This window comes from Colletes gigas, unplaced genomic scaffold (assembly GCF_013123115.1).
Source record: "Colletes gigas isolate AHSC1104 unplaced genomic scaffold, ASM1312311v1 Colletes_gigas_Sc00010, whole genome shotgun sequence".
In the NCBI taxonomy this organism is placed as follows: Eukaryota; Metazoa; Arthropoda; class Insecta; order Hymenoptera; family Colletidae; genus Colletes; species Colletes gigas.
This window is the reverse complement of record NW_025106639.1, coordinates 7,603,136-7,667,694: the sequence shown is the minus strand read 5'-3', so window position 1 is coordinate 7,667,694 and position 64,559 is coordinate 7,603,136. Positions and strand designations below refer to the sequence as shown.

Genomic DNA, 64,559 nt, shown 5'->3' with positions numbered 1-64,559 from the left:
TCAATTAAGAAATTATTAAAATTTAAGTGACAAGCTTGAGATTGGAAGTTGCATCGTACCTGAGGGGTTGAACGGGTGTTATCAGTTTAGAATCGGTTTATATAAATGTTATTTGTTCTCGAAGCTTTATCTGGAAACCGATGGAGTTATTTGGTAACATTTATGGAAAATTTGAAGCAGGAAAGATCTGCTGGTTCAATTGAGAACCGTCGCGCCCTATTGCATCGCCGGCACTGTGTATACGTGTGCATAGGGTGTCCATCTACCAACACCAAAGGCATTCTTCTATAATTTGTTCAATTTACGCACCGACACGTTCCATACATAGAGTCATTCATCGAGTTATCCATTAAATCGTTAATCTAATATATGAATCGACGGCACGTTTTAAAAAGAGGCGATAAACCGTGTATCCCCATTGACGATTGTAAACAAATAACTACCACCGTCTGCACTCGTACGCATGCACGCTTCGAAAGACAACAGGCATTGTCTCGATCGTTGACAGAGATCGAGAAAAATACCGGTGGTTTTTAATTGCCAAATGATATTTTAATCTTCAGCGCTGAATTCGATCGTCCTCGGCGTACGGAATATTCCGAATTAAACCAAAGGGAACAATGCGAATAATAAGTCATTAACAACTTGAAAGTGGTTCGAAACTAGCAACGGAACTTTTACATAAAAATTACACGTAATTGCGTTTTAATTTTTCTCGTCCCGCTGAGCCGAGTTATCGCTTTACCGAGGCTCGGATAGAAACGCTCTTAATTATTTAACGTACTTTTTCCACCAAAAAGTGAAAACTTTTTGCCCGTACCGATGACGCGTACCGAGATAAAAAAAAGAAATTCACGTTTTTATCCGACGATGCTTTCGATATTCTTCGTTCTCGTTTTCAGAGGCAGCTTGACCCCCATCCCGAGAATTTTATACTTTTATTCGGTCGATAGGGTGGTTTACAATTTCCACGAACATCATAATAGCTGTGGTCACGCGGTTTCTCCAGCCCTGTTCAACACATTACTCCTCGGCGACATATAAATACAGTGGACTCCTCTATATGTACCCCTATTTCGCAATGACGTTCAAATAATATCTCCAAGACGGTCGGAGGTCCAACAAAAATTCTCTACAATTTTAATTCCATTGTCCTGTTACCAGTGCTCGAGAAAACTACGGTCAAGTGAAACGTTCGGACCGCAATGGAAGTCCCGTTTGAGCATTTGTTATAGCTTCATTGTTTCGTAACTCTCTTAAACGAGAAATAAAGTTTGTACGAAAAGACGGTAATTGTTTATGACTCGAGCGAACGGTTAAAGTACCCCCGTCGGTTGTCGACCCCTGCCCTATCGGATTCCACCACAATTTTCCCGACCATTGGCAGTTTTCCCAACCGCAGCAGCGTAACGACCGTAAATATTTATGATCGCAATTGTGTAGGAGCGGAGAGAAAAGAAGAACCGTAGGAGAGACAGTGGGATTCTAACTGGAAGAGCTCAGGATCGACGGACGAGCCGCTTTTCCAACGAGCCACCCCGTTCAACCGCTCTTATCCTGTTGTTCTGGACTCCTTTTCTTCCCGGGTCGGGCGTAGCCGATCCTAGACAATGAAATTCGTTCTTACAAAGCTTAGACGGGCGAATATCGTTCTCCGGAGCCGTTTGTTTTCCTCTCTTTCGCGTACCATCCGGCTGCCGCAGACAAATTGTGCAAACCGCCGATGGCGACGCGCCTTCGCCCCCTTTTTTTCTCACGCCGGAAAAACGGCTACATTTCCCTCCCGCGATTACAACCGTTCCAGAACGATGTTTGTGTTGCGCGGTTCCTCCGTTTCGTAGGCCGCGTTTCAATCGCGTAAAATGCTTTCCGGCTAAGAAAGACGCGTCGGCTTTACACGAACGTGACCCCGTTTCCTCTCGAGAACCGAGACCACAGGGTTGAACGTTCAAAATTACATCTGCCGCGGCGCGTTAAGACGTTTCGGATACTGTACACGCTAAGTAAAGTGCTTATTGAACCGAAAGGGGAGCACTTTAATTCCTCAGATGCCTGGATAATATTCTACCCTCTGCCTAGGGTCGGAACCCCGAGTTCTCTTAATGTCTCGGTAACTGTGATTTTGGGGCGCGATAAAAAAGTATTTCTTAATACGTTAGATGGTGGTAGATCGTTGAAATAATATCCACGTTCTTTAATTATACGAAGTACGGGGAATCACGTGTTACGTGCACTTTAACTGCTTCGTTATGCTTATCGCTGGGATGATCGAAATAACTCGCCGTTCGAAAGGAGCTTTACGCGATTCCGGTCCCATTGAAAGGCTGCTCAAGTATTGCGCGTAATAAGTGTTTCGTGCTGTCCGGGGCTATGAATAATTCATGCCCCGGTCGATAATTTCGGTTTAGATCCGTTGAATCTCTCGAACGCCGCGAATTAAGTTTAAGAGGTTTGGAACCTTGCTTTTGCAGCGTGAATTATTTCACGGTCCTCCCCCCGTTGATCGCTTATGCGTCCCTCCGATATAATCCGCGGCTTATACGCGTACTCGATACTTCCGGCGGAAGGGTCGTAAGGAGATACAGTCACTTTCGTCGTCGTCGGTGAAAAAAAAGCAGGGAACGAGCGAAACGGAATAAATCCGTCTCCTTGCCCTTCTCTTTCGAATCGCGTGCACGCGTGGTCGTGCGAATCTATGTGAATATGCTTAATCCAAAGTGAAGAAGGCACTTTAGAGCGGTCCCCAATTATCCGATACATCCAGTGAAGTGGCATAGAAGGCCTGTTAAAGTTGATTGCGAAATTTGTTTATCGGGAGGTCAACGAATTCTATAACGCATACTCGGTTTTGCGACATGTCGCAATATTGTCGCGAGAAATTAACAGGATAGCTGTTTGGACGAGGATAGAAGCGTTACGCGTCGCGTAATCTTACGGCTCCGTTCGATGTTTTTGTCAAAACATTCATCGATGGGGATAAAACACGATGTTGCCGTGTTCCTGGCGCTGGTTTGTCGTTCCAGTTCGTACAGAAAATTGCACGATGTCATCGTGCATTCGTGCCAGACAGTGGCTAAAAACTCATGGTTTAATTAACGCTAATTCACCGAACCGCTAACCCCAAGCGAGACATCGTCGGTCGGAGCGTGTTCACGGAGGGCTCAAAGGAATATTTGCTAGTTAGGGTCGGAAATGGGATTAATTGCGCAGGTCATGCTGGTACACCGGAAACTTTTTGCCCGCCGATGCATAAACGAACGCGGTTAATCGTTCTAACTGGAACTCGCGCGTAAAAACAGTAACGAAGAACACCGTTCGAGAAATGACAGCAAAGGGAAACCATCCGTACTCGCGGATGTCCCAAACCTTGGGTCCCTCTGACGTACAAATCGTTCTTTCCTTTCATCTTTACCCGCGACGATGGATCGGTAATCGCGTTCAACTTTTATCAACAAAAATACGAAAACAGAATTTCATTTCTGGAGCGCCCGACGCGAGGATTATTCGATGAAAAACGATAGCCATTTGTATACCGTCACCTACGCGACAGGCGATTGTACCTCGCACGCAACAAATAATAATAATTGAGCCCGGGGGACGAGGGGGTAGGGGGGAAAAAACACGTATGGGGAAGGACGGACCGTCTCTACGGAAGTCGTTCGCGTGAAATATTTGGGGAAAACGAGCCAATTAATTCTCGTGAATTAACGCAATCCCTCGGAGCTAGATTTTATCAGTGTCCCGGGCTAAACGGGCCGTTTCGTAGCAAGTGGCAACGCGAGCAATATTTTGAGTCGCATTACGCGTACGCGTCGTCGTGCATTATTTATTCGGAATGCCGGGACCCGCGTGCCCGGCATAAAAGGAAATGTCCGCGAACGAATAACGCGATTTGAATAATTTCGAACGGTCGATGTTCACTCGTCGTCGAACGACTCTCTTGAACGATGACGTTCTTGGGTATCGTTCGCTACCGTCGAATAAAAATTTCACCCGACTAAGGTAAAACGCTTTAAAATCGTATGTGTGCGCAAGGAGTGTACACACGACGATTTACCTGACCGAGGAAAATAAACACGAGTGGAAAAGGATAGGGAAAACGGGACAACGAACGGGGATGGCTCGGCCCACTTCTCGACTCGGAAAGGTAGAAAGATCCGCGAGTGGAAAGGTCAGCTCGAAGGAGCTCCTGCACGGAGTTGCGAAACCGGGCACGTGCGATTTAAAAGACGGATAAGAACACGTAGAAACGACTTTAAACGAGGAAATAATTACTCGACCCTAGGACGAACGTTATTTCCTTCGTCGGGACGGAGAAAGTTAACGAACGTCGTCTTAAAGACGCGATTGTTGGCAGAGGAGCTAATAAATTCATTACCAGGTTCCTCTGCGTTTCATTAGGGGCTAACGATGTCTTCGAACAGCATCGTTTACGTTCGAGAAACAGACGAACGTATAGTTTACAATTGATTTTCAGCCTTTGAAGTTAGACAAAAATGAAACAACGACTGCGGACTAAAGCTCACTGGCGATACTCTGGATTCCACGAGTTTCGTCTTTTCCTCGAGCAAACAACACACGAAAATTTCGTCCATTCTCAGACTCGCGTCAGTATTTTCACGCGGCCGGTCATTAATGTAAATTTCAACGCGTTCCATATTCATACGTGGCACGTACGAATTGTTTTCGCGACGCTGATAAGTCGAAATCTTCGTAATTTTACTATTGTTGCCGGCATGTTTTATTCATAGAATGTTTCGCCATCGGCGCGAGGAAGAAAACGAATGCATAACACCGCCGGTGGAAACAATTTGTGGACCGTGTTTCGGGACAACCCGGTAGGACGAACGAAATTGTGGGGATAGAATGCCCGACTATGCCTAGAATTTTGGAGTTTTCAAACTATCGGATAGCTCGCTGAACGATTACATCATCCGAGTAGGCGATCTTCTAACTATTACGAACAATCTGGTACAGAGTCGGGTACGAAGAGTAGCTTTAAATATTAGCAGTTTCTACGAAGGAGAGCGTACGGGGTTGTGCATCCGCGAATTGACCATCGTGATCACTCGAGCGCATAATCCTCTGACTATAATATGGGGCTCGAGTGATTCGTTGTCAGCGTTACGTGATTGTTCTCGAGATTCGATTACCCGCGGTACGGAGCTAATACCCTGAAGCGGACTTCGGGAAGTTCTCGATTACTCACTTTGTAGATGTCCGATTAATTTGTCTTTGTAGCGATCTGCACGCTCTGCCGTTTACCAATATTGGCCAGAGGCACGTGTACTATCGTTCAAAACTTTCCAACTATTGCCAGGTGAGAAAAGACACAACCTGGCGCAATTTTTGATCAATTTTCGACATCAATTTGCTTCCTACGATGCATTTATCGATTATAACAATTGGATAGCCCGGTGTAATTAAATTCTCGGCAAACGAGACGATTGACCTTTATTTGCTGCTAGCAATTGAAATCGAAACGAGAAAGTTTCTAAATTTAATTTTCAGCAGATCACGTCCGAAATAATTTTGCCTGATATTTCAATACATATTCACGGCTGAATTTTACGTCTGCTCGGAAACTTAACGATGAAGTTACCGCGCTGGAAAGTTGGCGACTACGTTAGGGGGCTCGTTGAGAATTTTGGGGGAATGTTTTCAATAATTCATCATTGTGGCAGAAATCGTACATAGTATATGGACTGTTGCGAGGGCTTTAGAGTCTACTTGTCCGTCGCTGTTGAATAACTCAACGGCCCATTGCAGTTACGGTGGCGGGATGATTAATCCGATGCTTCACGGTGACCATGTTTGCCAGAGCAAGAAGCTTATGACATAATAAAGGCCAGACTACTATGCCAAGTACAGGCCAGTGTACAGTAATCGTCGGAGAATTATATAGAAACGACCCTTCCCTCTTCACCGGTGCCCTTTAATGCTAGACAAATTCTACAGAAATGTTAACACCGTCGTTATACTAGCTAAAATTATATCTTTCCATAGATTCACGGGGAGAAGCTGTATCTTTAAAACGCTCATAGAAACAGGAAGATGTTAGAGGGAAAAGTTAAACGATTTAGAATGGAGCATGTTCTAGGTTTTTAGTGAGGCCAGACGGAACAACGAGGAACATTAGAGCGGCCTTTGCTACGGATAAGAATCGTTCGAGAGTCACCGTTACGTCATTGCCTTTTACCCGATGATTCTTTCACGGATATCACGACAAATTGAATCGCACGATCATCGTTCTAGACTAAGTGCCACAGTAAGGGAGTAGCTCGAAAAGGAGCTATCGATCGCCTTGGAGAGGACAAGGCCGAACTATCGTGGGAATTCTCGAGAGAGACGTGTCCTTTTAGCCTCCAAGTTATCCTTTCGGTTGGTCCCAAACACTTTCGAGGGCCACGTTGTTCCCCAGATTATTCAGGGAATTGCATGATTCGTTTGGACGCCAAATAACAGCTCCTTCGAAAAAGTCGATTTCCCTTTCGTTCCATCCCAGCAAAGGGCTTCGAAGATACGTGCAAAGTCATTTATTAATATTTATGATTTTGCAAAAATATCTACGTCCCCGGTACTCGAGGAACAAACGTGCCAATCAACGAGTTAACGAATCCGTCGCGGTTCGTTGAATGATCCGTGGAAACGATGTTCCTCGGTGACGCGGCATAAACTTAACGACTCGTCGTTTGCGTCCGCACCTTCAGCCGGAAGTAGGAATTCTATTCGGTCGTGGATATGCTCTGGCTGCGATAATTCCATACACGGACTTCCTGGCGGCTAATTTACTTGTTTTCCCCAATCAAGGAAACTCGAAACTGTCTGTAAACAGTGGGAATTTCGTGTCATAGAGATCGTTAGAGAATTTTCGATCCCCGACTCTCTCCCTCAGCGGAGTACCTCCGTTGGCGTTTAAAAGTTTCCAAAGATGTCAACCTCCACGCTTGATCTCGAAAACAGCACGGTTCTTGAATGTTTCAAGAACATCTTTCGACGAGTCTCCCCTTACCGTATGATTATTCACCTCGTTTACAAGTCGCTGGGACGAGAAAACATCAGCTTCGGCGTCGTTTTAAAATTCCCTCTGCGTGTTTTTCATATTTGCGCGAACTGTGTTAACGTGGCGTTCGTTAAGGACCCACGCACGATCAATACGACGAGCGTTAAGAAAAATAACATATGTATATCGTTTGCCTGAAGAAGAGTGGCAGATTTCAGTCCAGTATCTTTCAAGACGCTTGCCATTATTTTATCAGACGGCAAGACCTCGACTAACTGGCTTAATGGGGAGACAGAGAACTCGAACGAACGAAGGCCCAACGGATAATTGAGGTCCCCGAGAAAATAACCAAATACGCGTTTTTTAAACGCTTTCTATTCTTAGACGTGTATCCTGCACGATGAGCTTTTTCACTCGGATTGTACGCGTCATTCGACTGTGTCGTCGCTTTATTCGACCTGCCAGTCTGTCTTCGCCAGTCGATCGCGTCTCGTCGGATTTACCTTTTATCTTTCCTGTTATTTTCATCAACCGTTTCCTCCTCGTCTTGCGTGCCCACCGTCGAGATCCCGTTTCCGAATCCACTGAGCGCCGACGATCGTTTTCCTTCCTGCCATCCGGATTGACCCAGTGACACACAAATTCAAACATCCCCCGTTTTTCTTTCGACTCGTTCGGGCCAGTTTCACGGGAACTGGATTCGTATTATTCTTTTTTTCTCGCGACTCCCTTTCGAGAATCTCCGTCGGTCACGGTGACCGCGACCGATTGACTTCCATCGACCTAATTACTTTTTCCTGACCGGTTCATTCTTCCGTTCGACGCGCGTTTTCAAAGGCTCACGGTTCCATCCGCGATGCGACACCGGGTCTAATAAATTCGGAGCTTCTCGTGCCAACTGCCACGAGAATTTCCATACTCTTGCCATCGTTGGTATCGTTAACATGCAGTCCACGCTTACAAAGGAATATTGCAAGAAAGCGGACTCTGCCTCTGTGACTTCCGTGGTCCAGGGCCAACCGACGAACGATCGAATAGAAGACAGACTGAATTTCGATTGCACACCGAATCCTGCGACGGTTCTCTCGTCCGCTCGCGGCCAACTTTATCGCGCTGTTCTCCAAGTTTCACGCAGCCCCGATTTCATACCCCACTTACCCCCACTTCTTCTCTAGTTTCTTTCCTCCAGGTATATAACTTCACCGTTAACCTGTACACGCTATCGTTTTTAGGCACGAACCTTTCGTCCCCTCCTACGAGCGTTCGATTGCGTTTCACTTCCTATCGCGATCCTCGTATCAATCCTGGATCTACCTAAAGGGTCAAAACGATTAATTTTTAGTATACTTTATATCTTAAAATTGTGTACGACCCCCCGCGTTAGAAGCAGATGCACACGACCTACGAGTCGTCGGTAGTTCCAGCGTTAATTATTCTTAATCCTAAACTCTCCTAGCAGGACGAAGTTGGAACAACTTGGAACCCCGAACCGGCGATATTCTCGAAACTTTGGGCAAAGTATTATCTGAGCGTTTTGTCACGGTTCCGTGGTTCCGCGCGTTCAATCTTCCTTGCCGCTCGTAAATGGTTTCAACGTCGGCGTCGCGCGAATTCGTCCACAGTTTTTGTATCACGGGAATCGATGATAAAATATGCAAATAGGGCGCGAGGGAGGGGAAGACGGTGGGCGTCGTAGCGTTTAAAAAATTCTAGAAATACCGAGCCGGCAGAATGGTGCCAAGCGTCAAACGAATTCGCGTGCAATTAGTTCTCCGCGCGAAACGTTGTTAGCGGAGCACGATTAAAAACCCGAAGCCGGTGCTCCTTGGTCGGGAATATTGAAAGTTAAGAGGATAACCGGCGGAGTTCGTTAATGTTTTTTTCCCCCCTCCCTTCCCGCGATTCAGCGTGGAAACGATTTCGTGGTTGATACGTCTACCCGTGCGTATTTTAGCGCGGCGGGTCCTTTTTTAAAAAGAATTTCCCGTCACCGTGTCGACGTTTCGATAAACGCGTGAAAAATAATCGGAATCAACTAGAAAACAGCATAGAACTTGGTAACTTCCACCGCTGACGACTTAACGAATATGCGTTAGATAAATAAATAAGAACGATGTTCGAATTGGCGGCTCGAGTGGCGGTAATTGGGTCTTTTGCCCTGTATCGACCGTTGTTGCGTTGCGTTTGTACAGTAAAGGATTTGCACCGTTTAGAAAGAAACGAGGAACACCGCGGCGATGGTGGAATTAGCATAGGGTAAATACGGGCTGGCTGTAATCGAAACAGCCAGTCGAGACGTTTCTGGATTTACATTTCCATCGTGGCCCCGCGACTCTCGATTATCGTTGACCGGCGTTCTGATTTTTAATGGATGCAAAACGAATGCATACATGCACAGCGACATGCAAATCGCAGGAATATAACAGAGTCGTCGCGTTTCGCCGTGCGCGGACCGCTCCGGTGAAATTCAAAAGCGGAAACGAAAATCCGGATATTCCCGGGGAAAGATCTGCCCGAAGAAGATTAATTTCAGCGGAACATCCCCGGCGTTTTCAGGCTCGTTCTTTTTTCCCCCCCTAAATCGAGGTGGAGGGCGAGGGGCGTTTCTTCTTAGGCTCGTTATGGGAACCGCGTTTCCACTTGCGGTCTTGTCCCCGTTAAACGGGGCAATTACAGTCGCGAGTCGATGTAAATGTAAATTCGCATCTGGCGTCTGTGTACGCGTCGACCGAGCACCGAACGTTGGAAAATCGGGGGCTGATGTTGATGGGAGATCTGCTCTTGGTCTATTAGTTCCCGAAATATTGTGACAAACAGTGTGAAAAAAAAACGTCAGTTCGTGACAAACGGCCTTAACGCGTTGACTGCCGCGTCAGCCGGATATGAATGGTACATAAAATTCGCAAGAAGCCGTCCGTATTCGGGCTGCGCTCATATTTTATCGCGTCGCGAACGACATTAGTCCGTATTTCTGTCAGAGCGCGATACGGGGCGATAATATAATGGAAATAATTACGAAAACGATGAATATAATTGATCGATGACACGTGTACGTGTTAATTGTCGCGTCTCCTATCGAAATGGATTTATACGAGCGTCGAACGAAAGTGATGGTATGAAAATACCGAACTAGACTCGATGGAACTAAAATTATTCGACGTAAACTTGATTGGCATTCGCGAACACGTTTATAAAGCTGGGCGTAATCGTGTTTGCGTCGTTTATTAAATGCGTATCGAATTACCGGAAGGTATTGGCTTCATATTTTCGGTGCCTCCGTGCCCCCTGAATCAAATTACTGTCGAAATCAAGTAGTACGGTTTAGAAAAGGTCGGACGAGTGGCTCGTTCGACGAGTCCCATTTCAGAAATTGATTCCCGTCTCCTGCCTCGCGGAACTTTATATTTTCGTGCTCTCGAAGATTAAAAGCACGCTAACGCCCGGGTAAGTAAATGGGAACATTTTAATATAGAGGAAGGAAATAAAATACGGGCTCCCGTCTTTCGCGGATACGCGCTAACGCAAACTTCGCCGTCCGTTATTCCGATTTCATCGTACGAGGCAAGAATATTGAGCAAATCCAGAAGAATAACGTCATGCTACCCGTATTATTCTAAACGACTAACGATATGTTTCCTGTCGCACGCCCGGACGGGAAATCACAATATTTCAGATAAGAGAAAACGTCGCTCTAACTCGCTAAACCTCGCGAAAGCGATGCCCTCTCTTCTCCGAATAAATCTACGGCGGAAATAAAACCGTGGCCAATATTTGCGCGAGAAGAAAATCTCTTTCGAGGATGTCAAGGCTTCTCGTACAATTTTTAATTCACGCGAACAATTTACCCCCGTTATCAGAACCGTCCGACTCCCGAGAGACCGACCGATTTATTATCGCGCGAAAATCTGAATAGCGAGCCGGTTTATTGAAAAAAATAACGCGTAGAACGGTGGCAGTTCTGTCCCAATTAAAACTTTGACGTTAATCTTTACACTTCGATAAATTAATTACACGTTTTCGAAATAATCTTTCGTTTAAAACGGGGATTGTGTTTATTGGCGCGATAGTGCCATTGACGAACGGTCGATATCCCGTGTCCTTCGATACCGTGGAAATATATTTAATACGATTGCCAATAAATTACCGAGGGTACGATATATAACGAACACAGGGGTATAGTTCTCGTTAATAAATATCAACAATAACTCTCGGTGATCTTGATCTCGCGCTACGTACACGTTTTAATCCTCCCTTCGAGAGGAGTGAAAAGTTCTCGGAGCGGTTTCCGATATTCCGCACGACCTGCAGAGACACGCGAGTATTCTCTTCAGGGACGTTGCACAAGTTCCCCTAATTCGAAGAAACAGTTTCGTAAATTCTGTGTCTGTTCGCCTCGTGTGATACATCGTGAAAGTTGCGAGGGAAAAGTTTCGAAATTCGAACAAAAGCGAGAAGAATCTAGGTCTCCCAGTGGAACCATTGCGGCGATGCAATTACCGCTCGATGCGACCGAAAAGATGGATAACGCGGATCGGTACAGTTCTGTAACTGTCGCGAGTTCGGCGATTATTATTAACTAATGGCGACAGCAACTATTGGCTATTGTAATCGATCGACACGTGCTTTTAATCGTACGAGCGTGTCCAGTGATGCCGTTCTAACGCGAAATTGGCCTGTTGCTACGACTCTGTTCCACCCCCCTACGTTTTGTACGCAGATATACCTGTTACTTCGAAGTGCAAAACCATTTAGCTACTTTCGATCGGATAAAGAGGCATGTACTCGTTCCGAGGCGACGATCGCGGGCGAATGTTCAGCGCAGCTGTTGCATAAACTACCAACACGTACGTTATTTATCGTATCTGTTGAAGCATCGTTTCGATTAACGGTTTCTAAAGCCGTCCGACACAGATGACTCCACTTGTAATTATTAGGTCGTCCCGAATTTTGTACTAAAATTTCAGGCGATATTTCAAACGCACCGTTTAATTTTACGAAAAACTGCGATAACGTTTCCCTCTGTTTGTTCGCAAAAATTGTTTGGCATCGCGCCAATTACTGATCCGTACTACGTAATCGCGAATAAATATTTACTTTCGTTTATCGATCTCCTGAGCTTTTCGGTGGGACCGATCAAATATAAATTATAGCAGCTGAACGTCGGCCTCAAACGGACTAATAAATCGCTCGAGGATTAATGAAAGGCTGACACGCCGCAGTAGTATGGTGCCTAACGAGTCAGACAATCGCTCACAGAGAACGTCGAACCTATCGTCGATGGAAACGCTACTAAAGTGGTTTCTCATTTTTCAGGAACTAAAACGTGGGATCGTTAATGCCTAGAGAATATCTGAGATTCTGGACAAAGACGTCCCAAGAAAATAACAATCACACGTTCTATTGTCCCCTCGCAGTATCATAACTCTTTAAGCATCCAAGCGAATTATTCCCGTTCTATCGCGAAGACACGTAATAAAACGTATTCATCCGTAGGCTCGGAACGTTATTACCGCCCTTTCATTTACGTTTCGCGACTCTGTTCCGGCGGAACGGAAACAATATTAGCCTCGTCTCTACCGTAAACTTTCCTTCGCCTTCGGGAAGTGCGAAAACACATTTTTCTCGTAAAAAGGAGGCCAGAAATTCTTTTTCCGCGTCGCATTATCATTTCCTGCTGCGTCGTATTTAATTTTCACCGCACGATGAATATTACAGTACGCTTCGTAGCGAAACGCGGCGGGGAAAGTAAAGAGACGAGGGGCTCGTTGATGACAAACTACCGTTAATATGGAGGACAAATACGAGCGTGACTGTCCTTAACCGTGTATCGAAGGTAACGCTGTGCGTAAATGATATTACGCGGTATACGTATCTGGTAAATGTTCCACGTTAAGTGGATTGACATTTAACGGCATGCGTTGTATACAGGATGAATCGTTGTTGGCGGGCATACCTTCGGAGCATCAATTTTGCACCACGAAATAACGCAATTTTTCTGAAGACCTCGTCATACTCTGTTCCTAACAACGGAGGCTCGTTGATTCCATTCGGACTTCTTCTCGCGATTCTAGATCAAAGAAAAAATTGTTAGAGTCTTATCTGTCATCGTTTAAAAGTTTGCAAGGATGTAAACTCGGAAAATTAGCAATTTCTTTGCACTTTAAATCTTTAAATTAAAAAAGAAAATTGTGTATCTTCTATTTTCAGCGATTAACAACCCCGACGCAATTTCGTTATTCGAGATTCTCGTATCCCTCTGCAGAATCTTGAACGGTATCGTCGCCTGTGGGGAAACACCCCCCGTATTAACGTTTATTGATAATAATTATTTGCAAATACACGTCAAGGCCACGCACGAAGCATCAGCTGAAAATAGCACGGCGAAGTTGCGTTTATACAGTTCGCGCGGAAAATGATGAGAACGCGGAAACGTTCGTGATTTCGAGACACGTTCTCCGAGGAAAGCTCACGTTCGCGCGAACTTCTCTTGGTCGTTCCGGCGTTGCGAAATTCGCTGGGCGAAATTATATGCCCGGACCGTGACAAAACACCCTGTACACGTAGTAGCAGTAGCGAGAACGCGTATGCGGCGTACGGCGACAGTAGTGGAGTGACGGGTCAAGTCAGACATGCGCTCTTAAAGAGAGAAACGCGGCGGCGAAAGAGCTCCGGAGCCAAAGCCCACGTTTCAGTTTGTCGCGTGTGCTGGCACGGCGCGGATATCGTCCTGCGGAAACGTTCGTCGAAGGATGTCGTGAGAAAGTTGCGGGGAAATCGTCCGGGAACACGGAGCCCTCACGTGGAAAGATGAAGCCAGCGCGGAGAACGTCGACGACGGGGTTTCTGTCGAGAATACTTCGCTCGATTCATTCGCGCATTTTGCCCCGTCCTCATCGCCAGAAGTATTAACGACTGAACGAAGGACTCTTTTAATTACCGTCTGCTTTTAAGTTTCTCGTTAATTATCGCGTTCGAAAAGGTCCACGGTTTCCTTTCGAATAAAGAGGACGGATACGTCACCGATTTATCGTCTATCGAAGAAGGAGGTTCGGTGATAATGTCGGTATCTCGATCGTTTGTTCGAACGCTGCTCGACTTATAAAAGATAGATCACCGATTTATCTTCTACGGAAGAAGGACGTTGTGTGAAATGTATCGTAGTTACTGTGCGTTGAAACGACAGTTCGAGGGCGAGAGAACGATACCGACGAAACTGTATCTAGATTCGAAAAGTTCGCGGGTCGCCTAGCTACTCGATATTTTTGTGAACCGTATGAAAGAAACGAAACGTATATCGCTGATGCCTCTTCCATCGAAGGACGTTGTGGGAAATGTTGTTCGCGGCTAATGTCAGACTGAGACAGTTCGGAGATGGGAGAGTGAAAGCAATGAAATGCACGGTTCCGTGAGGCACTGTAACCGGGAAGATCAAACGTTGGCATGTCGTTTTCTAACCCGTGAACTGAAATCAAATAAAAACACGTGACTGTGAGAGTTGATATCGGTTTTTAAAGCTCGGTATTCCCGTTGCCTCGTCGGTGTTCGCGCGGCAAACAACTTGTTATATTTATAAACACCGTCGGGGGGGGGCTCTATTGTTAATTGCCTCGCGGCAATTAGCAATCAAACAGCACACTCGGAAACGAAACAATGACGGAATCGCCCGCACCTTCGGCCAGCAACACGCAAACGCAGACGCAAACCACGAGCCACGCTCAAGCGCAAGATGACAAGAACGAGAAAACGGTAAAAGTGATTTTTCTGGTAAAGTAACACCACTTTTCATTATTGTATTATCTAAGTCGACCATTGGTACAGCCTGCTTTCGATAAAATATTCGATGCACGTTTCGGGACGAAGGACAGCTATTTATTTTGTTTCGTTTATCGTTCGATAATCGTCGAACGCGTAACAAATTACTCGGTTCATCCCCGCGGACGGTTTAATCGTCGCGTTTGTGAATATTTGAGCAACGCGGAGGACCGGGAAGAGCGACTAATCGCGTGGTACGTTTTTTCTTTCGCAGCAAATACGGGATATCAATAACCAAGTGGCGCAATTCCGCGACTTGCTGATAAATATCGGACAACCACGAGACTGTCCGGAACTGCGGGAAAAAATTCGAAGATTGCGTCGGAATTGCGTCGAGGCGTGCAAAAGCACGTCTGAGCTCATACTGCCACAAGTACGAAGGTACGTAAACTTCTCGTAGACTCTATCTACCCCTAACCCATTCTTTTTAACCCTTCTTCAATTTAATCGAACAACGATTATACTTTTTGCGTAAATTCTCGAATCACCGCACTAATGACTTCTCTACACAGTTTGATCGCAAAGGGAGCTTTTTATAATACCGTAGAGCTTCCAACAGACAACTTTTACGTAAAATTTCGATTGCAATCGCGAATCGAACAATCCCAGACCGGAGACTTTGACGCTTTTCGGAGGGGCGAGATCGGGGGGGGAAAATGTCGAAGCGATCGGGGCCTGCAGCCGATCGTCGATAAGAAGCGTCAGAAATATAAGAAATAAAGCAAGAAAGAAAGGGAAAAGGGGAAACCGTGGCGGTTGATTAACCGGTTTACGTCAATTACGCCGATCGAACGTTAAACGAAGACGTCGCGCCGAGCGAATTCGAATTGCTTCCGGTTAATGAGATTTTAATTAACACGGTAAATAGATCGCTACGATAGAAGCCGGGCCGGCCACGATCGCGAACACGTTCGTGACTGGTTTCCATTTCTGTCGCGTGATAACCGACGATTTTCGCCGACGATACTCTAAAACACGTTATCGTGAGCCCGGGGATCCCTAAATATTGTAAAAGGCATTGTCCGCCTCCATTGTGAGCGAGGATTTATCGGGCTTATTACGGCCCCGTACGGCTGAATCGCGTTTAATTCACCGTGGAAAAGAAAATTCGATCCGTCGAACGTAACGAGTTCTTTCTATTTATTTCGTTGGTACAATAACCATTCTCGGAGGGTTCGATCGGCGGCGATAATTCTACGGAAATGAAGTCGAAGAAGTCTATTCGCAATACAACGATGGAACAAGATTATCGTTCTTTCGTTGGGAATACCACGATGGGCACAGTATGGCGAACGTTCCTCCTTTTCGATACCGTTCGCAGCAAAGAATGTTATCAATTCCGCGGGATTGGTCTTTCGGGGAACAATGACCGAGGTCCAATCTCCGAGGATATTCCGGCCTTTGAAAAATTTTCTTCCGCGAGTACGCCGGTTCAAATGAAAATCTAAATGTTTCATGGAGCTCCTTTCTCTTTCGTGTTCTCGTTAATTCTTTCGAAGAACGAAACCACGAAAGTGCAACTTCTCCGACGCAAATGCATTTTTCAAGTTTGCCCGCGAATCTTACAAAGGGGAACCCGTTACCTTTCGTTTATCGTGTCGCGGGTCGAACGGCTCGATAATTGGATCGGGTACCGCCCGGGGGGGCCCTGTTCGAAATTCATGATCAATTATTTCGACCCAACAGCGGCATTATTAAATACTGCATATTCGTTTATCGTGCATTGCCCGTTATATAATAGCTTAATTATAATGCGTGCGCGGAGCCGAGGGGAATTGCGTGTACACAACACACGCTTACAACCACCCCCGCGCCAACCCCCTCCCCTTAAATCACATAACGCTGCTGTGTAATTTCTAGTTTCAAACCGTCAAACAAGCGTTAATTGCGATTCGAGAGTTGCTTAAATATTCATTCCGTGGAAATTGAACGCGCGAACATCGCGTACGCTTTTCGTGGCGCGGTTCGTTTTTTTTTTTAATATCGTACGAAACGTATTGCGCGGTTAATTACTAAGAAACGTTCAAGAACGTTCCATTTATCTCCGACGCTTCCGCTCGATACGATAATATAAAATAATAAACGTGGTATCTCGTGCAACCTATCTTACGAAATCACGGTGTTTCCGTATCGATTACACGACCATGTTGCACGAAAGGCTGTTTCTGCAAAAATTTGCCATACTGCCGGCTACAAACTACCCTTTCTTGTTCGCGTCGAGATCGCGATTAGCCCTTATGGCAATAACCCGGCACCGGGGTACGGGAAGTGCTGCATATTTGGAACACCAATTTTTTTTTAACGATTAAAAGAATCCTGCATCGTGGAGAAGCTAGTAAACTTTTATGTTTCGAACGAAAAACAGAAAGTATACGAAACTTTCGTCCAATTTAAAACTAACGTAAAGCGACCACAACGGCATTTCAATTTATCTTGACTATTATAAAATAACAAAAAAGAACATGTGTCATAAAATTTCACTTTGTTGTTGAACAACCGTGAACATTTTGGTAACCGACACAAAGGTTATCAACGATAATCCTGGAACGCGGGGGAGTTTCTAAACCGCGACGGGAATCGAACGGTAAGAGCAAGTTATGCGAACCACCCCCGCAGTAAAACACAAGCGAGTTGGCATTAAGGAGAAGGAAATTAATGTCTGTGCTCGCGATACGTTTTATTAGATTTTTACGATGCTTAAATAATAGTCGTTGGCCGAACGAGACCGAGAAATTCGCATCTTTCGTTCCGCGAAACCACGGTGAAACTGAGGGGGCGAAACGGAGGTGCAATAAAACTCGACGTCACGCGACACGTTTTGCAACCACACTTTGAGTATCGTCGTTCGATTCTTTTTACCTCCGTCGAGGGAACCACGGGTAGAAAAACGGGAAATGTTTTTCTCCCCGTCGATTTGGCTATTGTTACACCCCCCCCCCACGGACGATTGTTTCGCGCGGAACGGCGACGTTCCTCGTTAATTCCGTCATTTTTTCCTATTTTTCCTCTTCGCGATTGAAAGGAACAGGCTTGTTACGGATGGAACACGTTCTACATATTTATCTACGATCATTTGACGAGTAACTTGCACGAAAGTGTGTCTTTCTAACAGTCGAACGGCTGGTGCCACTTTCGAAATTAATAGTACACCTTAGTTAATGACTTAGTAATGAATTTCATCGAGAAAACTTACATACGTGACAAGGTAATATACGGTAAAAGCTGGGTCTCATGGTCTCCGCGCGTCTTTTGTAATATTTTTTAACCTCGCTGCTATTAATCCCTGGATACTACTATATCTGTAAATTTGATAAAATAATAAATAATGCGAACACAAATGATATTTCGACCGGTCTGATGAGAATAGGTATGCATTAATTACAGTTACTGCGTAGTTACAGCGTTGATTTTTCGAGTAATTGCCTTGATGCGCCGTCTAATGAGACTCCGTCCACTTAACGCGATATCAATAACGGTCAAGGAACAATAGGGAACAGTAATAATTACCGGGGAGAAGCAAGGCCGGTTGTTTTCAGGACGCGACGAAATCTTTAACGAGGAAACTTCCACGGTGTACGTAATACGCCAACGAATTACGTCTGCTTTTCAGGACTACGGACATCGGGATCCCAGTGGACTGTCCGAATTTGATGCTTCTGTTCTACGTCATTCAACTATTCCTACGCGAGCTCTGCAAAAGTAAAAATCTTATCCGTCTGGTGCCCATGGACATGACTGAATATTACGGTAAAGTATCAAGAATCATTCGATGTAATTTTCAAGAACAAGTCGTTTAAATAAATCGACAATGAGACCGTGACACTGTTCATGAATGTTATACAGCGTCGATCCGGCGACGAGTCGTCCAGCTCAAACTGCGACGATAAACTATTATATATTTCGCGGGAACAAGCTCAGCGAGGAGGGAATCTTCGCCGAGAAGAATAGCTGGCCGCACGCTGGCATTCTTTTCGCGAGGAAAACGGATTCCGTATGAAAAGAACGCTAGTTAGCGCGCTATGAAAGGATTTTCATCGTTTCGCGTAACGTCACGGTTATCCCTGTTGTAATTTCGTTCGTCGAACACCGAGAAGAAAGAACGCGTCGTTAGTGGCTGGACGACGATTTTTGTCGTTTCAAAATTCACAGCGATTATACCAGTTGGCGTAAATGTTTGTCTCCGATTATCGCGCGACGATTAAAAATCCTTAACAAAACATTTGATGGAAGTTGTGTTGAAAACAAATCTTGAAAAAACCTAATCGAGAGCATGCTGAAATTTTCTTCTCTTATTTGGTACACTGTGGCGTTTAATTGGGACATGGGACTGCAGCATTTGGCATTAATCCTACGTACACGCAACCGTGAAGGGTAGGAAGATTGGTTTTGCGTGCTCTCCTCCCTGCAATCCTTTTCGAAAAAAGTTGCCAACAAATTTCTTCTTGAATCACGGCGGTATTTCGCGCGTGAAAACAACGGAAGTGAATTCGTTGGCAAATTACAATCCATTTTAACGAACATATTATGACGCGAATATAAAGACATTAAACTCGATACGACGATAAGTAACATCACTTACATTTTTTTTTTAATTACTTGGGGGGCATACTTCTTAACTTTTTGTTTATCCCGTTTCAGAATCTCGAACTGGCCCGTCCAAGATCGGCAACGCGATCTCGCAGATTGTTCTGTGCGCGCAAATTACACCGAACTTCTACGAGGAGGAGCTGTGCAGCATCAAAAAGGATTCCGAGGAAATTCGAGATCTGATCAACGAACTGCAAGAGTTTATGCCCCAGTCGGACGGCGATATAGGTAACGTCGTATTTTCCTCTACCGTCATCCCGCTTTTCCACGTTCTCGACGCGTTTGTATCCCTTTGGTGCCGTCTTCGCGAGCCACGCTCGAATTTATCCGCGATACGGATCTTCGCTCGGGACAGTTATATGCCCCTCTGAAACTGAAAGAGTTCTGTATCCATAGGATTTAAATTTAATATCGATATTTCTATTGTTTAAAGTTTCGAATATTTTATTCCACCGTACTACAAACGCCTATTGGTTACCAAACCGTAAACATATCGCGCGGACGTCTATCGAAAAGATAAAAGGTATTTTCTGCACAGAGGCGTTGCTAGAAATTGTTTGCCCCATCGATAATCCCGCGAGTCTTACAAGAGAAAGATTTTTAGGAGCCAGACGTTGCAAAGTATAAAAAAACAACGCGTTGACGCGTCGACCATGGCGAGTGTCCTATCCCGGACTCTTTTATCGAGCTTTACTCCAAGTGAATGGAAAAATAAGCGATAACGCGTGATGGATGATTGTCCCGTCGCTGTTAAAAATCTTCCCCTTGCACGTACCGATGGGATTCGAACAGGTTTAAAAAATTTTGGAACCGTTTCAAAGCCGAGACTCGAACAGGCCATCGTCGTTACATTCTATCCGTCGACTTCCCTTGAAACGTAAACGCGTCTGTTAACTCGATCACGTGTTTCCGCGAGCGCATCAGTCTGTTTACCCTCTAATATCTTTTCCTCGCTCGACCTCTTTATCACCTCCTTCCTATTCCTCGCCTCGTCCTCTCTATTCAACTACCCCTAATCGAGTTACTCCGGAGGCCAAGGTCTGGAATTTCAAAGGAGAACACGTTCTCCTTCCTCCGTCTCTGTCTTGCACACCGCGGTGCCGGGTTCTCATTGATTCGACGGAACAAACGTATTACCTTCCGACAGGATAAAGTTCGCTATAGAATTATCCGACGGCGGGTGCTGGTTCGATTCTCGGCCGGACGGCGCAACGGTGACCTTAATTATTCGTCGATATAATGAGGGAATTCAGGATTTGCTTCCCGCTAGCCGGAGGGGGGAGCGTGAACCGCGCGGCGTGTTCCTTCGATTGAATATTAATGGTAAACTCGAAACTTTATCGAGGGAGGGGAATACCGCCGGAGGGAACGACGGGGGAATAAAGAACGTGGTTTGACATTGAACGTGAATCGGGGTCAAGGTCGAGCGGAAACGCGGGACTTCCTCCTCGGCGTTCCACGGCCGGGAAATTCACGCTCGAGAGAGAACGCGCGCGGGCGTACAGAGGGGAAATAAGAAAACAAAAAGGATCGTCCAACTTCTGGGTGAAATTACCGACTGGTAGGGCCGTCGAGTCTCGTGCACGCTGTACCGAGAGAATTCGTCGAGGAAACGGCGCGAACCGGGGGCGGGCACAAGTGTAGCGAGACGCGAATAAAAACCGTCGACGCAACGTTGAATCCTCGAGTGTCTCCAGAAAGAAATACACCGCCATAAGCATCGGAACATTTGGTCCAAACGTTCTCAATCTTTGGAACATAATAATAACGATCCTTTACTGTCTAACAGTAGATGTTTCGACGTTTAAATTGACCCGAGTAATATCGTTGTGCTGCTACTTTTCACCGTGTTATAATAATTCAAACACCGACAACGTTTCTGATACTTACGGACCGGCAGTGTAGATAGAATGAACACGCGAGACGCGCGAGCGACAATTCGAAATTAATAATAACAATCCTTTACTGTCTAATAGTAGATGGTTCGACGTTTAAAATGACCCGAGGAATATCGTTGAGCTACTACTTTTCACCGAGTTATAATAATTCAAACACCGACAACGTTTCTGATACTTACGGACCGGCAGTGTAGATCGAACGAACACGCGAGAGACAATTCGAAATTCGTACAAAGACCGTGTGTAGCGTCGTCACGGTTTCATGCACACGTGCACCGGCGACAGAGAAATAAATATTGTACGCGATGAACGGGAAACGCGAGGGGTATTATTTAACGTTAAATGGAGATCGGGTCAAGGATAAATGGAAACGCGGAAAACCCGTCGCCGCCGTTCTCCGCGGGAACGAGAATTCTCCCAGGCGGGGAAAAAGGGTGGAGCGGAAAATCGAGAACGGAGAGGGAAATATGCCTGACCGCGAACCGATAAAGCAATTTAAGCCGCGATTCGGGAAACAATCGCGCCGGACAAAGTCCGACAAAACGTTTCTAACGACAGAACAACGGGCTTGTGTGCTAGAAAACGGCTGTCAGAGACACGACCCTTGCTTCCAGGGTGGGAAACTTCTAACTGCAGAGATTCATCCTGAGGCCCCACGTTTCACCTGCAATTCAAAGAAAAAAATTAATACAATGTAGTATTTAGGTCTTGATTCTTGTCAAACTGAACAAGACGCGGACTGTATCGGGTGAGATTTACCGTTCTCTGCCACGGAGATCTTGCGACTGGATTGTACTTCTTCTTACGCGATCACGTTCAGTCTCTTGTTTACTCCATCGAACCGCAAACTGTCGACGATCTGAAAGCAACCATCCATCGCGTTATTGGCGAGACACCGTGGTTCTTAATATTATGAAAAAACTTTTTCCACTTGTCCGATTACTCAAACATCTGTTCCGCTCGACGGAATACGAGAAAAGACCTTACCGAGGGTCTCGAGAGACCGTACACGACCTATAGGCCACGGATTCTCCGTCACTGCTTTGTTCGTTCCCGTTTCGAGTCCTCTGTTCGTCGCGATGAAATTAATATGTACGCGTACCGACCAAGTATTATCGTCGTGGAGCGCGACCCGGGGTCAAGGACGCCCCAGCCATTTCATTTTTGCGCTCATAATGCGGACGGGAGATTTCCGGGAAAAACGAGCTGCCGTTACTCGAAAAGGGCGCTTGACAGGTGGGGGGCGGGGGAAAGGAGTAAACATCGCGGAAAAAACCCGCCGGTGACCGATAAAGCGAACGCGAGAGCCGCTTTGCGATCAAAAGAATCCCGGGGGGGGGGGCGTTCGCGTGATTTTTTCATTTTTTTTTTTTTTTTATTTAACGCTTTCCGAAATACTCGAAACACTCGTGCTCGCCGAGATTTCAACATTCCGCGTTGCTTTAAAGCGCGAAAAGGAGGTCCGCGTTAGGCGTCGCAATTTATCGCGCGGTCGCCGCGTCGGAGGGAGTTAAGCCCTCCTTTCATCGTACCTCGTCGCGAGTCGCATGATTTTTCCGTATTGCTATCCGTAGAAACGACGTTACGACTTCCCCGATGCCGTCTGGTTAATGGCGAGGATATTTTCGCGACACGAGGGGGTCTTACGCGCGTCATACTTCGCTGCAATTTGTTCGATAATTTTTCGCGCTTTTACGGCGCAACGAACACCCTATAATACGTTTCCATACATAAGATAGCGCTTCCCGATCGTACCTTTGAAAATTCTACCGCCTCGCGGAGGAACGTTCCTTTGACAAATCTCGCGTTACAGAATGGATTCAACGGAATCGTAAGAAATGAACGGTTCGCGACGTCCACGTTGGGAACAGGTGATTATCAATTACGGCACAGTTCGCTTTTCAACGCCAAAGGGAACTCTGATTATACGCTGAAGCGCCGCCAATTCAGTTGTACAATTTAAGCTACAATATTCTAGAACGATGGGCAGAGTTCAGAAATTTGTTTCCGAAATAACCGATTGAACTTTTCGTTACACGTGCTGGAACTTCGACGCTGCTTGTTCCAATTTTGTTCGATCAAATTGGTCAAACGGCGGGAAACGTGTCGCGAAATAACACGAATTAACGCTACCTTTGAAACTGGCCGTGAAAATACGTAGTGGGATCGATGGAATCTCGGTTGAAAAAAGATCTGTCGCGAACCCTTTGCCCGGCAGGATTTATTTAACCGTTGGAACGGTAATCTGTCCTTTGGAGGGAGTCGAGTAAAACGGGATTAAAAGAATTCTGTACGTTTGCAGAGAAATACGCGGCACTGCAGAATCTCGGAAGCAAGGGGACCCGAACCAACGGCAAACGAGCACATCGACGAAATCAAAGCAACGACAGACCTAGTAGATCCGCTAGACAATCGTCCTACTTCCGCGGTGCTTTGAATCTCTTCTGCTGCGCCGCGAGAACCAATTATGTTTAAATTAATCAAACGCGTACGTCTGTCCGCCAAAAGGAGGTGAATCTTGTTTCTTCGACGCACGGACAAAACGTTTGTACGCGTGTGCTCAACTTGCAAATAAAACCAATCGACAAGTTGCTGGCACAAGTAAGAACAGACTCTGCGGAAGAGTTTCGTCGAGCCTCCTTTTGTCGACTGGGGAACACGTAGAAACCGAAAGGGAGGCATTCGTGATTCGTAAACGTGAAATGTTACAACTTCAACTAGTCGATCTAGTCGATAAGAACCTGACACAAGCTTTATCTAGTTCGTAAGTACAGATCTCTAAATATATACACGACATTTCTGTAAAGCGATTATATTTTTTTAAGAGAGTTTAATTTACAACGGAATCGTTCAGGGTTGAATTCAATCGAAATTCGATGAAACGATGAACTTCTTGACGAATTATTACGTATTTCCTATTTTCTGGTATTTAAGTACACTTGCGGGGGGGAAAAATGGTCAATGTTTAGAATCGATTGTCATAGACTTAACGTTGTCGTTCGTTCGCCCGAATTCTATTCGAGATCCAGGCACTCGTATCTTCGTACAACAGCTCTACGAACTTATTCATTTCTGCTAACTGGCGATACATGAATCAACTTCGAGGATAGAGGATACAGGTGAACGTGACAGGCTCAAATTTTACATTGAGTGCATATTGTTTAAAATGCTACCAAGAGCTCGTTGCATCGGAAAGTAGAGAACTAAATGCCAATCAAATTAGACGTTAACGATTCCAATATATTCTCGTACGCGGACCAACGTGAACCAGATGTTGCTCTTTCACGGAAGAGCGACACGACTAAATAATTCTCAACTTTGAGATTTTAGATACTATGGACCTCAAAAGTAGTGTATTTCTGTGATAAATAACGACGTATTTTTAACTTCATTCTTTTCATTATTACGGTACAATCATTTTCTACATTCTAAGCCGAAACTATGAAAATACCTCGTCTGAAATATGTACACTTTTTGAGTTATTTTACTCATACGAGATACGAGTAATGTCGTTCTACACACGGTTTATTTCAACGTTAAATATATTATAATTTATATTTATAAGTATGAAAATATTGTTTAAGTACAACGATTCCGGAGTATGTACTGCAGCCAGAATCTGCTCGATATCTCGGTTACTATCGATTCTATCGAAACTGTGTATAGACCAAAAAAGTTAAGAAATTTCATTTCCAACAACTATTATTCCATACATTTCGGCTGCAAAGGCTACGGTAACCGAGATATAGTACGCTCTATGGTTGTCCCTCCGACTCTTTCTTCCGACAGAAATTTTTTAATGTCATGTACCTTAGACTGTAACAATAAGTCGGATTGCTCTATAGACAAGCTCCAGGTTTCGTTACAACTATTCCAGTCATCTTCCATAACGCAATAAAAATAGACAGAATTGCATTTTATCTACATAGATGAGTTTTGAAAAAGATAAAAGTTATATGTATATACAAAGTCTATATGTACATATATATATTCAAACATCCATATAATATATGTTAAATCTACGGACAGGGTGTCTCGCGTAAAGTGTTACTGTCGTATCGAAGTATTTGGCTACCGAGTATCGGTAAATTGAAGTATTGATATATTAAGGCACTTTAAACATTGGTACATTAAGACCACGGAGTTACTCCATATTTAGATATTGAATATTTATGTATTTGGTTATTTGGATGTTGAAAATTTGGATATTTTTGGTTGTTGAATTTTGTATATGTGGGTGTTTATGTATTTGATTATTAAGATAGCTCGTAACACTATGTAAGGCAACCTGTACATGTATATATATGTATATGTATAGTGGTCGTTTCACTATCGATAAAGAATAATCTACTATCATTACTCAAAATACTAAATGTAAAGTAGGCACGGCACAAACAGTAGGAAAAGTACCGTTTTGGCATACGTTGAATAGACATTAACATTATATTAATGTTAACGAATGGATAATTTATTCGAACACGATTTGGTTAAAACTAAGCTTAGCTCAAATTGTATTTCCAAGATACTTGGAATCATTAGAATGGTTAAAAGCAGTAAACGCAGAAAACTTATACCGCGTCTGTAGTTTTATCGATCTTATCAGTGTCAGAAAATCTTCTATCAATAGAACATTTCGGAGATGTAAAAACAAATGGAATTTAAAAACTTGAAATATTTTAACGAGATGATAGCGATACACAGAAATAATGTTTTCAAAATTACTCTAGAACCTTCTTGAAATTTTCCAAGTCTCGTCTATTCTAAAGAAGCTACTTAAAAATTTTATATTCCAATAGAGACAAAATACAAAAAGAAAGAAAAAAAAAATACTACACATTACTAAGTCCACGTTAAAATACAACTTCTTACGTTTCATTAAAATATTCAATGTTCCATACATTATTATGCGATGCAAAAATTTTCTATATTACGATATTACATTTATTCTTCTATCTTAAGGAACCATTTTAAATTTACAGCCGATTAGTTCGGTATTAACCGCGATGAACAATTCTTCGTTGTTTGTATATAACGATATAATGTTATAATGTGCATAAATAATAACGCACAATATTTATGTATGCATCGTTTAAATAAAATATATAAAATATTGAATACATTTATCGAAATTCATTCCCGAGATGAAATGATTCGTATTGTTTATTCCTCTTTGTTAATTAATTATTAGACGCCCGGAAATTGATTCCCATTTAATTTGGCACTTAATCGAAATCGATTATAAAGGAAATTAAAAAATTATTTATCAAGCTTCCAACAAATAATAACTCGATAAAATGATAAATATATATAAAAAGTGTATAAATGCTATTTATTATAATGATATATGTATATTAAATTTTACCAATCCTTGTTAGACGATTTGAAATTGGCGCGATTTCAATGTTTCCAAGTGTCATGGCGTCGTGCCGGTAGCTTGCCTTCTATTCGAATTCCAATCAGACACTGCTGCAGAAGTAAGATACAAATTAAAATCAAATGCATCGCAGTAAAGATATCTAATCACCATCAAACAATAATTGATGTATAAAATACGCAACTTCGTTTAGAAAGATATAATAAATCGACGTCGGTTAGATATCGAAGAAAACGCGCGCACTCGATTTAGTTTTTATATAAAACCGTATTAATATTACACTAAAGCACAGTTAGAGAATAAATGTGAATAGTAATAATGATGAGATATCAACAGATTAGAAATACACACCTCGTTGGTCGCGAAACGCCGACAAGCCGGGACACGTCTCGACACGTCTTACTGCGTTAGCCTTTAGACTACGAATGACGATCTCTCGCTGTGTTCGGTAACGCTCGCGAGTCAGGTAGCAGGGTGGGGGAAGCTCCGATGTCTCACGAAGCTCGTATTTCGAAGAGGAATAAGGATGCCTCAGGTAGAAACCGCGGATGCAAGAAATGGATAATATTCTAACAGATAACATTCGTTAATTGTAGAAACGAAGATATTGAAAATATTAATTTCGTTACGAACTTTTCGAGCGACTCAAATTCACCTCCAAAAGTAGGAGTGGGGGAATGAGAATTTCTTGACGAGAACAGCGGGACACGTTTGAACGTTTGAATTATTCGAAAGTTTACATATTTCCAAATAATTAAAGAGTTCATACGATTTACGTGATTGGACGTTCGTATTGCAACTCCAAAATACAAAATAAACTGCAAAAACTCACAATAATTACGCGTTTTGCGATGCCCTGCGTGGAACTGATGTCTTCTACGAAATTATGGCGGCATCCTGGAACAATTCCTCTGGTCACCATAAATCTAAAGGCTAGTTCACAACCACGTCTAGTAACTTCGAGTCACATGTAATCGATTATAGAAGTATTATGCTCCCTCTAGAGATGTCGCTTTTAAAATTAAAAGGGTTGCGTTCACGTTATGTAATGATGAATGCATAGAACAGTATAAAACCACATTTGTCGTTCTGGATTTTGTATGAACTGTTATTGAATGACCGCAACAATGTCTTTTAGCAGAATAATCGTAAGTTACCATAAAACTTAATTTATCATCGTTGCTTCTATTCAAATAATATGCAACATTAATTTTTTGACACTGGAACAAACTTTCGTGACAACCTATTCGCTATATTAATAGAATGAAAACATTGATAGCCTTGTTTAATGAAAATTCGACAAGATTACTAGATTACGTTACTTTCTTACAGATACGATCATTCTCGTGCAGCTCTGCTGTCCAGCAAATGGTTAAGGTACATGTTTTAAAAATATATTTAATATAAAAATTATGTAACTTGAAGCAAACCATTTAATTTGTATTTTCTAATTCAAACTTTAAATTTTTGAATAATTTGACATTATCTAATAAAAATTAAGAATATTTCTATGTTTTGTCAAGCCTCCAGTCCAAGTATTTGGATTAGAAGGACGATACGCTACAGCACTTTATTCTGCAGCTTCAAAGCAAAAAACACTGAACAATGTTGAAAAAGATCTTAGTAAATTCCAAGTATGTATTTTAAATACTACCATAATTAACAGCCTTTATGATAAAAAAAAAAAAAAACATTTGTGTTTTATTAGGATGTCATAAAACAAGATCAAAAGCTGAATGAATTTGTGAAGAATCCATCGATTAAACGAAGAGAAAAAGTAGAAGCACTTAAGGCTATCACCAATAAAATGAGTCTCTCTAAAGAAACTGGAAATCTGTTAAGTTTAATGGCAGAAAATGGCAGGCTTCAGAAAGTGAACAATGTAATCAATACATTCAAATTATTAATGGCTGCCGGCAGAGGCGAGGTTGTTTGCGAAGTTATTACTGCAAAACCACTCGATGCCGATACGAAATCTAAGCTTGAATCAGCATTGAAGGGATTCTTAAACAAAGGTGAAACTATTCTACTTACCGCAAAAGTTGATCCCACCATCCTTGGGGGAATGGTTGTATCAATAGGTGACAAATATGTAGATATGAGCGTTGCCAGTAAAATTAAAAGATACAGCGATGTTATTACCGCAGCCGCGTGATCACATTTTACAATATTCAGTAAAGTGAGAGAAGATAACATACTCATATAGACGTTCACGAGAAAATGTATATCGTAAAACAATAAATTATTCCAAATCAAATTATTCCTATTAAGATGTGTCTTGTTAACTTATTTTGTAAATCCTATAATAAAAATTAAGAAAGAATATTTACTTTTCTGTTATTTTGAAATTATGCACAATTTACTTTTCCGAGTTGTTTCATATTTTTTTAATTTAAATAAATTTGATTTCATGTATTATATTATTATTATTAATATTTATTTTAATGCCGGAAGTATAATGAGTTCGATAACAAACATGCTGTATATAAATACAATGATTTCAATTGTGGATAAAATTCAAGAAACGTGTATAAATATATTTTTCCATAACAGTAAAATAATTTAATTTATTTTAACACCAATACATACTGAAATATCATAAAAAAAACTCATTTTTATTTGCAACATTATAAATTTTGTACTTTAAAATGCTGTTACAGTCATAAATTAAAATATACTTCTGCGGAAATTTGTATTATGATCAAAGTACAGATTACTGCTATTCTCACCTTAACTGTTAAAGAATCGTCCACTTTCTCTAAAATTTGAAAGCTTCTCTATGCGGCAATGATTTTATCAAAACAACATACATACTATTTTATAGTGTATAATTTGCTTTTTCAATGTAATCTTACATTGTATCATTTTTCACTACGACCCAATCTTCTTCCTCGAGCACATTTAATGCAATAGATTCTACTGATAAAACTGGAAATATAAAAACATTAAAATATTTTCATTTTTAATCGCGATTGTCGATATACATCAATAATTAAATGTTATATAGTTATTGTTACCATGGAATTGAACTTCTAACTCGGTCTGGTCTTTTTCTGGGTGTGGCTGTTTTCTCGTATCGTCATAGTTATTATGTAATAAAGGATCGCCTAATTTTTCTTGCAAAAGCTTCTTCCTGCACTCACCTAAATCTTCAAACTTTTTTAATTCTGTTTGGTAACTGACATCATCTTCGGTGTCAGTATCTGTATGATCGCTATGCTCATTGTATTCATCCTGCTGATTATTACTCTCTACCTCTAAAGAATCATTGGAATCTATTTTACAATTAATGCACGTAATCGTATCAATACATTGAGTAACATTTGAATCAGTAGTAGTAGCAGTAACTTGACTGCTTGTCATGTATTTTGATAAATCTAAATCTAAAATATCAGCTAACAGTTTTTCTTTATTTTCTACATCACGTTGAATTAATTCAAGATTCCTTTCAGTCTCAAACACAAACTCGTCATCGACACTTAGTGTTAGTAAAGAGGAATGCGTCGTCTTAGCGTCATTGGCGTTTATTTTATCCTTATTCGAGACGGACAAGTCATCGGCATCGGACAACGATGAACAACTTTCGTTTCCATTTAATACTTTATTTCGTGATTTTTTCAGTTTTCTCTTTGGGGTGAAAACGACATCTTCAAATTCTTGTTGACTGATTTTTTGAAATATCTGACTTCTATCATTCTGTTTGCCATTCTGCTCGGTACTTTTTCTTATCGAAGCTTCATTATTTAAATGTATCGGTTTTACGGGCGGTATTTCAACAGCTTCTTCAGCATGAACAATCGAAGTTTCATCAGTATCAGCAGTAAGAATCGGTGCAATGCTGGAAAGTACTTTGCGTATTACGTGTACTAATAAGATGCAAATAAAATTTTATCATTTCACATCTTACCCCACAGACTGAATGATGTTAGATGGATTAATTTTATGAAACGGAATAGCTGGGACTATCGCGCTTTCTTTTAGTTTAGAAGTCAATTCTAATATACCATTTGTAACTGGTTTACTAATTTCTGCGAACGATAACAGCGGATCCAATGTATTTGTTGCTTCTGAAAATTTAATTGTTTAAGATCGGATAAAAAATCAGACAAAATATTAAAAAAATAATATTTACCAGACGAAAACATATTTGTTTCAGGATAATACGAAATACGTATGATGTTCCTTTCTCCTTCCAAAACAAATATTTCATCTTTAGTGCAAGCAACATCGGTAACCCGACGTAAGTCCGTTACAATGGACGTTATAGCAATAGTTTGCGGATTTACTACGTATATAATGTCATCGCTGTACGTGATTAATAAATCATCACAAAAAGGTAAAATGACACCAAATGTAGGTTCCCCACGATTTTTTTTTGAGCTCTCTGGCGCCGGATTCAAAAGTTCTACTTCTGTGTGACCAGATCGAATAGCATCCTTAAAAATACATGTCATTACAAGCATTGATAGAAACAATTTTAAAACAATAACACATTTTTATGCAAACCTTAAAAATAAGCGTTTTTGATACAGTTCCAGTTTTGTCTGCTTGCCATAAACGCAGTCCAGGCCTGCTCGCATAAATTACCGACTCTTGAACGTAGTTTTGTCGACAGCCAAATATTGCTCCTAGTTTCCCTAATCTGAAGAATTCAATTGTTAGAAAATCCTTTTGTGTACAACATTACCATCAATTACTTACTAAAATCGGTACTCACGTTTTACGTTCCTTTTGACCAACTTGTGTTACCTTACCATTCTCATTTTTATTTACTAGTATTGTACGTAATGTTGTTGAAACCAGTAATAAACCTTGTTGATAACTCAGTTGTACAACTGCATACTTTTCATTCAGTAACTCGGACGACTTTGACAAGTGCTTTCAAAAGTTTATAATAAAAATACATTAGAAAAACTGTTATGCAGTAATATTTATTTTCTATTACATACCATGTAAAAATCAATTTCAGTCAGTACTACTAAACCATCCTGATCACCACTAAATAATTTCATGCCATTCTTTGACCATTCGACCGTTGTTACAGCACTGCTGTGCAATCCACTAATACTGTATCGTTCCACCTGTTTTTTCTGTTTTGGTTTCAGGCTATCTGGTAATGAATCTGGTGGATTTTTTGGTATTTGAAATACAGTTATAACACCGTGTTCATTACCAGTAGCAACCATATAATCCACAGTCGATATTACTTGAATACAAGTAATCTTTGAATTTACATTCTAAAAAAAAGATTACATCATTGTACGTAAGCATAAAACGTACAATTTTTTAAAAATTCATTTTAAGCATTACCTCGCATCGAAGTCTTTGTAGATCTTGTTTTTCCCTGTTATACCAATACACTAGCCCATGATTAGTTCCAATAGCTAAAAACTCAGGCAATGCATCGATGCAGGTGAAGTTAATATTATGTGTAAATAGCCCATTTTGAATTTTGGCTGGTATTTGTTGAAGAAGATTAGCAAGGGGAGCCCATTCTCTCAAAGGGCCACCATCTTCGCACATAGGTGTTGTCATTGTAGATGCTATATTCATAATTTTATCATATAATTTATATCAAACTTATATTTAATAAATATAACATAATTGATGGCAACTCACGCAAGGAGTAGAATACGAATACTTTGTAAATAAATTTCCAAACCACTGTAACATAAAATTACGTGACATTATACCGCATACATGAAACAACTATTTACAATACGATCATGATAAACTGCAGCGGAGTGTACCGCATATTGAATTACCTGTTTACTGAAATATGATTCATAGAAAGAGTTATCCGATTATGACGATATTATCGCATTACAACGTTTTCATTATGCCACGTAAAACAATAACCTTTCACTAAACATTATTATAACAACTTCAATATCATTTGATACTTTGATAAGATTTGCAGTAATTCATTAAGTTCTTACATACTAATGTATGTGCACACCTTCGGTTACCATAAACCACATCGTGCATAGAACAGACGCAAGTGTGATTTTAACAAAATATTAGTGACTTTTTAGAGTTTATATTCGCAATTAACATTACACAATAACTTCATATGCATTGTAATTCGATCGAACACAAAATTAAAATTTATATACAAAACATAATATTCGAAAGATCACCAAGAAATATTTTTTGCAAATGAAAAATGCATCAAATATACAATGCAAAACTATTAAGAACTGTTTTCTACCAGCTATCTTTTCAACGTTATCTGCTAAATTATAAATTATTTCGTTTCTATAAAATACCACAGAAGCAATGTTCGTATGTGTAGTATGAAATGCGTGCAATGGGGACATATGGTTAATATGTTGAATCTTGTTCATTCGAAAAAAAAAATTTAAAATAGGCGTCATTTTTAATAAAAAAATTCATCAATAGTTCTCGAGAAAAAAGATACAGTTTTCATAAATTATGAAAGAGCTATCAGTTCTTAGTTTATAGTTCATACTTTTCGGTGATCTCGTAATATAGTACAATACTTTCGTTTACCGCGTACACAGGAAGGTGATTTTTAATAAAATTTTATATAGTTACAGAACTTTCAATGTTGTTACAAACTGTTGCAGTAAAAAAACTAATACTAATGGAAATAATGTTTAATTACAACCCCTTGGGAGATTCTATATTTTTAATATTATGTGTATTTGAAATGAATGGAAGGGACAGTGTTGCCAGATTTGGCATAATTGAGTGCATCGAAGGCGACACTAGTAACGACGAACTTCTTTAACGTTTAACAGAGTGGTGGGAAAAACCGCCAAATCCTACCGCAAGATCAACATGTTATGCGTGGTCAGCACTCCATGCAACTTCAGAAAATCGATAAAGGACGAGAATGGGAACCTTTCCTTTTTGGTCTACAACAGCTGAAGTTCGTCCTCGCGTCAATGGCGCGCAATTTCGAATCTGGACTGCCCGGGCATTTCTACGTTTCGAGCTATATGTATAGGTACGTATGCTCGTTCATAGAAATAATAAAAAAATGTCTTTTTTCAATAGTTAAAACATGGTCAGGGGGTTTTAAAACGTGTATTTCATCAATGTAAAGTACAGAGCTCACGTAACATGCCTCTGTTAGACGCTGAGGATGTTCGTCGTTACTAGTGTCGCCGTCGATGGCCACACTGGCGCCAGTTGTCTTACATATTCGAATAGTTCGAAAAAGAAAGATTATTTATTACTGCTATTATATTAGCTTTATTTACCTCTTTTTTTTATATAGTAATTACTATGTCTAACTATATTATGAACCATGTCTTTTAAGTTAATATAATCTCTTGTTATTTACATAAAATTTGAAATGATAATTAACATTAGCCGCGCAAGATGTCTAATTCTTCGGGTGTAACGTGCATTCTCAATTCTTTTTCTCGTATTACATCTTGAACTTGGGTAAGAATTTGAGGTGCAACTTCAGCCGCATCAATATAGATACTTCTGGCCCAAGGACATTGTGCTACACTTTCATGATATACATCTTCTCCTTTCTTTTCGCATAAATTGTATTCTCTGAGAAGAAGCATGTATAATCTCCATAATAGTGGGCAACATCTAGTTGTCGGTACTCTGTAAATTAATGGTACTTTTTTCCACGTTTACATATCAAGTATAAAAAAAAAAATTAATTGAAATTGTACCTTGTGAGAGTTTGATGAAAATGTAATAATTTATTTATTGCTGCATTCATACTGACAGAGTCGTTACGCTCCTTTAAGAAATGGATACGTTTACGACTTGCTAAACACATAGCAAATGCTCTCCATAATTCAAGCTTTGTCTTTTGACTATTAAATTTCCAAATTGGTAATTCACTCTGTTCGAGAAATATTACAATTAAAATTTTGATACTTTATAAAATACTCTCTTTGTAGTTATGTTTACCTCTATGCACGCTAATATCGAAAGGGCAAAAACGTTATTTGGATATGAATTTAACATATCATCTAACACGGTTTTTAAAATATTTATTTCTTGAGTCTTTTTGCAATATAGTTGTAAAAGTGCGAGTTGACTTTCAAATAATATTTCCTGGAATAAATACAGGATATGTATGATGAAATTTCTGTCTTAAATATGAAAATTTAAATATAGTACCTGTGTGTAACGACACCCCTTGTAATGATTTATGGACTCTGTAAATATGCTCATTATTTTACCAATATCGAAATGTTGTATGTACAAAAGGTATGCGTAACATACAATTGTATCGCACTTTAAATTTGGTAAAAAGTATGTGTCTTTATCATCTTCCATAGGGGCTTCTTGCAAGAAACTTTTTATACTATTTTCTAAATATTCTGATACGAGTTCTAATTGATTTTCACCTGCATCAGGTATCATTTGTTTAATCGTATTCAATATTCGCTCTTTATGTGTTTCTTTATATGTATCAGAGTTGAGTAAAGTTTCGATAAACGTTCGATACAAGCTGAAGAGTGCGGCCCTTTCATCAAAATTGGGAATTGCCGAAGGGCAGGGACCTTGAGATTGAATCGCTGTTTCCAAAATATTCACACAATTATCGAATCTTCCCAATTCTTTTGCTATCAATGCATACTCTTTGTAGAAATGTAAATTATTTCTATATTCCTTTTTCTTCACGAATTTCTTTAATATCGTTTTTAACTTTTTCCCCCTGCAAAAAATATCCAACATGCATATCATGCGAGTCTATTAGTTATGAAAAATAAAGTAAAAGGAGTCTTACTTTTTGTCATATTTTAAAGATTCGTCTTTGCGAAGAAAAATAAGCAACCTTTCAAATCTTAACCACCAAATATATATACTTGTACGTTGCGGGGCAGGTAAATTTTCGGCAATTGTAAAAAACATTTCGCGTATAAAATCTAAGTACGACTCTTGCGCAGGATGAAACATAAGGTACTGAGGACCTGATGTTATACCTCCTTCGAGTATGCCATGCAATAATTGCTTCCTTTGACTATGGCCAGTCATTTCACCTGCTACAGGATAGGCGAACGGAAGTAACACTTCCGAAGTTTCTATTCCCCATTCAAATTCTTTTAAAGATAACATCTGAAAATATACAATACTATTGATCTACACTATGAAGTAGAAGATATAGACACCTTATTCGTATGCATACCTCTAATATATAGTCTCGAGTAGGTAGAAGTGGTACTTTGAGTAAAAGTAGCGCATGTATCGCCATTCGAAAATTCAAATTTCGCGAAAGTATGGGATGGACAAAATCCGCGACATCATCTGGCAAAACGAATCTTCGAGAATCACCAGCTAATTCTAATTCATCTCTAGTGACACTGATCCAATGACAATTTTCTCTTAACGATTCTGTTCTTTGCCATAACTGATTCAGTGGTAGTCTGGATATCAGTATTACCTCTTCCATTCCAACTAGAGATTAATAGTAATATTAAGATTAATAACATACTATTTTTCCGTTCTGTTATCGATTATAATATTTCGTACTTAATTTTTTTTCATCTATTGTTTTTCGAAAGGATAGACTGTCTTTGCTTAAACTAAGATTCAAACAGAGATTCAAACGTATCGTTTCCCACATTTGTTCCCAAAGTCCGGTATGTCTTAGAAATGTTAGGCACCAGTACAGCATTTCTATTTATATAATAAGTTAATTATTTTCATTTGACTCAATGTAATAACAGTTTGGTACAATTTATAATTCGTTACGTACGCAATAATCGTTCGTCAAATATACGAGGATTTGTCCTAGCTTTTTGTTTTAGAATACAAAAACATTTCGAGTATAGATCTAAAACTTTTGGTACAGTACACATTGCTACTGAAGATTGTGTAACCATGATAAATTCTTGCCATAGAACAATGTTTCCTGAGTCCTTATTAACTAATGTTTCTAGTTGTCTTGAAAGTTCATCAGCTGGAAGGAGCTCTCCCATCAAAGACAATTTTAATTTTAACAATTCTATAGATTCCAAATTTTTTTCTATAGCTTTCTCAACTATAGATAACTTTTTTAACGTTGTTGCCCGAGAAACATCTTTCGTAGTTTGATATTTTTGGAAGTATTTCAATGTGTCCTGGAAGATATCATTAGTGTAATTATATAAGTATTAATAACTTTGAACAAATTAATAGCTAGAGTATATACCTGAAATTCAATATATTCAACCCATAGATCAATATTATTTGGATTGTCTGTTAATCTTTCATTATATTCTTTAATTTTATTTTTCTGTAATTCTTCTAAATTAACACACCATGAAGGTGTACTTTCATCTTTTTCCAACGAATTGGTAGTAGAATCTTTTCTAATAACATTATCTTTCTTTTTAGCTCTGTCCACAGAATCAATGTTTCTAATGTAATACCTCTCATAACTATCTTTTTTTGGTTGCTTGAATGAAACAAAACCAAGGGTACTTTTTTCAACATCATAATATGGCCTTACTCTAGAACAAAGTGTCTTTACAGTATTATTCCCCTTATCTCTGTATTTATCTTCAAAATATACATTCTCCACTTCTCGTTTATATTCTGGTTTTTTTGCTTTTTCATGGGCATGCTTTCTTTTCTCTAACTTCCTCTTTCTGACAGATTTCAATGTTTTTCTTTCTTCCTGTACACGACTGTCATTATTCAAAGAAGTAGTATTGCATGATACCTGTTGTTTATCTAAATCAGAGGCTTTGTTTACAGTTTCATCCGAAGAATCCGAAGGAACATCAACAATATTCTTTGATGATATACGTTCTAGGCAACTAACATTGTGTAACCAGCTGGCTTCATCTTCTATAAATTACAATAAGTTCATTATAATAAAAACAATATCGTAATATATAATGATTTCTAATAAGCGATTTTGGTAACCTTTTAAAAGATTTTCCGACTTATTGGAATTAGGTGATTCATCCTTGTCACCGGAATAAGCCGGAAACAAAGACATGTCTTCTTAAATTCGTACTGTTACAATCGTTGATGAGTCGTATTTTATTTTTTCGTAGGTTATGTGTTAAATGTATGTAAACAATAACACTTCAATGCATCGTTGTCAAACTCATAGTAATGACAAACAATAGATACGTGAACTAATGTAATGTAATGGTTATTCTTTAACCATTTCTCTATACATTCCTTCGTCTAATTAATAAGTTATAAATGATTACTGAAAGCGACAGTTATTTTAGTCATTGTGCTAAAAAATGCGAAAAATACCTGCCGCCATCTAATATCAGGGATTCGAACTGCTAAAATCGTGCCAGGATCACAGAATACTAAAGGAGGCATTCGTAGTACAGGTTGCCCTACTCCTGGTACTCCTATTACGCAGTAGCTTGATTATATTCACTAATTACCCTTTTCTGGTATTAAAATATGAACTTTTAGAATTGAAGAATATAGTATAGACCCTTGGCAATATTCAAGGATACCTGTTGGAACCTTAGTAAATAGTCATTAACCAATATCGAAAGTCTTAGGGATCTATCGCTAATAACTAATTAATTAGAGCGAGGAGCGTTGCAAAATTGGTCCTTGAATGTTGCCAAGGGTCTGTACGAGTAATATATTACACCCCCCAAAATATGTATATTAAATTTGTTAGTCAATCACTGACGAAAAAAGTATATATTTTTGACCGATCAAAAAAAAGTATTAATTTTATACTATTTTTGTTGCTTCGTTATATTTCGAAATTCGTATCGAAGAACGTTTATGTTTAATCCTCTGCAATTTCTTATCTCTGTCTATCATTTTATCGATATCTGTTTATTAAGTGATACAAGGGGGATCAGACAAATGAGTATTTGTCATTAGTACATTTAATACGGGAGACTTATATCGGATTAAGTCTGCTAATTGATAATGAAAACGCGAAGTGGTCTTCTGGCATTGCGGTTCGATGCCAACAAACCATGTTTTCTATACGTATCAAATTGATGGCAAAATGTTTATTATTATTTATTATGATCTAATAGCAGGTCCACAGTTGCATCCGGATAAATAGTACAATAAAATCATATAAATAGACAATAGTAGAAGGAAGATTTCAGAGACAAATATCATAATCAAATGTGGAGGGAGATGGGCATGAAACCGTCGTTTAGCGCCATTTTGCTTGAGTCGGCACTGGAGTCTAGAAAATATATACAATGCACTATTCGGTAGTTTACGTGGCAAATTATTGAAATTTAAAGCATGCACAAGTTGCTAGATTGATACGAGTTATCTTAATTTCTAGATTTCAGCGACAAAATCATAATCAAATGTGGAGGGAGATGGGCATGAAACCGTCGTTTAGCGCCATTTTGCTTGAGTCGGCACTGGAGTCTAGAAAATATATACAATGCACTATTCGGTAGTTTACGTGGCAAATTATTGAAATTTAAAGCATGCACAAGTTGCTAGATTGATACGAGTTATCTTAATTTCTAGATTTCAGCGACAAATATCATAATCAAATGTGGAGGGAGATGGGCATGAAACCGTCGTTTAGCGCCATTTTGCTTGAGTCGGCACTGGAGTCTAGAAAATATATACAATGCACTATTCGGTAGTTTACGTGGCAAATTATTGAAAATTGAAGCATGCACAAGTTGCTAGATTGATACGAGTTATCTTAATTTCTAGATTTCAGCGACAAATATCATAATCAAATGTGGAGGGAGATGGGCATGAAACCGTCGTTTAGCGCCATTTTGCTTGAGTCGGCACTGGAGTCTAGAAAATATATACAATGCACTATTCAATAGTTTACGTGGCAAATTATTGAAATTTGAAGCATGCACAAGCTGCTAGATTGATACGAGTTATCTTAATGATGGTTCTGTCAAGCTCAAGGACACGGATAAGCGATCGTCGTCGCTGTTCCAAGAATGAGTTTGCAGGCACAACATATAACACAGTTCTAATAAAGCTACCGAATAGATGAGTACTTAACGGCACCCATCTTGGGAGATAATTTCTATAAGTTTTTCACTTTTTATGTAGGAACAGTATTATATAGAACATTTCTCATTGCACGTAGGGGTTACAAATTCTTGTCTTTTTCACTTGTCACGTGTTATTTAAATGTTTCGGAAGGTACACACCGTTAAAGCGATTTTGAGTGCTGTGCATTCATCTACAGAGGCATTCACTGCACCAAATGCATCACCCAGAGTAAGTGTGTTTTATAGTAAATAGAAATGTACGTGTAATCATTATGCAAAGTGCTAACAATAAATTACTAATAACATGTTAAAGTTTGCATAGCTGATTACATAAATATATTGTGCACACCATATGCTGGATTGTTGCTATGAGTAATATATATTTAAATGAACCTAACCTGTATATTTGTTATTGTTATTATTAATGGTGTTATTACAGGTGCAGCGGTTTAGAGAATTATTAAATAAAAACAGCGACAATGACATACTCACGGATTCTTTTGGAAGGCATCATACCTATTTGCGTATTTCTGTCACGGAACGTTGTAATCTTCGATGTAAGCAATATTTACAATTTTAAATGGAACAATTTATCAAAATGTTACATTTATTACAGGTTTGTACTGTATGCCGGCAGAAGGAGTTAAGCTGACAAAGAATGAAAATATTTTAACAATAGAGGAAATAATTAAAGTAGCTGAACTATTTGTAAAGGAGGGTGTACATAAAATACGTTTAACAGGTGGTGAACCAACAGTTCGAAAAGATATTGTAGATATTATTGGTAAATAATTTTCTTCCTTCCATTTTTTGCCCTTTAAATCCTTGATACAACGAAAATAATTATTACAGCCGGCTTGAAACAGTTACCTGGCTTGAAACAGGTTGCCATTACTACCAATGGCTTAACATTACCACGTCAGTTACCATCCCTTCAACGAGCAGGATTAGATGCAATAAATATTTCACTAGATACATTGAAAGAAAATCGTTTTGAGCAGTTTACCCGTAGGAAGGGTTGGCCTAGAGTTATAGCCGCGATAGACTTGGCTATCCAATTGGGTTATAATCCTACAAAGGTGAGAAAATGCTAAGAAAAATCTTCATGCTAAAATTCATAGATATAAGTAACTTTTATACGTGTATTTTTTTAGATAAACTGCGTGGTAATGAAAGGTTTTAATGACAACGAATTGGTTGATTTTGTAAACTTAACGAAAGATCGCCCGGTCGATGTACGTTTCATCGAATATATGCCCTTTCAAGGGAATAAATGGAATGAAAATAAAATGGTTTCCTTCGATACTATGAAAAAAATGATTAGAGATACGTATCCCGAACTTCGACGTCTTCCGAACGAGTACAACAACACTTCTAAAGTGTGTAGAGCTTAAAAGATTATACTTAAAATAGAATTTAATTTGATATGTATGTCGTTGAAAGAACAGTATCTCTTCTGAATAGGCATACCACGTCCCTGGATTTGTAGGGCAAATCGGATTTATCACGTCGATGAGCGAGCATTTCTGCAGCTCGTGCAACCGATTACGAATTACGGCGGATGGAAATTTAAAGGTCTGTTTGTTCGAGGGTGAAGGAGAGGTGTCGCTTCGGGATGCTTTACGCAGTGGAGCGTCCGACGACGTTTTGAAAGAAATGATCGGCACCGCGGTGCGACGTAAAAAGAAACAGCACGCCGGTACGTTTTATCCTTAATCCGCAAACACTATATTATCTTGCATGCTACATTTGTAGCGATAACGTTTCTATGTTCTCGATAACGTGTGTGTTTCAGGAATGTTCAATCTATCCCAGATGGAAAACAGACCGATGATACTGATCGGGGGATAGTCGATTGTTACGGAAGTATCCTATTAGTATATAGAACATTGATTTTCCGACAGTATGCGTACAAACGTTATCGCTCGATCTGTTACTAATTAACAAGAATCTTTATTTTTATAAAGTCCGGAAGGTTTGATATCAATTACTTGTGCTTGCAGTTGAAAAGAAACGCGTATACGTCGGAAGACATAAATATTGGCGAGAGAACGCGCGGCGTGAATATTTCGGGCGCGCGGTTTTTCGGTTTCAGAATTGCACGAGCGTAAGAATGTTCTCCTCGCTGTCGCACGTGGACGAAAGTGGCAAAGCGAGCATGGTGGACGTCGGTTCGAAAGCCATAACCAAACGTATCGCGATAGCGAGAGGATTCGTTCAGGTCGATTCGGTTATAAGCAAATTGATAGCCAAAAATAATGTTAAGAAGGGGGATGTGCTGTCCGTAGCACAATTGGCAGGCATTATGGGTGCCAAACGCACGCCAGATTTGATACCGTTGTGTCATCCGCTCTCGTTATCCTACGCAAACGTGCAATTACGTTTGAACGAAGAATTGCATCGAGTGGAGATCACGGCGGAAGTCAGATGCACCGGAAAGACTGGCGTGGAAATGGAGGCCTTAACGGCCGTGGCTATCGCTGCATTAACAGTTTACGACATGTGTAAATACGCGGCCTCCCCGAACTCGATGAAAATAAGCGACGTAGAGTTGGTTTCGAAAACTGGCGGTACAAAGGGTGATTTTTATAGGGATTGAATATCTTTCTACCGTTTGTACGAGTGTCGTATACCCAGAGTATTCGGTATTATATTACGCAACACTTGGTGCTCTTGCATTTACATATTTTACCATTGATTCGATTGTTACAACGTACAAATTTTATTTAGTTATGCATCCGTATACGATGCAAAGTTTTACATAAGTTTACATGTAATAATGTATTATATAATGTACCTGAACGAGTATGGGAAATATGGGAATTAGAATAGTACTATGCGTGCTTAACGGTACCATATATTTGTCGTTTATCCGGTGATACAATATATTCCTCTACGTGTATGCGTACAATCATTTACCGATTATGTTCTTAGAAAATTTATATAGCAAATGATAATATACATATTTATATTGTTCATAAGGGTATGGAATTATTACAACCTTGATTTTGTTGAAATTAAATGATACAAGCTTTGTCCGTTCGCTTCGAGGGAAATGTTGCATTTTTAATTGCGCCAATGCGTACGAATTATTTAGTTTTAAAGACGCAGCTTCCTCCCGGTTGCACGGGGGCACCCTGTACGTGTCTTCAAAACCCTTCGATCGAGTGGTTAAATTTTCCCCGGGGGGGGGGCGTCTTGACAAAGTTTAACGCGATAACGATGCAATAAGGATCGCCCCTCCGATAAAGCGAAACCGAGACGGCGAAATTGCAGTCGCGACGAACGTCCAAGTTAGATAAGGACGATAAGAACACCGTCGAGCTGTCGGCGCAATCGCAACTATCGGGAGCATCGCGAGGCGCCACTGCACCCTGATTGCAGCTTTTTCGTTTCCTCTCCGAACAGCTTTCAGTATTTCGAACGCTGTCGAAGCGCGCTGTTCCCGGGGCCGTTCCCATCGCCGTAGTTCCGATGATCGAGCGTCGAAAACGTTCGCGTACCACGAGACGCGTACGACTTTTCGCGCCGTTTACGAATTAAAAAAAAGTATCGGAGGGACTCTTCGTTTCGATAAGAAAAAAAAAAAAATAATTTAGAAGTTCGCCAAAAGTATCGGTTCGTCTTTCGATCGAAAATGGTCGCTCGTTAAACGCGATGAATCGAGCGACGCGTCCCTCCGCTTTGATCGAGGATTCTGTTTGTTCGACGATCGTGATCGTTGTCCCGGGATCGGCAAGAAATGTATAGTAACGCTTTTGTGCGTAAACGTTCAAACGTCGTGGGTGCAACATACGTTCGTTCGCTGTCGGGGGAAGAGATCGGTTACGCGGACACGCCGAGGGAACTCGTCGCGAGACGTACGACGTGGAATGGAAATCGTCGAGGGATGATCGTGCAGCCGCCGATTGATTTCGGAGAGTTCTGGGAATCGCGGGGAAACAGAAGGGGTAGCGAATGAAAATGAAAGAGTCTCGTGCGTAAAAAAATGGCACCGTTCCACGGCATGGCCCTTATACTGCTTGGAATCGGGTACCTGTTACACGCCGAACCGCCGTCCGGTCATCGGAACCTAGGTACAACCACTGTCAAAGTGTACAGATTTACGGGTACCGCGTCGTCCTACCGATTTCTTTCGATTTTTTCCCCCCCAAGATCGTTTCTTATTAACTTCTAACGATCGGATGGAACCGGTTACTGCGCGTCGCGTTTACCTCGTTTAACGAAACGAAGAGTTATCCGGCGAACGAGGTCGGATCAAAATGGTAATCCAACGACGCTAAAATTTCTTGAATCACCGTTGATATAAATTAACGTAATACGGGCAACAGCCAACGATTAAACGATCCTTTCAAACGATATTCGTATTCGATGTGAGCAGAATATTTTAAACAAAATTTTAGCGAGCAAATTAATGCTATCCCGTTTCGAACTTTTCAGAGCAAGCTTATCGTTTTAATCCCATCTTCTGGATCTATAGAATCTATAATATATATATTAATATGGTTTGTTTAAAATTAAGTAAACGTTTCACCTTCAAATCGACTAGTTGCCCGTAGAACAGAATTTGAAAACGGCGATGCCCAATTTCCAATTTCTCGACCATTCGAAACTCGTGTACCACTGTTCTTTTCCCCCGAAATTTGACAAAAGGTACACCATCAGTTTCGAAGGTTGTTCTCGAAAGTGTTTCGCGTGGTATATCGATGTATTAAGCAGTTTCGTTGACAAAACGCGACGGATACGAAAGCTTCCCGGTGGCTCGTTCAAGCGTGTGATACCTGAATTTTAGCGGTGCAACGGCTCGACGACGAGAAGCTCGACAAAGCGGAACAACGCTCGCATCGAGGGACGAAAAGGACTTATTTTTTCAAAGACACGTCCCAAAAGGTGACCGCCATTGTGGGACAAACCGTTGTGCTGTTGTGCCGCGTTAGGAACCTGGGCAACAGAACCGTGAGTTTTGCGTTTTACCCGACGACAATAATAGCGTACTCCAAACCATATCAAACTCGTTCAGGCTCGATGGACTCGCGATTGTTTCGGAACGGTCAGACTTATTTTAAAGGCAGTTTACCCAGTTTCTACAGGCCACGTCGCCAGAAACGGTAGCTACGTTTATTTACACAATAGGGGCACGGGACAAAAGTTTCGGTTTCGCGAAGATACTCGCCGCCGTATTGTACGAAATATTTAAATCAAAGAGAGACCGGTACCACGGATAAATAGAATACGAGCAGCAACGAGTAATTTACGGTCGGTTCTTGACCCCGACTCGGCAATTCCTTACCGGGGCTAATCTTCCTTTCGTTCCGCGATACACCTTGCACGCCTCGCGATTTCGTTAGAAGTTCCCGAAACGATAATAACGAGTCGCTAGTCCAGGAAAGTAACGTTGCTCGTACAATTGGATTTCCACGAGATAACGCCGCGCCGTACGAAGTATACTTCCCCCTTAAATGATCGAAGAAAAAGGCGGAAACGAGTCGCGGTATCATAACTATTTCCACCCTCTCGTTCCCTCCTTATCCCTTTCAGCCTTTTTCCTTTTGTTGTCTTGTCAAGAGCTCCCTACCCGTATTACGTTTGAACAAAGTTCCGTGGAAAGAGTTTAATAACCGTATCGCGTGGAATATTGCAAGAATATCCTGGCACCGGCTACCCAGTTAGAATCCCGACGTTATATACTCCGGCGAAAGAGTAGATCCTCGTAACTGTAATCGCGATGTTGGCCGTATCAGAAATTTAGGGTGTGGAACCTTGGCAAATATTTCGTGAATCGGAGTCACGTACGGTTCCGTTGAAATCGTACGTGGCACGCAATAATTCCTGGCGATCGCGCTCTCGAAACCCTATGCCTAACCCATCTCTACCTCTTCGATTATTTCAGCATTTTTGAATATTTCCAACAACCTATGAAGTAATTAAAAGGTACAAAGGATCGAGTTGATCTCGATAAAAAATATCGTTCGATGCATTTTGCAATGTTTTTAATTCGAACGTATGCTGTGTAATAAGAGTAACGCTACGTTCGGTCTTAATAAGATTAGTATAATACCCGCGAATACGCGATTTGTTAAAAGAGATGATAGCAAAAATGTTCCGCAATATGAATTTTATAAGAGGGGTGGACTTTGTCGAGTTTCATTGGCGTCCCTCGGGAATGAAAATATCCCCGCAAAAGACGAATGAAACGCTCGGGATTGTTGAACGCGAAAACATAGAATTCGCTCGACGCGGAATTATCAGGCGCGGGCGTTCAAGTTGTTGTTAATTAAAACCGTGAAGAATTGTTCGCTCTGGCACCCGGCATAAAACGCCGCCGGTATCGAGTAACTGTTTTCGAAATAATCGCGCACGCTTTTCTGATTTCTTTGATTAATGGCGAAACGATCGACGCGCCGCATCCCGTGCGTTTCTCGTTTTCACGCCGCCCCCCCGGTTGTCAATAAACATTAACGCGTACGGTCAATACGATCCTTTCTACCGATAATTCAATTATTTCTTTTTATTCCGTGCAAAAGCTTTGACGGATGAAACGGTGATTTTTACCCGAAAGATAATACGAGATACGCTCCCGTCAAAACTTTTGCATTCCACGGCTCCGTTCCCGTCGCCCAGCCCCTTTACGCCGAGGCCACGCCCCTCGGGGATCGTTTCAAAGTTGTCGAGCTGTACATAAGTCGGCGCCGCATATCGTTTAACGTGACCCGCGCGATCGGGCGCGTGTCCCGTGTGTGACTTGAAATTTGTCCCAGGTGTCCTGGATCCGAAAAAAGGACTTGCACATCCTAACGTCCAAGTCCGTGACTTATACGAGCGACGCAAGATTTACGATAGTCGGCAATCCGGAGAACGACGACTGGAATCTGCGAATAGATTACGTGCAACCACGGGACGCCGGCATTTACGAGTGTCAAGTTAATACAGAGCCCAAGATATGTAGGGCGGTCGCATTGAAAGTTTTGGGTGAGTTTCTGTCGCGCCCCGACATTCCTGAAACTGAATGTTTGCATTCGTTTAACGCGGAAAATGCTCTTTTTGGGGGACGCGCGGACCGCGGGCTCGGGACGGTACGGTTGTTCGGTCTGTATGAAATTTAGAGCACTCCATGCTTTCGCCACGCGTGAAACTTTTAAGGGGTTTAGCGAGGCTGAGGGCCTGCTAAAATACGCTGCCTTTTGGGAATAGTTTTTCAACACGCGCCCGTGTAATTTAATTTAACGTTAAACCTCGACTCTCTATCAATTTCGACGATTCATAAACGATTGGAAAGGTGAACTAAATCGTTACACGGCACTATCTCTCTTCTTGCAATCGTATATCTCGAACACACCTATGAAAGGTGTCTTTTGATTTCAATAACTGAGTTATCTAAACGAGTCCAAGCGGTACGACTCGATCGCAAGTGTTTGTAACTTGGATCGTTGCAATAAGCGAGGGAGTACCGTTGCTATCTACCGTAGTATCGCAATTTAAACGCACGATGGCTTATCCGTGTCATTTCGCTCGCGTCGAAACAGACGTGCAGGCGAAGATTACAGGGCCCGAAGAGGTGTACGTCAAGAAGGGTAGCACGATCAGTTTAACTTGCATCGTGGACATACAGGATATTCCCCCGAATAACGTGACTTGGTACCATGCCGGTGCAGTGATCGATTTCGACGGTCCAAGGTGCGTCCTGTTTCAACGCGTAAAATCTCTTTGTCGTTTCTATCTCGTTCACCTTGCTCCTTGTGCACGGTTCAAAACGCAGAAAAAAGAAAACTTCTCGTTGCGTATACGTCTTGTCCGTGGACCGTTATAGAAATCCTTAATAATGTCTTTGCGTTCGACAGGGGCGGTGTTTCCCTGGAAACGGAGAAAGGTAAGAATGGCACGACCAGCAAGCTGCTAATAACTCGCGCGCTGCTCAATGACAGCGGCAATTACACGTGCGTCTCGAGCAAGGTTGCCTCGGCGAGCGTGATGATTCACGTGTTGAACGGTGAGGATGAAATACGCTCGATTAAGTTAACTCGCTTTATTCCGTCGAATCCGCCAGATACAGTGGACGAAATTTCTCCAAGAGAACTCTGATAATAATACGAAACAAATTCTGAGAAGCAATCGTGGAACAATCGGAACTTCCGTCCACCGTAGATGGGACTCTCGTCCACTTTACCGATCCTATCACATTTTTTGTTTATAATTCAATATTCTGTCCTGCTCAATGAATATTAAGCTCGAACGATGAAAGGGCTAGCGAAGTATAAATTGTCCACAGAGCCAGACTTTTAGATTCGAGCAAAAATGTTGAAATATTATTAAAGGACGAGATTCCACGGAATTCGAGAATTTTCACGTAATATTCTACTTCCACGTAGTCGAGCGACACGGCCCCCCATGGATTTTACCCGTCATCCGTGTCCTGGTAATGCAACAGTCAACGCGATAAAGCGCATTTTGCAAAATATTCTCGTCGGGAGAAATTGCCTCGAAGCACTCTCGATCGTCTCGTGCTACAGTAGCGCTCGTCCAAGAATATAATTATTTTCTCCTACGATCCAATTAGACGCAAAAATCATAGCGCGGGAACGATCGTCTTTGTTTTAAAATTTAGTCGCAGGTGTAATTTCCAGTGTCACCGGCATGTATTCAGCGTGTACGCGTTTCACGCATGAAACATGGCGACCATTTCTCTCCCCTTTTGTCTTCGTTGTATTTCACGCCGCTGAAAAGCGTAGCCACGCTTTGGAAGTTTTCAAATTACCTTAATTTTCGGTGTTCCGAAAATTTCACATTCCCGTTCTAATATAGAATTAATATACAGACGAGTAGGTTGAATGATCTACACTAAATCTCCATTGAATATTTGTTGTATATATTTCAGATATTTCGGTATTCCAAGTATGCGATGCTTGCTGTGAGTCGAAAATACGGGAGAAAATGTTGTTGGTACGGTGCTCCGTTTTCGATAAAATCGATTTTGAGAACTCATCGGGTACGCGTGCAATGGAGTTACTACTTGAGCATCGGCGCAAGTAGAAATAGTGAATAATGGCCAGACGCGGCAGACAAATCGCATTCAATCGCACCCGTGCCCGATAAATTTTCAAATTCAATTATCTTGTAAACGAAGCATTATACGAAAGAATTTTATTCAGCACTTTCGACCGATTCTAACGCGTAGAATTACCTTCTGTCCGTTCGTACCGCCTGTCCTTGAATTTAGACTCGATTAAAGAGGTTTGTGCAACAGAATTTCGTTTGCGACGAGCGCTATCGTACACACGATCGAGAAAATAAAAAAAAAAAAGACGAACCCAGGAGCGTTCGATAATTCGTGAATTCTCGTTCCTTCGAACGGTCGCCTGATACCAATTGTCACCAGCCGCGAAACTCGTTACGGTTTTCTCGTTAACGCGCGACGAACGCATCGGAAATCTCGAGAACGAAAAACAACCCGCGGAATTGAAATTAAACCGCGACGAGGTTCTCTCGTTATGTAAATCTCGTTCGCCCCGGCAACATTTTCGAGCGATGCTTCGAGGATTGTCCTTTTCCCCGGGCACCATCCAATTATAACACTTAACGCGTGACATTGATTACGGATTTATTTTCGTCGCTAGAACCGGAAGGGTAGGAATACATTGTCGTGGAACGTACGAGGAAAACTTTACGCGCGAATCACCCGTACGGGGGCAAAGCGTTGAAGTAGTAAATTTAATTTTCTTCTTTTATTTTAAGGGCCCTCGACGTCTCTACCCCTCCCGCCTTGTCACCGGTTTCCGCCCGCTCCTCGTACACCCTTCCAGAGTGTCCCAGTTTGCGAATCGCCGCGATAGATCAGACCTCGTGAACGGAGTTTCTTTTTAGGTGAACATCCTGCAGCGATGCAACACGGCGGCACCGGTAACGTCAACAGAAGAGCGATTTTATTCAGCCTGGTGCTCCTGGTGGACGCGATATTTCGGTGAGCGACGTTTCTCTGCCTCTCGGCCCCCGGTGGCCCTTCCGCGAAGGGTTTTCAACGCCGGCGCCCACGATCGCTTTACCAGTGGCTCGCCAAAGTGATATATCGAAGGGGACTCGATGTGTGATTTACGAGCATCGGCGTTTATCGCGCGAACTGAATTTTCTATGAACCGAGAAACTCGGCTACGAAATATTTTACTATCCGTGGATAGACGAGCCGTTGCGAACGCGCATCGTGCAAGGGGAATACCATAACGTCGCTCCGTCGTTACGATCCTGTCGTCGGATCTCTTGTGTAACATTCCTCTAGAACAATAAATATTTGGCGGTTCCTTTGCACGGACAAGGGACACGATACCTCTTGTTGCTTCTTACTCGTTCATTCTTTTATCGGTCACCAGGGTGTCGGGAAACAGTTTATCGCGGCTGAATTCTTCATCCCCGGGTCGACGGCGGTCTGTCAATGTTCCCACGAAAACGTAAATATTCGTCAGCCTCGTCTTTTTAATATTAGAAAACGTTCTTCCGCGTCTATCGGTTCGAAGGGTAGCTTCTAAAATAGGGTTCAGTCCAAACATGCTATTTAGAGATTGATAGATCGGTCTACCGGAGCGCGATGGTGCACTCAACGACCCATCTGCCGAATGTTTGACACTTTTTTTGACAGATCTACGTCGACACGGGGACGCGGAATTCACCCCAGCCGCGACAAAACGTTTCTTGGCTCGCAAACTTTTACGGAGACCGTCCCTTCTTTCCAACTGAGAACCGGTAGAAAAGATAATCGTCTAATGTTTATCATAGCAAACGTACCGCACGGGAAAGAGAAACATCAAGGAACTTCTTCATTTCTACTATTCGATCGGTCAAAACGCTATCGACGATACCAGAAAAATGTGCACATTGTAAGTTCCTCGGAGGCTGATAATAATGTATTTATTTCAGTTTGAAAGTAATAAAACTTCAGTGTGGTGTATCGAGAGAAACCTATATGAAGAAATATGAGAAACCCTCTCGTAACTTTTTAACGCGAGACGAACAATCGAGACACCGTGGCTAAAAAGGTTAACGATCCCACCGCGAGTAGAACGAACGCAATTTCCACGGGATCCCTGTCGACGATCGGTTATTTTCGAGAACAGAGAACGGAGCACACGAGCCGATTTGAAAGTTAACTTCCGTGTAATGATAATTGAACGACGCGGTCCGTACGATTTCCCCGGGATTACCGGTATTAAATCCGGACAACGTTTCCCGATAACGGAGGGGGGGGGGGGCACAGTTCTGAAGTCCGTTCGGTCGTGCGTATCGCTTTCGCGCACACGTCCTATCGGCCTGCGCTGCGAACGGGTCCCGGTGGTCTGTCTCATTTTATGCAAATCGCGCAGAAGCATCTGTTAGGGGACGGTAGCCGCGAAACGGAGACGAGGACGCATCGTCGATGTAAATTCATGTGAAACCGGGACGATCCACCCTCTCCCTGTGCCGTCGGTGCGTGCTCCCCTGACCACGATCACCGGAAATTCCGGTTGGAAATTGGACGGACACCGGGCGATGTCGCCCGTCCCCTTCGAAGCTTACAGCTTAGCCAAGTTTAGCGTCTACTGCGGATTAACGACCAGCCGATTTTCGTTGCCAGCGAATTCCCTTTGACGCGGCTCGAACCCACCCTCACGGTCCAGAATATTTTCGGGGAAAAGATCACCCACAATGACCTGACAGAGCTAAGATTACCGTTTTTTTCTCTTTCCATCGTCATTTTCTATTACCGGTAACGGAGTTTGGGAGTCCCGAGCTTTCGGGGCCTTCATCCTGTTCACAGTTCCAGGACTACAAATTCACGCACAATGCCCAGCCGGCTTCAAGATCTCGAAAGTATAAATGCGCGCGGGGCATAAAGCGACGGGAGAATGGAGAACGGAGAATGGAGCGCGCTTTGCAACCTTTCCCCTTTGGGCGTCGCGAAAATCGAAACAAACGCAAAGCATTCCAGCGTCGAATTGCTTCTACTTAATCCTTCTACGGGAATTTAAATTAAAAAGGGACGATGTCGTTCGTAGATTGAAATACCTGATGCGTCGCGAACGGTCCTCGATAACGTTGGAATACTCCATCAACGCATCGGGCCGAGATTGCCAGGGAATCCGTGGAATACCTGAAACGAACGGAGGAGAACTTTTCGACGGCAAGTTCTTTTTCATTTCCTGCAAAGATTTCCAGGGGCGAGGAGATCGTTGCAACTTGGCGACGAGTCAACCTGGAAATTGTACGTAACACGTTCGTATAAATTGATTTTATTAAACGTCGAATTCATCCTGAATCCTGGGTAGGGAACGTGCATACGATTCTCTTTTAATTGGAAGGAAAGTGCCTTCGGTGATACTTGCGCGAGAGATGTTATTAAACTTTCGTATAAATCATTTATAAAGAAGAGGAACTTTTCGAACGGATATTATCACCTGACGCCGTAATCTTTGGTTCTCGTCCATCTTTGACAAATTAATGCTTTCACCAAAGCTGAATCGTGCATTAAAAATTGTAATATTTCGCGACAATAACAAACCCATGGATTTCGTACGTTCTGTTAATAGAACGAAGGTGTTATCAGTCTTTGGTCCCCCGTAGGATTAATGGTCCCATTCGGGAGTTTCTCGTCAAAGTATTTTTTATTCCCACGGTAGTGCAGACTCCGAGTTTAACACGATTCGGAGCACCATTTGTTATCCGAAAGTTAAGTTCGCGCGAGATTTAGAGCGGCAGCCGTAAGGTCGACGGGGGGAGCGGGAGTTTTAGTGAATTTGTTACGCGAGAAGATACAGACGTCCAGTCTGTAGGTAAGTTTCTTCCAACGGTGTCTAACGAGTTATCGGGCCGACGTTAACGAGCTTGAACAACGTGGCCGTAATTTTCTGAGCGCGGCGTGCACTTTGTTTCCGGCTCGTCGAGAGGATTACGAATTACCAATTGGCGACAGTGCCTGGGTGCCGTGCAGGTACCTTCGTTCATTCTTTATTAAACCTTCGGGTCGCGAATAACGTTTGGTCGCGAAATGTTGCCGATTATAACGATCTCGGTTATTATATTTATAACCGGGACAAAAGTTTCGTGGAAGTTTCACTGTATTTCGTTTGTATTCTCGTCATTCGAGAGTGGAAAGTTTGTGGTGTACGGAGAACGGAGCGATTAAAGTTTTCCGGAAGCGTTTCACTCAATCTGTGCGTACGCTTTAAAAACAGCAGTTTCGTTTATTAAATTAAATGCTTAAAACGTTCTCTCGACTCTTTGTTTTTTGGTCTTGGTCGTTGCAGAAATGTTAATCAAAGGAACGTGATGTTTGATTAAGAGCGCGAAAGAGGGAGAAACGGAATCACGATTAACAATATTTCTAACGAAATCTGTTATATTTGATGTTAAAGAATAACTGTGCCAGATCTTTTGTACGGTTATCTTATCGCGAATAAAGTCGTTAAATGGAAAGAATAGAATGTAGTGCGCGCCGTTCGGTCGAATCGAAACGGCGAAGCAGCGAAATCGGTACGATCGTTTCAAGGAATTTCCCCGTCCCAAGAGCAACGAGCGTAGGAAACTGAAATAAAATATGTACAAGCAAACGCAATATCCGTAAGATCTTCGCAGAGTTTCTTGCTACATAAGCTCGCCTCTTACATTATAAAAAGTATCTTGTATTCGATATGAATTAAGCGTCGCGACGTGCTGTTCGCTGTTTGCGAATTGCATCGCGATCCGAGCGGTCTGCATAAAAATTGCAACGTTTCCTCCCCTCAATTCGAAGAGATAAAGAGTATCGTTCAAACCGTGAATTAACCAGGCTATGGAAAATTGAATATAAACATCGCATCGAGCACAGGAAATCAATTTACAAGAATTTTGACACCATCTTAGGAATCTGATCCCGTTATTTACAATTATTATTTTCCCTAACTCAGACCTCCCGATGCGATCTAACCCTAATTTCAGCGAGGAGCCTTCGTTTGTTCGGCTGTTTTCACGCGATAGCGATTCCGGTGGAATAATTCGTTGGTGTTAATTTCGAAATTATGAGCCAACAGCAAGTAAAGATGATCGACAAAATGCGTCAATCGAGGTTCCGTTCCGTAGCGACTCTGGGAAGGATGAGCACGAAAATGACGTCGTTCGTCGAGGTGAAGTCAATTAACGATAACCGATCGTCGCGACGGGTTAGGTTAATCGGGGTCACCGATCCGGTATCGTCCACCGATTCTGATATTGTTCCAGAGTCGAAGGAGACAGACGTCAAAGGTCTCCACGATCGGTTCGTTAGCGAGTCGCATGTTTTTCCACAGACGCGGGGACCGGTTGAAGGTACGTTCAACGACGTTATCGGAACAGATCCTCGAGTAGATCTTAACGGAGAAGGGACGCGGATTAATTAGCGGTACCCGTTACCCCACGGGTGAAATAACTCGCAGATACCCAAGTACCAAAACACCTATCGACTCGAATCGTTCGACAGCTTCGATGCGGAGGAGGTCGATAAAATCGTGTACGATGTGATGGAGAATAAACTGTCTACGGTGACGTCGTATCAGCCGGATGAAATGGCAAAACTGTGCATGGATATTGGATCCGAGTTGCAAAACGCAATTTCCAGGAAGGATTACGACAGGTAGTATAATGCTCGACGCGTCTACCTACGTTTTGCGATATAAATTGCCTCGAAACTTGCGTAAATTCTTTTGCAAACGATGCGAATCGTAAATTAACGGATCGTATCCACGCTCTCCCAAATCGAGCTTCTCTACAATTAAAAAGAAACTCTGTCGACTTATTCAAAGCCCGATAAAACTACAATAAATAATTCTAGAGGCCAAAATAAGACGAAAATCAAGGAGGCTTCGTTAAAAAGTTACATTTCCGGCCACACAGTGTATTTTCGGCAAAGAATTTTTTTCCTCGAAAGTACGTAGGATTTCGGGTGTATGTGTATTCACAAAAAATAATTGTAATTGACCCCCGCAACCGAAAATAATTTTTCCAGAACGATTTGACAAATTTTTTTTCACCGAAAAATTTCAGTACCTATTCGATTTTTTTTCTCGAAAATAGATAGGATTTCGGAGGTATGTCTAATCACCAAAAATGATCATAATTGACCCCCGCAACCGAAAATAATTTTTCCAGAACGATTTGACAAATTTTTTTTCACCGAAAAATTTCAGTACCTATTCGATTTTTTTTCGCAAAAATTGATAGGATTTCGGATGTATGTCTAATCACCAAAAATGATCATAATTGACCCCCGCAACCGAAAATAATTTTTCCAGAACGATTTGACAATTTTTTTTTCACCGAAAAATTTTAGTACCTATTCGATTTTTTTTCTCGAAAATGGATAGGATTTCGTAGGTATGTCTAATCACCAAAAATGATTATTATTGACCCCCGCAACCGAAAATAATTTTTCCAGAACGATTTGAAAAATTTTTTTTCACCGAAAAATTTCAGTACCTATTCGATTTTTTTTCTCGTAAATAGATAGGATTTCGGAGGTATGTCTAATCACCAAAAATGATCATAATTGACCCCCGTAACCGAAAATAATTTTTCCAGAACGATTTGAAAAATTTTTTTTCACCGAAAAATTTCTGTACCTATACGATTTTTTTTCTCGAAAATAGATAGGATTTCGGAGGTATGTCTAATCACCAAAAATGATCATAATTGACCCCCGCAACCGAAAATAATTTTTCCAGAACGATTTGACAATTTTTTTTTCACCGAAAAATTTTAGTACCTATTCGATTTTTTTTCTCGAAAATAGATAGGATTTCGGAGGTATGTCTAATTAACAAAAAATGATTGTAATTTACCTCTGCAATCAAAAATAATTTTTTCAGTACGATTTGAAATTTTTTAATTTTGTCCAAGTATTTCGTTTATTTTTGTAAGTCTGACCTCGATAACGATTCGATCCGAGTGACACTGATTCATTGATCCTTATTGCAAGGTACAAAATAGTGGCGCAAGTGACTATAGCTCAACGTCTCGACCAAAGCATTCACGCAGGCTTTCAGTGTCTCTGGGACGTGGACCGCGACAATTATTCCTACCATGTTTACGAAAACAACCATATATACGCGTGGTGCTGTGTGTTCGGCATGTATTATGAGTGAGATACGTCTCCCGGAGTAAATCGCATTCTGTTTCCCGCGAACACCTGTGAACGCGATATCCACGATATTCTTCGTAATTTCCAATTAATTCCCGTCCACCTTCAACCTTACTTCCCTTTGCACGCGATATATATTCTATAACAGGAATGGCGGACGCCTACGCGTATCATAAAAGTGTATAAAATCTATTAAATCGCATCTAATTAGCGAGTGTTTAAGTTATTACTAGACTGCGGATGTTTATGCATTTATGGGAAATTTTAATCCTCAAAAAACTACAGAATGCATTTAATATGCAAAAATATAAGAAATACTTAAAGTAAGATACGAATTATTATATTTAGGGGTTGAGACAGCCCTCTGCGAAGCTTCCGTTTCATTGATTCTATTAATAAAAATGTGAATTTGCATAAAGATCCGCAGTCTAGTTATTACTTTACCACGATTGTACATTTAATTCTACAAGGACGAAGACACTTTCTTTTAAACATTAAGACGTAGAACAGATACCTGGAGAAATTAATCGATCGAATTAAGCGTACGTACGATTACAAGACCAAGTACCATCGTCCTAAATTTTCATTCGCTACAGTGAGTGTATTTTACACGTATTTTGAGGGCAAACTTGTATTTATCGTACGTTCGCGTGCCAGATCGGACACGCGTGCCACCGGTTCGCCACCCTCGTGACAACGTCGATGGAGAACGACGGAAATGTATCGCGATGTTCGGAACGTGACGTCAAACCAATAGCGTTTTTTTTTCATTGGCCGGACGGACAATCGTTACGCGTCGTTGGCGTTAATCGTTACAGCGTCGAAAACGTCGAATCGCCGTATCCGTTGGAAAAAAACTATAGATCGAACGGACCCACGGTGTGCACCGTCGGGCCGATTGTTCGAAGGCGCGGCCGGTAAAAGTTCCGATCGATTATCAAGTAACCGTGCAGTATTAATATTTATTAGTTTCGCAACTCCGCCCTTTTCTCTCCGTTTTGCTAGCCCCCTATCGCGCCACCCTCGTTTCCGTTTCCCGTGATGATTTATCGAGAAACTTTTGGCCGGCTCGTCTGCCCCTCGTCGGAATAATAGCCAGCGATTTAAAGTTGCGGATACATGCCCGACATTTTTATAGATAGCGGAGGACCTATCGGATCGCCTGTGGCCGGCTGATTTTAGTCCGTTCGATGCTCGACGGACCGGAAGGGCCGCCGAGTAACCATTAACCCTAGGGTATTTGGAGTTTGACAGCCCTTGACCGACTAATGAGCCGTTCGATATGAAAGTAGCACGTACTCGTTTGTTTTTCGACCCCTTAAACCCCCCTCTAATATACAGTCGTCGCGAGCGAAGAGCAGATTTATGAATGCATCGCATAATTTTCTGTAACGTGAATTTTGTTAAAATTATTATCGGCCATTTGGGAGTCGAAATGGATATAAATATTTCATCACGTCAGAAAATTTTGTTCCACAGCGGGTGCTTTGCTCGCTACGCGTGTATCGAGTAATCCGATTACATCGACAAAGTGTAGTAATATTAACGAATATTAATATTACCACTCCTACAACGTTAATCAAGCTTTTAGCTCGTCCGGCAGAATATTTTAAATAGAAATAACTAATTTGAAATAACTACGGTTCGAAGATGTCTCGTACGAGAACGTCGAGATAGAAAATTTCCAATAATGATCATCCCTCTTACAGCGTTCGACAATAGGAATTTGAACGGGGGGAAACTATGTTTGTTTGAACGAGATCGCAACGCAAACTCCGCAGTCGGTATTGAAATCGACGATAAATTTGGTTTTGTATATAGACATAGAATAATCACACCTGGCGGGAAAGAATACCGAACGACAGCGTTGACAAATATGCGGTCGCGGAATGGATTGCAAAACAAAACTATGATACGTTGCTGTACATGTAAAAGAGCTATCTGCGATGCGCACGTCGCGAAAAGTTGTAAATCGTGTGCGCAAAAAATTTTATCTACCTGTGACGAAAGAAACTCGACAGAAATACGCATAATCGACGGTTCGCTAAGCGATTTTAATTAATCGTCGTTCGGGGAATAGTGCTTCGATCGTTCTAAAGAACGCGAGTAAAAATTAAATACGAAACATCGTGAAATACCTACGGATGAAATTTTTCTATTTTCCTATCGCGATAACGGCACGAGCAAGCGAATGAACGAGCTCTTGTTCGGTCGTTGGTTCGCGGTTCTCTATCGAAGCCCGATAAAACTGGTCGCGTCCACGGCCGATAGTTTTCTTTGCCGATGATGGCAATTTCCGTGGCCGTAGATTTTCGATAATACGATTACTGGAGATACAAGCGTCGCCTTAATGACCCGGCTGAAAATTACCAGGAAATGTGTGGCGCGTCGCTCGTTAAATTAATGGCGCAATTTCAGTGTCGTGCCGCGTGACTAGACGCGGGGATGTCGCGTCGCGAAAGGCGGAAGATGGAAGATGGAGGCAAATATTTGCCCAGGAGTGTCTGTCGACTGTTTCGTGTAAAATTTGAAGCCCACAGGTTCCTCCAGGACTCGATTAATTACCTCGATTCGTTCGATTTCCGGGGCATTTTTGTTCGCGCGACAACCGCGCCGCGGGTACCGGAAGTTTATGGCGATTACGGGCGCGAGAGCTCGATTCATACGAAACACACTGTTTTCTCGCGCAGACGAGATTTACGCGATTGCGTTCAGCTGGGCTTAAATTGCTTTTCCTTCTGACGCGTCTGGGGCGAGTTGAAAAAAAAAAAACGAAGGAATAAACCGGAAACATTTATTCGCGTCGTCGTTCTTCGTTTCGTTCGCGCTTTCCGCTCTCGTGTAAACCATGAAACGAAAAAAAGTCGTTCAGCATTTTATGGCAAGCCTGCGAGCAGAAAGGCAATGGGTAAAAAAAAAGAAAGGGAAAGAATGGCGAAACCGTGGCGTGTGTTTCGACACGTAGAAGATTACGTGTTCGACAGGAATTTACATTCGTCGGGGCAGGCCAGAACTCGATCGGGAAGAAACCGAACGCCCCCGCTGGAACGATGAAAGGGGAATTCCACTCCCGTTTTTCGACAAGAAAACTTGATCGACGTCAGGTAGCGGGACAATCTATCACCGGGCTAGTTCTGTTACTGGCTTCGACGTAAAATCAATGCCTATCCTCATTTCCATGCAAATTATCTCTGATGTCGTACGCCGCCGAAAGCGTCGAACGCTGAGTCTTGCAGGGGGACACGCTCGTCCAATGGGTCCCAAACAAATGACCAAAACTGTTTCTTTAAACTTTAGAAAGCTCCCTATCTCGTCCACCTTATGTCAGAAATATTCCATTAGTAAAAATGTGAATGTTGGTGAGAAATTCCCCATCAGCTAACAATTCCATTCGCAGCTGGGCAAACTTCATTCGCGAATAAAGACAAAAATATCGAATTAATTTCTAAACTGTCGTTCGTCTGCTGCTTTGTTCGCCTGGACGTAGGTCCAAGCGTACTGTTAATGGATTCCATTGTAATTTACGAATGAAACATAAACGAACGTTTACGAATTAATTCTTATTCGTTGTTCGCGAACTCCAGGTTCTATTCAAAGCCTATAAATTGCGTTGGAAAATTTAATTTATCACCGTCTGCAAGAACACGTGGAGGAGATAGTACGGGAATAAACGTCGTCATATTATCAAGATCATACATTTTAAATTGAACGAGACGCGATCTCGGATTCAACGAGTCCGGGGATTTCGCGTCGAAAGAATCGTCGTTACCGTGGCGTTGATAAATTAACGAACAACGTAATGAGGCTGGAGAATTATAACAAACCTGGGTTGTCGATAGAGACCGTCGTTACTTTACGACGAGCTCCGTCATCGTTCCAATTTATTACGATTCGCGATCGCGATTGTTAAATTCCGATCGCGACATAGTACGGTGTAAATCGTTATTTAGCGTTCGCGAAGTTCCCTCGGAATCGAAGAAACTCATCGACGCGAAACGTGGGAAAAAGTTGTCCCAACTCCGTGGAACCTTGTTAACGTTTTCCCGTCACGATTTCGACTTTTCCAGCATCGACCATTTTCGCGGAATTAAATATTCCATCCAGTGCACTCACGACAGCTGTTTACGTCGTCCAACTAGTTTTACGCCGACTATTTGTACGGTTCTTGCGCCGGGGACGGAAAGTCGGGAATACAAAACTGCTCCGGAGACGAACACGCTCGCCGTTCGCTAGGGTGGAAACTATCGAGTACGCAAGGGCAAGAGCCGGTTGGCACAATGGGCAGCGCAATTTTCGAACCTGTAAATACGTTTATCGATAAAATAAATTGCCCGCGCTGATCGTGAAGCGTTACGAAATTAAAAAATCCGACACAAAGAAAATCGGTGAAAGAAGGTGCTGGAAAAATCGATCTCTGGATATTCCACGATGGTAAGTTCTGTTAACGTTGATAGCGAGCGTACCAAGTGCCAAGTTCCCGGAAGCGAAGCCATTTCAAAGGAAGGGACTAACGATGAACGCTGGCCAGGTCTCGAGAATGGCAGCGTTTATCGATGCCCGGTGACATTATACGCGGAAACTTTGTATCTTCCAAGTTTCGACCAGCGGCCAGATATCTTGCGGTCGAAGTTAATCTTTCGTCCATTGGCCAACAGCTTCCCTTGAAAACGAAACAGAGACGGATGATTTGCGTGAAAAATTCGTATGTTCGCGGGAAGAGTAATGGAGCGTGTTAATTGTGGTATTATCGAGCGTGTAGGGGCTCTGGAAAGGAAATGGGAGCTCGAGTTAAATCAGTTTCCGACAAATAAGACTCGTCGGGACGATCGGTCATCATTATGACGGGACATTTCGCCGCGTTTCTCCGATTTCGCGCTCGCCAATGGAACCCGATCAGTCTTTGTCAGATTGGAAGCTCCGCGACAATGACGGCTGGTTTTTATTTCGCCGTCGGTTTGGTTTCGATCCAGGTCGGTTCACGACGTACCTTTTAGAATTTTATTCGGTCGATTCCCCGTCCACGTCCAGGTGTCAACGAAATCGAACGTAGAATTACGTTCCTCGTAGAAGAGCTCCTCCCTTATCGCGACGGATGAAAGCCCGAGCTTGAAAGCAACATGACTAAAATACGCGATATTATCCGCGGCTCTCTAATCTACAGAGACCAGGCGGAAGCATAGAAATACCAAAGCTATTTGATATTTTCGAATATCACGACGACAAAAGTTCTCTTTAGATTTCTACTTTTATTGTTCGGTAAGTAACCTGCAGGCCTGAATGATTTAATTTCCATCGATCTTCCGCGTCGTTCAAGTTAAATTACAAGTAGGAATTCAGTCGAGTCGAGGAGTTATTGACAAAATAATTATGCAGTGCTCGATGAAGACCTAACGAGGTCGTCTAAGAGGTTTGGTAAGCTAAACGTTGGACCCTTTCGCTGTCGCGGATAATATTGAAACTGTCGAAGGCGTTCTACCGTGAACGACGTCGGCCATTTCGAGCCGCGTCGATGGTTCCAGGAAAAACAGATTCTACGTGGTAGGCGAGGTAGAAGCCCACGCACGAACGCATTAAAGTCACGGTGTACGTTGTACTAATGAAATTTGAGTATCCCTCTCCAAAGTCTCGACCCGGCTGTCGTCGTTAATTAGGAAAAATAGGTTCTCGAGATGTCGGGGGGGCCCAGGCTATTGGCGATGCGCGAGAAAGACGAACAAATACTGATATATGGTGGTCGGCCCCTTCCACTTTCAATTTGTCCCGCACGGAATGCCTTTATTTCCTTCCTTCATTTGTCTTTATTTCCTCTAAGCTAAGCCTGGCAACTTAGCGTTATCGGCCGCGACACGCAACCTCGCTTCCCCCCAAGAAACTTCCCACGTGGAGATTCAATTTCAACCCTGTATCATCGCACGGAGGGGTAAGGTTGGATGCAGTTTACGAGCTCTGACTAATAAGTTCCTGGACAGTAAGTTTTATCAACGAAAAAACTTTTCCCTTCTTCGACGCTCGGTTATTAACGATAACTTTAATTCTTACTCGAAACGGTTATCCATTGTTTAACGGACGATGCGTTGAATATAAACGAACGAACGAATGTTACGCTGTTACGTTCAAAAGGAAGACGTAGTACTATGGGAAACGGAGAAGAATAAAATAACGAGCTGCGTGTTTACGGGGAGATGTTGGAACGTATTGATTGGTAGAGTGTTGTAACAGTAGAGAGATATATGGGAAAAAGAGACTCGAAATATAGCAAAGGAAGATTTATAACGGAACTAATTCCTTACCGTACCATTTAGCAGACGTTAACGCGCAGTAAACAGACTGATGCTAAACTGTTTTGTAACAGAGGTTATAAGAATCGTGACTGACTGTTGTGACGCACTGATAGGAACTAAAACTCAATCACGATCTCTTTGTCCGCGAGCCTGGCTCGCGATGTTTACGTTTGGGCCCTCTTTCTGTCCGCGACTATGGCTCGTGATATTTATGTTTGCGTCAAAATCTTTGTCACGAGTCCGACTCGTTAAAGTAGAAATATATGTAGGAAACTTTGATAGGAAAAAGAAAGAATCTCTGTCGAACGAGGCTATTAAAAAAACTGTCTTCTATGCTAATGACGTTGAATCACTTTGCATGCAGTTGATTGTCTTTGACTTTGGAGCTTCCTGCAACGAATGAGATTAGTTTGATCCTGTTTGGTAGCTTAATACACGTCAAGGCGTTGTTCGAAGGAGTTCTTAGCTGTTTTAAAAAGTATTATATGTGTGTTGATCTAAATAAAAATCGTGCAGGAGTCCTGACCTGGAGTTCTTCGGTATTCTAAATATTTGAACATATTTGAGCATCCAGCGACGGGTGTTGGATAAACAAATGTTTTCAAGTCGAGCCAAAAGTAAAAAATCCAGCGAATTTAAATGTAGGGAACGAGCAGGCCAGGCAATAGGTCCTGTAGGACCTATTCATCCGTTGGACAATCGTTCGTTCAAGAACTGTCTGGCTACTCGGTTGAAGTGGGACGGCGCCATGAATAAATAACATTCCACGTACAAATACATTTAATGGAACATCTGCCGATAAATCATGAATCGATCACTCAAGGAATTGACGTAAGATTGGCCCGTTGGTATTCGATTTACTAAAGCACGCGTTGGTATTAATCGAAGCAATTAATTTGTCCAAGTGAAATAAAACGTTCGAGGATTCGACATTTTTATTTATGCATTACAAACGACTGTAGCAAGTTGAAACCTGATGTACCGTCCCACGCAATTTTATCTGCACTGATAGCTGTGGCCACGTGAAATATGGCGTCATGTAAGAGCGGCCATATGTCCCACGCAGGGGAGTAATATGGATACTTATGTAGGGAATATGGGCAATATGAATTTAATCGCATCTCATTGAGATCATGTCCGTTCCAGCAGAACGCTTACTTTCAAAAGCACGCGATATTATGGTCGAGGATCGTACCATTCGCAGGATTTACTACTTCCAAATTCACTCTCATCGAATAAATACCTAATAAAAACGGTCATCCACGTGTCATTTCATTTTTAGTAACCTTTTTAAAGCGTAGAAAAGATGTTTCAAATAATCGTCACCCCCAAAATAATACCACGAGGAGTTATTAATTCAGCAAGCAACAAAACGGAAGCTGCTACTCAAAAGGAGAATGGAGAACAAGGAATCGTTTATCCTCGAAGCAACCTGGAAGTATTTTAAATGGCCCGCGCGTGTTCCGTTGCTCGAGATTTTTAGTCACCCGTTAGAGAAAAGATTCGAAGCTCACGTTTGTGGGGCAAGAAGCAACGGGTTGCAAGATTACTGTATTTTCCAATTCTTCCATGGCAACCACACTATCATTGTTTTTCCTCGTTCCCTTTTCCGTTTCGCAAACGAGCCGCTATATCCGCGCTAACGATCAATTAAAAGCGTTTTTAGCGGGCCCCTTTGGAATCACTTTATTATCCGGTCTCTGTGAAATGGATATACTGCCTCTCATCTTCCTCGCCCTTACCCCTTCGTTCCTCCGCCTACGTAAAGGGATCGACCGGGGCATTATTCGCGGTTATTTCGCGCGTTTTATAGATCGCGCGGAAAGCTCCCGGTGCCGTTCCCCCCCGAGCTTTATTGACCGTTTAATTTCGCGTATTGACAGTTGCTTTCGGATTCATTGAGAATTATGAGACCCCGTTTAACGTCGAGCCGGGATTACGCAAACGACGCGTTCTACCCGTTAACTCGGACCTTTCTCGAAAACATCTTCCCTCTAAAACGACACCCTTTCAGAGGCTTCTCTCGTTTAACGAATTCAACCACTCTTTGGAAATATTTTTAAAGAAAAGTGCTGTAATACAGTTTCCTTAAGTCAGCAATCAACCCTTTCATCTCAACAGTTTATAAATCCTAAACGATGGGAGATACAAAATCCAGTTTGAAGTGAAATTCACACCCGTTTCTCGAGACCCATAAGAAGAAGTGCAACATCCAGTAAAAATTGTCGAAAAGAGAGTGACGTTGTTGGATCGAGGTCGCGGGGAACTCGAGATAATGAATAATAATTTAATACAGGGTGCTTCAGACTCCCGTGCGTCCAATCATTGCTTCCTAAGTTTGAAGCGACTGCCTCTTGAAGATTCGAGTGTTTGTTGGAACGTATTTACCCGCCTGATTTATCGCGATTTCCTCTCGCGAAGATTTCAATTTTCTTATTCCGTCTACGACTCCGGAACGCGACGCTTTTCCTGCCATTACGGGGACAACGACACGGATTATTAAAACAAGGCGGGCGTGGGCGTTTTTTGGACACTGCTCGATCCGCCGTTCGCCCGCATTGATGATCATGCGAAACGATGGA

At 41.8% G+C, this 64,559-nt stretch overlaps 7 protein-coding genes and 1 long non-coding RNA gene across 11 annotated transcripts; 5 read left to right on the top strand and 3 right to left on the bottom strand.

Annotated features, from left to right (window-relative positions):
• The first annotated feature begins 14,480 nt into the window (after positions 1-14,480).
• Positions 14,481-23,956, top strand: LOC122397716. Its single transcript, XM_043397066.1, has 5 exons — positions 14,481-14,767; positions 15,030-15,196; positions 18,426-18,562; positions 19,454-19,630; positions 23,603-23,956. Exons 1-5 carry the CDS (start codon positions 14,654-14,656, stop codon positions 23,773-23,775), a joined length of 768 nt encoding a protein of 255 aa, XP_043253001.1. The 5' UTR covers positions 14,481-14,653; the 3' UTR covers positions 23,776-23,956.
• LOC122397721 lies at positions 19,909-27,090 on the bottom strand. Its single transcript, XR_006259142.1, has 4 exons — positions 27,026-27,090; positions 26,663-26,766; positions 22,060-22,159; positions 19,909-21,964 (listed from the first exon to the last, which is right to left on the bottom strand). It is a non-coding gene; the product is annotated as an uncharacterized LOC122397721 (long non-coding RNA).
• A 453-nt stretch (positions 27,091-27,543) lies between these two features.
• Positions 27,544-28,944, top strand: LOC122397719 (ATP synthase subunit O, mitochondrial). 3 transcript variants are annotated; one of them, XM_043397070.1, is made up of 4 exons: positions 27,544-27,560; positions 27,997-28,051; positions 28,198-28,308; positions 28,383-28,944. In XM_043397070.1, the coding sequence occupies exons 1-4, from the start codon at positions 27,544-27,546 to the stop codon at positions 28,827-28,829; spliced, it is 630 nt and encodes a 209-aa protein (XP_043253005.1). In that variant the 3' UTR covers positions 28,830-28,944. The 3 variants fall into 3 exon arrangements, with proteins under 3 accessions (XP_043253005.1, XP_043253003.1, XP_043253004.1); XM_043397068.1 differs by lacking the exon at positions 27,544-27,560 and adding an exon at positions 27,704-27,822 and having other exon boundaries at positions 28,007-28,051; XM_043397069.1 differs by lacking the exon at positions 27,544-27,560 and adding an exon at positions 27,802-27,832 and having other exon boundaries at positions 28,005-28,051.
• A 416-nt stretch (positions 28,945-29,360) lies between these two features.
• On the bottom strand, positions 29,361-32,637 carry LOC122397708 (WD repeat-containing protein CG11141). The gene is made up of 10 exons (XM_043397056.1): positions 32,440-32,637; positions 32,294-32,338; positions 31,985-32,217; positions 31,624-31,911; positions 31,392-31,552; positions 31,181-31,316; positions 30,807-31,110; positions 30,582-30,741; positions 29,692-30,512; positions 29,361-29,602 (listed from the first exon to the last, which is right to left on the bottom strand). The coding sequence occupies exons 3-10, from the start codon at positions 32,207-32,209 to the stop codon at positions 29,526-29,528; spliced, it is 2,172 nt and encodes a 723-aa protein (XP_043252991.1). The 5' UTR covers positions 32,210-32,217; positions 32,294-32,338; positions 32,440-32,637; the 3' UTR covers positions 29,361-29,525.
• A 1,207-nt stretch (positions 32,638-33,844) lies between these two features.
• LOC122397707 (nuclear exosome regulator NRDE2) lies at positions 33,845-37,840 on the bottom strand. Its single transcript, XM_043397054.1, has 10 exons — positions 37,529-37,840; positions 36,810-37,450; positions 36,375-36,738; positions 36,149-36,295; positions 35,805-36,073; positions 35,406-35,734; positions 34,793-35,333; positions 34,580-34,726; positions 34,336-34,511; positions 33,845-34,264 (listed from the first exon to the last, which is right to left on the bottom strand). The coding sequence occupies exons 1-10, from the start codon at positions 37,602-37,604 to the stop codon at positions 34,012-34,014; spliced, it is 2,943 nt and encodes a 980-aa protein (XP_043252989.1). The 5' UTR covers positions 37,605-37,840; the 3' UTR covers positions 33,845-34,011.
• Positions 37,841-39,320: 1,480 nt separating this feature from the next.
• Positions 39,321-42,505, top strand: LOC122397709 (molybdenum cofactor biosynthesis protein 1). Of its 2 annotated transcripts, none has more exons than XM_043397057.1 (7): positions 39,321-39,817; positions 40,028-40,145; positions 40,205-40,372; positions 40,441-40,667; positions 40,743-40,967; positions 41,053-41,287; positions 41,592-42,505. In XM_043397057.1, the coding sequence occupies exons 1-7, from the start codon at positions 39,728-39,730 to the stop codon at positions 42,185-42,187; spliced, it is 1,659 nt and encodes a 552-aa protein (XP_043252992.1). In that variant the 5' UTR covers positions 39,321-39,727; the 3' UTR covers positions 42,188-42,505. The 2 variants fall into 2 exon arrangements, with proteins under 2 accessions (XP_043252992.1, XP_043252993.1); XM_043397058.1 differs by having other exon boundaries at positions 41,384-41,690.
• A 696-nt stretch (positions 42,506-43,201) lies between these two features.
• On the top strand, positions 43,202-49,670 carry LOC122397755 (junctional adhesion molecule B-like). Its single transcript, XM_043397137.1, has 6 exons — positions 43,202-43,664; positions 44,381-44,544; positions 46,347-46,557; positions 47,112-47,262; positions 47,427-47,575; positions 49,447-49,670. The coding sequence occupies exons 1-6, from the start codon at positions 43,577-43,579 to the stop codon at positions 49,545-49,547; spliced, it is 864 nt and encodes a 287-aa protein (XP_043253072.1). The 5' UTR covers positions 43,202-43,576; the 3' UTR covers positions 49,548-49,670.
• Positions 49,671-53,603: 3,933 nt separating this feature from the next.
• LOC122397920 (dynein light chain Tctex-type protein 2B-like) lies at positions 53,604-55,700 on the top strand. The gene is made up of 4 exons (XM_043397418.1): positions 53,604-53,708; positions 53,803-53,889; positions 53,997-54,193; positions 55,535-55,700. Exons 1-4 carry the CDS (start codon positions 53,604-53,606, stop codon positions 55,698-55,700), a joined length of 555 nt encoding a protein of 184 aa, XP_043253353.1.
• The last annotated feature ends 8,859 nt before the right edge of the window (positions 55,701-64,559 follow it).

Coding starts and splice junctions, on each gene's coding strand:
- LOC122397716 (XM_043397066.1), top strand. CDS start 14,654: ATGACGGAATCGCCCGCACCTTCGGCCAGCAACACGCAAACGCAGACG. Junction 14,768..15,029: donor CGGTAAAAGTGATTTTTCTG/GTAAAGTAACAC, acceptor TTTCTTTCGCAG/CAAATACGGGATATCAATAA. Junction 19,631..23,602: donor CCAGTCGGACGGCGATATAG/GTAACGTCGTAT, acceptor GTACGTTTGCAG/AGAAATACGCGGCACTGCAG.
- LOC122397719 (XM_043397068.1), top strand. CDS start 27,790: ATGACCGCAACAATGTCTTTTAGCAGAATAATC. Junction 28,052..28,197: donor CTGTCCAGCAAATGGTTAAG/GTACATGTTTTA, acceptor TGTTTTGTCAAG/CCTCCAGTCCAAGTATTTGG. Junction 28,309..28,382: donor AAGATCTTAGTAAATTCCAA/GTATGTATTTTA, acceptor GTGTTTTATTAG/GATGTCATAAAACAAGATCA.
- LOC122397708 (XM_043397056.1), bottom strand. CDS start 32,209: ATGACAACACCTATGTGCGAAGATGGTGGCCCTTTGAGAGAATGGGCT. Junction 31,553..31,623: donor CTGAAATTGATTTTTACATG/GTATGTAATAGA, acceptor AACTTTTGAAAG/CACTTGTCAAAGTCGTCCGA. Junction 31,111..31,180: donor CAAAAACGCTTATTTTTAAG/GTTTGCATAAAA, acceptor TGTATTTTTAAG/GATGCTATTCGATCTGGTCA.
- LOC122397707 (XM_043397054.1), bottom strand. CDS start 37,604: ATGTCTTTGTTTCCGGCTTATTCCGGTGACAAGGATGAATCACCTAAT. Junction 37,451..37,528: donor GTCGGAAAATCTTTTAAAAG/GTTACCAAAATC, acceptor TGTAATTTATAG/AAGATGAAGCCAGCTGGTTA. Junction 34,727..34,792: donor AGGGGTGTCGTTACACACAG/GTACTATATTTA, acceptor TATTTATTCCAG/GAAATATTATTTGAAAGTCA.
- LOC122397709 (XM_043397057.1), top strand. CDS start 39,728: ATGTTTCGGAAGGTACACACCGTTAAAGCGATTTTGAGTGCTGTGCAT. Junction 40,146..40,204: donor GGAACGTTGTAATCTTCGAT/GTAAGCAATATT, acceptor CATTTATTACAG/GTTTGTACTGTATGCCGGCA. Junction 40,373..40,440: donor AGATATTGTAGATATTATTG/GTAAATAATTTT, acceptor TAATTATTACAG/CCGGCTTGAAACAGTTACCT.
- LOC122397755 (XM_043397137.1), top strand. CDS start 43,577: ATGGCACCGTTCCACGGCATGGCCCTTATACTGCTTGGAATCGGGTAC. Junction 47,263..47,426: donor ATCGATTTCGACGGTCCAAG/GTGCGTCCTGTT, acceptor TGCGTTCGACAG/GGGCGGTGTTTCCCTGGAAA. Junction 47,576..49,446: donor GATGATTCACGTGTTGAACG/GTGAGGATGAAA, acceptor GTTTCTTTTTAG/GTGAACATCCTGCAGCGATG.
- LOC122397920 (XM_043397418.1), top strand. CDS start 53,604: ATGAGCCAACAGCAAGTAAAGATGATCGACAAAATGCGTCAATCGAGG. Junction 53,709..53,802: donor AAATGACGTCGTTCGTCGAG/GTGAAGTCAATT, acceptor ATATTGTTCCAG/AGTCGAAGGAGACAGACGTC. Junction 53,890..53,996: donor GACGCGGGGACCGGTTGAAG/GTACGTTCAACG, acceptor AATAACTCGCAG/ATACCCAAGTACCAAAACAC.